A 72,089-nucleotide genomic window follows, 5' to 3' on the forward strand; every position below is an offset into this window, starting at 1 on the left:
AAATAATTCGAATTTAAAATAAGAAAACAAACTTGCTTTGCAGGGCTTGGCTCGGGCCCTAAGCAGCTGCCTATAGCTAGAAATGGCCCTGTTGTGCCTTGTGCAGTTTCACAGAGTGACATTCAAATAGCGAAAAATCCCAAATATTTATGGTTTTTTAATAATGCAAAATGCAGTTTCATGGCAAATATTTATAAAAATGTTTGAATGGTAAATTTGATTAAATAACCCATCACTGGTAAGTGTGTGGTAAAAAGTACATTTTGCACTCAGAGAACATGTTAGCTTTAGACATTTGTAATGAGTGAATGAGATGACCCACCACTGGTAAAGATGGTTAGGTCAGTGTAATTGGCCCAGCAGCAGCTAAATGAGATGGTGGTGTTTCTGTGAAAACCCTCCATTGGGTTCTCATTCATATCTTTGAGCACAGCTGAGATTGTTAGACTCGACACACCCACAGACACTCAGTAACCCTGGAAACAGACATGATACACAAAAAAGAATGTTGAATACCCCTTAATAAATACAAGGTGCAGTTTCTTAGTATTCATCTGCTACTTACATGTAAACCTCTGCAGCATCACATAAAGTATATATTTGGGATCAAATATTTATTTTTAATGAAATTAGGAAGCTGATTTTTATCAGCCATAAATATGGTAGTTGTATATCAAAGTACCATGGTATTACCATCTGAAATCACATTGGTATTGCCCAGATGTGCTCTCTCTCTCTCTCTCTCTCTCTCTCTCTCAAACACACACACACACACACACACACACACACACACACACGCACACACATGCACACACACGGTGCAGCTATCATTATGAGGACTCTCCATAGACATAATGATATACTGCATACTGCATAATTTTATACTGTCTGAACTATAGATTCTACACCCTAGCCCAAAACCTCTCAAAAAACTTTATGCATTTTCAACAAAACATCGTTTAGTATGTTTTTTCAACAATTTGAATTATGGGAACATAATTAAGTTCAGTGAGTTATAAAAGGAAATATTTTACTGCTTTTCTAATTGATCAATAATGCTTTCTCAGTATACAGTGTACAGTGGTGCTTCATGATTTTTCTACACCAGCAGAGGGCATTCATGCTTTATTTTAGTTAGCCTGTCAGTCATAGTTTTCCTGATGATCTTGAAAGATTTTTGATCAAAGTTTTTTGAAGCAAATGGAAATTAATCTAAATTTCCTTTTTTGTGATATAGCAATATCAGGTGGATTACAGATTTTGTCCGATTTTTGTTAATTATCATATGCTTATTTGACAGCTTTATTGAAACAAGAGCCAGTCCTTAATTTAAAAATTTAAAGATTGTATTTATTTATTTATTTAAATAATTTATCTATTATGTTTTTTGGGATTTACCTTTCCTTTAGTGTGTAATATAGCTGTTTGTGCATGTAAAAGGTCTGCAAAGTTACAAAGCACAAAGTACATGCAATAGGGAGCTATTCTCTCCCAAAGACAACACTGCTCAATAACTTCTTCCACATTTCTTCCATAAAGTATCTATGTCACTATGTAACACATTTGCATTATGCCCACCTAAGGGTTAAATTGTCCCGTTCTCAAAAATCATAGTTATAGCAGAGGCCAGGATGAGTTGGGCTAGAGTTGTCACCATGTCGAGAAGACGCTGTTTTCTTCAATGCGAAAGCAAAACCTCTTTTTGGACTTCCAAAGGCAGATGAATTGAAGAATAAGTGGTTTAAATTAAATTTGACCACTGTTCCTCAGCAGTACAACTGCAACCAATGCCTGATTTTCAAGTCGGTTACTCCTGAAAGATGGTGCAGTTCTCATTTTGTTGGGACAATCTGGCGCTGCAGAATCACAACCTGTATGTTTGATTATATGTGGATTTATCTGCTATCGAGAGTTCAAATACAGAGTTTTGTGTTGTAGCTATGGTGTACACCCAGTGCACAGCTGTAAGCCTCTGCTAACCTGATAGTTGATGTTATTGTGTTGAAATAGTTTTGCTAATCAGCTGTGGGACCTCTTTTACCTTCAAATGTGTAGAATTATGCAGATTGTTTTCATTCTTACATTCATGAATAGTGATCAAGTGTGGAGATTAATTTATTTTTACAAAAGGTAATTTTACGGTAGTGCTCGGCTAACTTGTTATGTAATGCTTTTGTTTTGGTAAGGGTTTACTATTCAGCTGTGGGCCGGCTTTTACCTAAAACTGTGTAAACTGTGATGGTTGATCTCAAGGGTCTTATATAATTATATAATTACAAGCTGTAATGTTGAGGCTGCTATCCATGGTAGTCCACGGCTAACTTGCTCACTCTCTAATACACCCAGTACTGTCCAGCCGGGAGTAACCCTCTGTTCTCCGTTCATATCTCGGGTGAAAAAAGCTACACCCATTCCAGCAAAAGATGACTTACTTGGATGCACTACGTGTCTTTTACTTAAAGCTTTGTTAGGTTCACAATAATCAACAGTGTAATAATAATCAACGGCAGCCGGAGGTGCAGATGAGGAAGGACCCAGCAGCATGGACAGGACAGGTGCACGATTAGGGATATATTAGTGATTTATTATACACTGAAATTGTTTATATTTGCATTTAAATATAGGCATTTATTACATGGCTTGGTAGAATTCCAATGTAGGAAGAGAGAAGAGGAGGAGCAGGAGAAGAGAGGAGGAGAGAGGAGGAGGAGGCGGAGGAGCAGCAGAAACCAGGAAACAGACAGGTAGAGGGGCAGTGTGCAAGGCTGGGTAGGCAATCATATTAGGCATATCAATCAATCAATCAATCAAAGCTTTATTAAGGACACACACACACACAAAATAGAAAAATACAGCACAATATTACATATTTACATATAGGATAAAATGTCAATAGTTCCACATACTAGATAATAACCTGACTGAAGCACAGATTGAATTAGAAAATGAATTATTCTTAGTCATATTTATTACTGATGTTCTTCTCATGTTCTTCTCAGCTGTACAATCAGTAAGCAGAGGCAGGGTCCAGCACAGGGGAAACTGAGCCAGGGAGAGTTGAAAGTGAGGACACACACACACACACACACACACACACACACACACACACACACACACACACACACACACACACACACAAATCTCTATTTTATGGGACTGCATTGTGGTTTTTGAGTATCTGAGTGGGTATTTGTTAGTATTTGTAACCATTTTATCACTCCGACTGACTGTACACATGACATGCTGGTAGTTAGCAGTATACTAACTATACTGTGACTTATGAGTTCGAGATTAGGTTTTGCTGACCTGGTTGTGTTCAGTGCAATGGTGACTTGCTTATACAACCTGAAGAGGCAGGTGTCATTCTAAAATTTCTTGAAGGTCTTCAGTGTAATCTGATCTCTTTATACCATAAAAACACTATTAGAATTAAAATAACTGCAAAAAATCCTTCTGCTCGTGCACCAAGGGCACTCGCGTAAAAGGCCTCTCCATCTTAAAGTCCCGGGCTGAATTTCAGTCCCAGTACGTCCCTGCTTACCACTGTGAAACTTCCTGCTCAAGTCATGCTTGTGAAGGTGGTTTAGGTCGATCAGCTTGTTCTTCCAAACTTTCATTATCGGACACAAACTGGTATGGCAAAAACCGATGCCATTGTTACCATAGTTACAATTGTGTTTAATAGTGTTCTTTTGTTAAGGAAGCCTAAAACTCAGTTATGGTAAGGGGCGTTACATTTCCGACACACGCTCTATGCAGTTGACCAATCACAACAGACTAGGCCAGCTTACCAATCAGAGCAGACTGGGTTTTTCAGAAAGGGGGGCTTTAAAGAAATAGGACCTAAATCAGAGTGTTTCAGCCAGAGAGGGAAAAGAGTGGCTGCAGAAATGTACAGTATGAGAAAAATAATGTGTTTTTTGAACATTAAAGCTTGTAAATCTATTCTAGTAGACCCCCAAAATAAAATCATGAACCTGAAAATTTGCATAGTATGGGCTCTTTTTTCTTTAAGAAAAATAATAAATTACAGTGTTTGCAATTCCATGCAATTCAATCTGAACCGTTTAATGCATAACTCGACTTTTTAGTGACCCGGGACCTCATTCCACCCCCTGTACCCCATATAGTTCTGCCCAAACCTCTTTAGTATTCCTCAACCTTTATCTTCTGAACAGTGTAAAAAAAAAAGGCAGTTGCAAATTGTTTTATTTATAAATGATTAATTACCAAAATTGTCCAAGATATGTAATATTGTTGCTGTTTTTTGCGATTCCATAAATAATATTTTTGTTTATTTCACATCTATATAAGTTTACTATTGCATGATTTCTTTGTTTATTACAAGACAAATACAATATTCATACAAATGGCTACTATATCATATTGAATTTCTATGTGGCAATTATCCTTATTCCATATACATACATATTGTACATCCTATTTCTTACTCAAAGTGGTGCTGATGTTACAGTAATTGACTTGATTTACATTTGACATTGCTATTTGACAAAAAAGCAAAGTGGAAGTAAACTATAGCAAGAGTAACACATGAACAGTAGGATATAGCTATTGTCATTTGAGTGTACTACTGAAATTATGTAAGTTGTGCCTCTATTTAGACTCAAAAAGTGAAAATACATGTGTAGCTTATGTGTTCTGTATAGCTCTGTATGCGTTTGACAGCCAGTTGCATCTCTTGAAATTTCAATGTCGAAGTAATAAATCCTGTTCTATATTTGTTGAATTATGTCTTTGATATATTAAAAATATATCATAATCTATAATATTCTAATTGTCTTGAAAAAGTTTTTAAAATTCTTGGCATTTTGTAGATCCATTTTGAGATATGTAATAATGTTTGGTGAAACACCCATGCATTTAAGGGTTAAAGAAATTTCAGCGACATGCACGTTTTTGGGGTGTTAATTCTATGAGGTACATTACCATACTGTCTTAAGGAAAACAAATACACAATTAAATAAATATCATTAACTTAAAATGCTATTGGTGGTGATTTGATCATAATTTACTGGATTATTGCTGTTGACTAGGGCATCGTAATTATTGCAATGATTCATCATTAGCTCTTAACCGATTATTCAGCTTGTGCCCTGACTTAAAAGGTTGTATTAAACATGCTTACTAACAATAAAGAAGAGAAAATACTTCTAAATAATATTAACTTAATTAAAGCGAAAAAATACTTTTTATTAAGTTTAATTCAGTAAAGAAATCACTGCAAAAAAAAAAAAAAAAAAAAAAAAACTATTGTTATCAAGTGTTTTTGTCTTGTTTCCCATTTAAAATTGTCTAAAATAATCCTTAAAACAAGATACATTTACTTGATAAGCAACATATAAGATATTTAGTCTTGCTTTAAGAGAATGTATCGTAAACATAAATGTATTTTGTATATTAAAATAGGTGTATTTTTTCACTCGGGTATACTTCCTTGAGTGCAGACGAAATATATTTATATTCAACATCTACTCTCTAAAAATAAGCAAAAAATCTTATATGATGCTTATACTGTATGCATCTTTTTTAAAAGGATTTGTAGATATTTGTAAATATTTGTATTTCTAATATTATATTCAACATTCTCTGATAAAAAATGTTTTTATTGGCAAATTAAATTTTTTAAATTGCCAATTTACTTCATGATAAGAAATGCACAGTGACGTATATTATGATTCAATAAGTCGCAAGCCATCACGTTATAATCTACCTGCATTAAGAAATCTATAACACATTAAATATAACTGCATTTAAGATGTAAATTAAGATGTTTGCTTTAAAAACTCTCAACACCCAAGTTTTGCATCAGCGGAGCAGCAGCTCTAGCGCCACTTATTCCCCAAAGAGTGTGCTTCTGTATTTACATATTTGATATTTTTGTATAATTCCCTCATACTTTGTGATCTACATCACCAGAAGCTGTGAGCTGTGAGTGCATCTGGACTGTGCGTTGTGTAATTCCTCCTCTCCTCAATCAGGCGCGAGCTGCAGTGTTGCTCTCACGCGTCATCATAAGAGTATAATATGATCTCATGTTAGGCTAAATGAGATCAAATGACAATTCAACAATAAACATTTTTGTAGAGAATTTTTTACTGTCGATTATGTCGACAAATAATTTCAGCCCTACCGTTGACTCAGAGGGTTAGCAAATGACTTGTTATTAAATGTGCTGATTGCGCTGTAGTTACAGTTACCCTACTGCAATTATCTCTCCTTGGGGGACTGGGTGTATTCTCTCAAAGATACTGGGCAGAGGGCATTTTACTTCTGGGAAAGAAATGAAAACAGATACAGGTCTCTGTTAATTCCATGGCAACCACTGGCCAATTGCTGCCCAATTCCTCTGAGAAATTGCTACCTTATAGACTGTGTAATTGATGATTATTAAGTTAAATGTTATCCTTTTCAAATTGAAGCCTTTGAAGTTCAGGAACAGGCAGACTTGGATGCATGATATTTATTAGTTTTATTTCTAAATTGTTTGTGTATGATCTGCTATTTGTTTCAAGTTGGTAAGTTTAAAGATAACATTGGAAGACATTGACACAACAAGCCCTTGAAGAGGTGCATAGACTAAATATTTTAGACAGTTCACTTCAAGGTGGCATATTTGAATTGACTGGCTGACTTGCTCAGATCTTTTGGTGGTTAAATCCTGCTGTGGTTACCAAAAGATTATAGGTGCAAAGGCCATATGCAGGATTCTAGAAAACCTGGATTTTTGTACTGCAGTTTTCCAGTCATGGAAATGTCAGGGAAAAGGCTAAAAGTACCTACATGTCCTTGAAAATAATTAGGATAGTTGTCCTTGAAAATATTTCCCTCCCACTAAATGTTGTACGTTTTGGTCTCATAAAATGTCCTGGAAAATAATGCATTGAAAAGAGATAGATACAGTATAAAATATATACAGTTGAAGTCAGAAATTTAAAAACATCTTAGCCAAATACATTTAAACTCAAACTTTTTTCACAATTCCTGACATTTAATCATAGAAAACATTCCCTATCTTAGGTCAGTTAGGATCACTATTTTAAGAATGTGAAATGTCAGAATAATAATAGAGTGTATTATTTATTTCAGCTTTTATTTCTTTCATCACATTCCCAGTGGGTCAGAAGTTTACATACACTTTGTAAGTATTTGGTAGCATTGCCTTTAAATTGTTTAACTTTGATCAGATGTTTTGGGTCGCCTTCCACAAGCTTCTCACATTAAGTTGCTGAAATTTTGCCCGATTCCTCCAGACAGAACTGGTGTAACTGAGTCAGGTTTTTAGGCCTCCTTGCTCGCACACGCTTTTTCAGTTCTCCCCACAAATTCAAAGATCAGATTGAGGTCAGGGCTTTGTGATGGCCACTCCAATATCTTGACTTTGTTTTCCCTAAGCTATTTTGCAACAAATGTGGAGGAATGCTTGGGGTCATTGTCCATTTGGAAGACCCATTAGTGACCTAGCTTTAAATTCCTGGTTGAGGTCTTGAGATGTTGCTAAAATATATCCACACATTTTTGTGTCACGTCATCATGATGTTTCAATTTTTGTTTCATCAGACCAGAGGACACAAAGTAAGATCTTTATACCCATGTGCACTAGCAAACTGTAGTCTGGATTTTTTATGGCAGTTTTGGAGCAGTGGCTTCTTTCTTGCTGAGCAGCCTTTCGGGTTATGTCAATATAGGACTCGTTTTACTGTGGATATAGATACTTGTCTACCTGTTTCCTCCAGCATCTTCACAAGGTCCTTTGCTGTTGTTCTGGGATTGATTTACACTTTTTGCACCAAACTACATTCATCTCTAGGAGGCAGAATTTGTCTCCTTTTTTTGACTATTTATTGTACAGATGAACGTGGTACCTTCAGGTATTTGGAAATTGTTCCCAAGTATGAACCAGCCTTGAGGATGTCCACAATTAGTCCACAAAGAGTTCTTGGCTGATTTCTTTTGATTTTTCCATGATGTCAAGCAAAGAGGCACTGAGTTTGAAGGTTGGCCTTGAAATACATCCACAGGTACATCTCCAATTCACTCCAATTAGCCAATTAGCCTATAAGAACTAATTGGCCAATTGCCTAAAGGCTTGACATAATTTTTTTGAATTTTCCAAGCTGCTTAAAGGCACAGTTAACTTAGTGTATGTAAACTTCTGACCAACTGGAACTGTGATATAGTCAATTAAACAATCTGTCTGTCAACAATTGTTGGAAAAATGACTTGTGTCATGCACAAAATAGATGTCCTAAACGACTTGCCAAAACTATAGTTTGCTAATATGAAATCTGTGGAGTGGTTAAAAAATGTATTTGAATGACTCCTGAACTGTATATTTAAGGGTTAAGGGGTGATCTTTACTTTATCTGAACTTTAACTATTTGAGCAAGACATTAATCTAAATGTAAGAATCTGCTTGTACTGCATCTTGGTTTGTCGTTATTTAGCCTAAGTGATTTACTGTATAGAACAAAGCATCTTGCTCTGACAAAATATGTGCCAAGTTTAACCAGGTGTTGTTCCAACATTTTCTATGGAGAGCTGTGTTACTTGTGGGTGTAGAGATGGTCCAGGGATAATTATTATGGTAATTTATGCCCTGTTGGCCCTATAGCCTACAGCCTTAAAGAGTCTATTCCAGAGACTAAAGTTTTTCTGGGACGCAGCCTTGGGGAATCCTCTGGAGATGTTCGGTTTTGAAGCGGACCCAAACTCATTTGAGGGGGAGCAGTTATGTGACTCTCTGAGCCTGACCTCTGAGACCTGGGCCGCACTTTTGGATGGAATGGGAACGCTGACTCTTCTGTGCACCATGAAACATGTACTACAAATGTCCTGCATCTTGAACTTCAATAGTAGTTCAATTTAGCAAATTGTGATATTCTATTCTTAAAAATGACAACCTGTTAAAGTGCACTCATGTATACAATCATGACCATTTACATGAGATGAAGACATATCAGTAACCTTATAAAAGCTGCATATTCTACATGGAGATGGTCCCCTCATGGGGCTGCCATGTTTGGATCACATGACCACCAGCTGAATACTACTTTCTTAGTCTTAGTAACCACCCTGTTATTAGACACTTTCACTCATGTATTAAATTAATCATAAATAGTGAATTTCTACAGTGGCATTGATCACTGAAAACTATTGCGTTTGAATGATGCCCCTAGAGGTCAGTGTAAGTCCAAGATGACAGATTCAAAACACTACTGAGTGCACATTTAAATGTGTTTGTAAGCAACTAATAAACTTGAATAGCCTCAGATTATTGAGACCAGATACTGTACCTTGAATTCATATACTTACATAGCCAATATGACACATTATACATCAGTTTGAATGACATTATGCTATTTCTGCACCTTAGTCTTAAGGAGTTATTCGGCTTTAATAAATGTCTGTTAGCTTTGATGCCGTCTATGTTAGTGTACTCCTAAACATTGACAAAATTCACCTTAAGCAGATGCAAATTTTCGGTTTTCAAATTTACAGTCTCAAGAAAACACACCAAAACATTGATGAGTCTTCTAGCACTACATATATTTTTGTCCAGTCAAATGCCCTCTAGAATAAGGATATTGATATACAGTCCAAACTATACTGTCAAAACTTATGGTAGTACAGGTATGGGGGACTTTCATGGGGACTTTAATTGTTAGTTTCTAATGAGTGATCAGCAGGTGCCTGCAGTCTTATCTGATTAAAATGTTATTCTGCACATGCTATTGTCCAAGTAGTTGTTTTATGCTAGTTAAAGTGTGTGGTGCTTATGCAGAGTTATATTACCATTTAAATGTATTTGTATTTATTTTATCCCCAGCCCATGATCTGTGAGCGGCTAGGAGAGCCATTCATCATCGTTCACAGTCTGGCTCGTGTGCACTCTAACATTAACACTGTTGAAGTGCTGCTGCTTAGAGTCCAGAAAGATCCATCTGATACCGAAGGCAGCAGCTTCTCAATCTTGCTGGAGTGGATCACTGTGGACAACTCTGCAGGGCAGGGTGAAACTGAGGGGTTCTTTGTTGTTCAGCTCAAATTATTTTAACTCTTACACTTAAAGTGATAGTTCACCCAAAAATGAAATTCTCTCATCAGTTATTCACTGTCATGCCATCCAAGATGTGTATGACTTTCTTCTGCAGAACACAAACAAAGATTTTTAGAAGGATATTGCAGCTGTGTAGGTCCATACTATGCAAGTGAATGGTGGCCAGAAATCTGAAGGTTCAAATATCAAATAAAGGCAGCATAAAAGTAATTCATACAACTCAAGTGGTTTAATCTATGTTTTCTGTAGTGATCCAAATGGTTTTGGGTGAGAACAGAGCAAAATGTAATTCCCTTTTCACTATAAATCTTGATAGAAGTCTCCTTGGTGATCATGATTTCAAGCTTGATTATAATTGTGTTATAACACATTAATATATAATAATATGGGGAATATATAACAAGTATACTGTATAGGGAATGTACCATACAGTGGGGTCCAAAGTAGAAATGCTTTCTAAAGGAATGCAGGTCATCACAGGAGAAGAGAAGTATAGTATGAGGAAGAAGAGGATGATGAAGGAGAAGTCCGTCCTGCATTATACTGTGGTAGAGCCTCAGGGTAAAGGACTCATTGTAGCTTCAGAGAAACCCTTCACTTTCGCTGAGGCGGATGGAGTTCCGCTTGAAGAACCACCTGCTGACGAAATGGATGTGGCGAGCTCATGTGAGAAACTCACCCACAACCTTTGTGACATTATGATAGCTTTACTCACATGAAACCATTTTCCACAGTCAGTGCCAAGTTCCAAGCATCAAGTACAGCTCCTATACTTGAATGAGTAAAGACCAAAATCTCCAAAATTGATTAGTTCCATTTCTTGAACATATTTCAATTCAGCAATAAATGTGGAATTAGAGGTCGACCGATAGTGGATTTTGCAGTACCAATAAATAAAGTGGTGGCCGATAATTTTTTAAATCAAGTTTATGGAATGTTAAAATATTTTCTTAATCTTTCCCTACTTTGATGGACACAGACATAAAAGTAACACGAGTCCAAAATGAATTAATTCCCAGATGCAGTTTATTGTGCAACCAAAATCTCAGTACTTACCAGAATTTTTTTTTTTAATTTTATTTGGTGCATAAGGTGGGACTTTTATAAATAAAAAATAAAAATTAATAAATTTATTGGGATAAATAAGCCCAAAATACACTATGGACTCTTATTTTAAAATGATGGAGACTTGGGTCTGTTACAATGTCGTCATGTAAATATTTACCAAATTAAGCTTCTTATAGCCCATATATTTACCAGACGGTGGGTTTTGTAAGTATGAATTTCATCAGATGAGGTTTAATGAGGTATAAGGTTAATAATTATTCCAAGATATGAAGTTCGAGACTCAATTTATGAGCTGGTGGGTGACTTTTCTTTATTCTCAAATTTTTGCAAGCCCTTGCAATTTAGTTCTCTAGTTCAGTAGTCAGGGCACTGTTCAGGGAGTCAGCCTTTTCCAGAATTGCAAAATGGTTCAGGTGCACTGAAATGTCATCATGTCTACTGTTGTCTTTCAAGTTCTTTCATCTTCTCTCCCATATATTGTCTCTGCATACAACTGAAACTGGTTCCATTTAAATCTGAAAAATTAATATCTGAACAAACATTGCCTGTATAAACACTGTTGTCTGGCGAACAAAACCATCTCTCTTGACTTTTTGTTGTGTTCTTGATTTGCTGTAGTCCCAAGATATAAATATACATTGTGAGAAAGTAACATTTCTCCACCATACTTTTACAGCATTCTCAAAGCCCACAAGAAAATACATTTGAAGTCACCAATCAACCTTTAAACTCTGAAGTGCCTTAGACTTGAGGAAACGTACTTCACAGTATGAATGAGAGACTTGCAGTATTCATAGAAACATCATATAGAATCATTCAAATAGAATTCCTCAAATAGCTTCCGAGTGTCTCTGTATTGTAGCGGTCATCAATTAGGTTACTCTTTGGGAGGGAATTTTACATAATGTATGCCAGTTTATCTCATTTAAATGTAGACCAGTTGTGTGACACACTGGTAAGAAATACATTTTGTCTATGTTTCTATGTAACAAAAGCTAATATAAGCATAATTGATATCAAGTTTCTCTTGCTTTCATGTATGAGATCTTGTCACAATAAGTGGTGCCACATTTGTTTAGAGATAATGTACAGTCAACTGATCATTTTTAGAAAATAAACCCTGACAGGGTGATCAGAGTGTTGTTGTTTAAAACCTGATAATTTTACATGGAAAAAAAGTTTACATGGCCATGTCCAAACTAATTCATTTTTATATGAATAAACATTCATTTCACTACATTTACTCCTCTCAACCACATTAGAGCAGCATTTTCCTCCACCAAAAACAAAGTGCTTCGAAAATGCTCTTCATTACTGCATACTTTGGAAAACAATGATGTTAGAAAGGAAACTGAACATGGAGTTTGCAAATGAAAATGGATTAGAGTGAATGTGGTCCATGTATTGGATTTTGTTTCAACAGACAGTGGTCGAATATACAGTTTTAATGGTCATTATACAAAAACATTTGACCACAAAATGCTGCGGTTGACAAATCAGAATCACATATTAATGAAAGCTGTATATTAAACAGATTTATTAATTTGTTTCATGATTGAATTGGTCTGGCATATTGAATTAAATAGAACCTCTTTTTCATTAGAGTTTGACATTTTCTTTATGTCAGAGAGTGCTAATTACATACATCTCTTCATTAGTGGTGCTCTGACTTGGAAGACAGAATCATTTCCTTTTCAGTCCACAAAGATTAATTGTTTGCCTCTTTAAAAATGTATTTTAAAAGCTAGATATGTGTTCACTTGCTTATGCATGTCTGCAGTGGTAAACAACTGAAGTGTACTTTAAAAACCAACAAAATATATTGGCCAAAAAAAATCTCCTTTTGTTCTACATCTTAAAGGGATAGTTTACCTAAACATGGAAATTGTATAATCATGTACTCATTCCGCATGTCTTTTAAGACTTGTTTGACTTTATTTGTGAAACATACTAAGAGATTTTAGACAGTTTGTTAGTCTCAGTTACTTGCTTTATATGGAAATAAAGGTGCAAATATTTATTTCCATAAAGATGACGCTGTCAGTCCCAAACATTCTAACATGCTCTTTTGTGTTTCATGTTATGACAGGGCCGGTACTAGGATGCGTTCTTTGGTAGGGCACTTGTTTAGGCAATGTTGAGCGTGTCGCTGTCAGACCAGGGGGCAGTGTGCACCTTGATAGTAGGGCTGGGTGATATGGCCAAAAGCGAAATCTCTATTTGATCAAACTTATGGACGATTCAAGATTACATTTTTTTCAACTTTTAAAGAGCCCATATTATGCTTATTTACATGTTCCTGGCCTAGTCTGTTGTGATTGGTCAACCACGTAGAGTGAGTGTCGAAAATGTAACGCCCTTTACCATAACCAAGTTTCAGCTCCCGAGTCTTGCTGAGCAGCTGTAAACACTACTGTAACTATGGTAACAGTGGCATCGGTTATTGCTGTACTAGCTCTAGCCCAAATCTGATAATTAATTAAATAATGAAAGTTTGGAAGAACAAGCTGATCGACCTGAACCACCTTCACAAGCATGACTTGAGCAGGAAGTTTCACTGTGGTAAGTTTTAATTTAGTTGCTTTTTTACAAGTACACTGTTGATTATTGTAAACCTAACAAAGCTTTAAGTAAAAGACACGTAGTGCATCCAAGTAAGTCATCTTTTGCTGGAATGGGTGTAGCTTTTTTCACCCGAGATATGAACGGAGAACAGAGGGTTACTCCCGGCTGGACAGTACTGGGTGTATTAGAGAGTGAGCAAGTTAGCCGTGGACTACCATGGATAGCAGCCTCAACATTACAGCTTGTAATTATATAATTATATAAGACCCTTGAGATCAACCATCACAGTTTACACAGTTTTAGGTAAAAGCCGGCCCACAGCTGAATAGTAAACCCTTACCAAAACAAAAGCATTACATAACAAGTTAGCCGAGCACTACCGTAAAATTACCTTTTGTAAAAATAAATTAATCTCCACACTTGATCACTATTCATGAATGTAAGAATGAAAACAATCTGCATAATTCTACACATTTGTAGGTAAAAGAGGTCCCGCAGCTGATTAGCAAAACTATTTCAACACAATAACATCAACTATCAGGTTAGCAGAGGCTTACAGCTGTGCACTGGGTGTACACCATAGCTACAACAAATCTCTGTATTTGAACTCTCGATAGCAGATAAATCCACATATAATCAAACATACTTACAGGTTGTGATTCTGCAGCGCCAGATTGTCCCAACAAAATGAGAACTGCACCATCTTTCAGGAGTAACCGACTTGAAAATCAGGCATTGGTTGCAGTTGTACTGCTGAGGAATAGTGGTCAAATTTAATTTAAACCACTTATTCTTCAATTCATCTGCCTTTGGAAGTCCAAACAAAGAGGTTTTGCTTTCGCATTGAAGAAACCAGCGTCTTCTCGACATGGTGACAACTCTAGCCCAACTCATCCTGGCCTCCTATAACTATGATTTTTGAGAACGGGACAATGTAACCCTTAGGTGGGCATTATGCAAATGTGTTACATAGTGACATAGATACTTTACAGAAGAAATGGCTGGACTACAGTCGTGTAGTTCTTGAGCAGTGTTGTCTTTGGGAGAGAATAGCTCCCTTTTGCATGGACTTTGTGCTTTGTAACTTTGCAGACCTTTTACATGCACAAACAGCTATATTACACACTAAAGGAAAGGTAAAATCCCAAAAGTATAATAGGGCCTCTTTAAATGTACTCCAACAGGATTCAAATGGTATGTTCTTTATTAGAATGCAAGGTAACCTGGTTAGAGAAATCCAAGTTATTTTCATTATAGAAAACAAAGGTGTGCAAGAAAAATTTACAAATGCACCACAGGAGGAAGTTGTCAACATTTGTTGTCAACAATCGCTTATTAGATTTTTATTTTATTTTACATTTACACTCTGTTGACAACTTCCTCCTGTGGTGCATTTGTAAAATTTTCTTGCACACCTTTGTTTTCTATAATGAAAATAACTTGGATTTCTCTAACCAGGTTGCCTTGCATTTCTTGCTGTTTTCTTCAACACCAGATGTTCAGAATTAATATAAGAAAATGGCAAAATAATTCTTAGCCAGTGTAGACATTCATTTGTATCTAGACCTATCTAAAAGTCTATCTAGAAAGTTATCTAGAAATCAATATGTATAAATTATCAAGTTTATCTAGAAAGTACTCATTGTATATAAAACTATTTGTGTGTATATTCATAAACCTCTTGCAGTTCACGCTAAGCAGCACAGCAATATGAAATAATTTATCATTACAATTCAACTAGCAAAGTTTGTCAAAATGATTGCTTGCCAAATGTTGGCTATAGATGTAGAAACATGTCACAGAACAATGCAATAACTAGTGATCTATCTGAATCATCTTGGTAAAAGGAGCAACAGCTGTTTGGTTCTCCCATATAGGCTCTCCATGATATTAAATGAAGTGCCCATAACGGTCACGTAATTAACCCTTTTTATGGGTAAAAAGAAAAGAAAGGAGACCGTTCATGTGCACACCGAGGCCAGTTATGGTCTTAAGCCGGTTGATACCTGCATGATGGATGAAGCTGAGCTACAATCAGTCTGGGAATATTACCGCTGTCTTTTATACTGTATCAGTCTTTGTGTTGTTAAACTGTCACATTAATTTAGAATGCGCCACACACATGCAGCTGATCAGATCAGGAGCGGCATTAAGACAAGCGCTTATTCAGCCTTTGGTGGATTTACAACATATCTAAGTTTAACGTTTGCAATATTTTTGGCAAAAATAATGATTTCCCTATTTACATTTTTTTTAATCGTATCAAAACGCAAATTCAAATGAATCGTAAAAATCTGAAAAACCGGCATATCCTAATAGTTTCACTTTCAGTCGGGGCCATCAGAAGATGTTTTCGAGGCAAATCTAGAGGGATGTTGGACCCCCTTCAGACCCGGCCATGCGTCATGAGGCTGAGAAAATAATTACAGAATTTTCATTTTTGGGGTGAACAGTCCCTTTAACATCTTTCGCTCATTTCCTGTTTTTCTCTAACACCATTGTCCTAGTTATCTATGTCTGTTCTACAGTTGAGACCTGCAAGAGGGGGAACTTTTTAAAAGGCCATTTGTTTCCTGTGCTCCCTTTGGCTTTTTTTTCATCAACATAAAGCTGTGAGCTTACCATGTGAGTGAATGGCTCATCCTCCCTCTCTCATTTTAAAAGACTGAGAGTTCTGAAAGACTCCATTGGGTGGCAAATAGAATGGAGGTGCATTAGCTTGTTTCAGATCGAGAGCTCGACCTTACTTATCCACAAAAGACTATTAATGTGGCCACACACATGCACAGCAGATATTGATATTCTGTTAGTGGTGTAGTGATCTACGGGTTCATGCACAAACCAAAGCAGATACAGTGAACACAGTTATTAGAGGTAGGGCAGGAAATCAATAGTGTGAGAATTAGAAGTCTTCCTAGACAATATTGAATCGATACGTGTATGGCAAAAAGCAATAATTACGTAATTAACACAGAGTGTGGCAGTGCCGCAAACACATAACATGGGGAAAGACAGCACTCAAGGGACCAATTTCAACACTTCTGTTGCATTTATACCCTTAAAGGTGGAGTAAGTCATTTTAATTCAATATACAATTTATATAATTGTTTCAAATTCCATGAATATCTCTTCACGGTCTGCTTGCTGTTCGTTCTTTGTGTGCACTAAGTCTGGTGTTTGTACACAGCCCTGGCTCTGTCAATGGGAAAATAAAGTGTATTGGACTGATTCTTACAACACGTGCTTGAATTTTGGGGGCAGAGCTTCTGAAAGAGCACTGAAGGGAGGGGTGTATTTGTTTGGCTGTGGAGTTTAAATATCTACTGTCTCAGGAATCGCTTACTCCACCTTTAAGTTCAATTACTTAATGTTAGTTGAGGTTGCTTGCAGCAAAAATATTAATTTAGTTTTACATTTTCCAATATTTCAAATGGGCTGTTTTTGCTATTTTTCCTTTTAAGGTACAGTTCATACAAATAAAGTGAGTGGTGACTGAGACTAAACATTCTGCAATTTAGCATTTCAGAATGACCCATTTTTGCTATTTAGCTGCCACTGGGGAAGTTGTTTTGTGCTGTCGATTTTAGAGTATGTCTAAAAAGTACATCAAACTCTTCAAAAGAGTGAAGGAAAACTATGTTTTACATGAAGGGTCTCTGCACACCCTTTGTACACACAATGTCACCATGATTTAGCAGTGTCAAAAGGCCTTCTCTTTAATATCCTGTTGTGCTCAGCAAAATTCAGGTTGGATGCAAGTTGACTAAACCTGCAACAAAAGAAAATAATGAGCATGCTGCTCTCACTTCAAATTGCACTCTAAAGTAGCATTATGGATTGAGAAAATTGTTCCAATTTCAGTAATAAGGTTTTGCCAGCACTAAGACTGTGGGTGGGTGAGACTCAGACCTCTCTGGATCTCTCTGTTCATGTATTTCTCTTTTCATAATTACCTTTGGTTTCTTGCTGAGAAATTAGCTTGCATAAAATCAAACTGTTTTCTTGGGTTTTCATCCTATCCACCTTGCCTAATTTCTGATTTGTAATTTAGATGATGCTTTATGAAAGTTACTTACAGTGTGATTTTTATAAGACAATCCCCCTGGATCAAGTCCCTTGCTCAGGGGCACACTGCCACTCTGCTATTTAGCCAGAGATGGAGCACTTGTATTAATTAAAATGAATTGGAGAAATTGGAACACCTAATATGGCGGATGTAGAAAAGAAAGTCCCACCTTACAGGTAAAAGAGACAATCACATTTTAGATATAGACAGTCAACTCAAAAATGTGCATTTGCATTAGCTGGACCTGCCTGAAAAATCCTGTTTATTTATTTTATTTAATTTTTTTGCGTGATTAGAGCTAAAGAAGCACAAATTATGATACCTTTGTTGTAGATACAAGCTGTACTTTTATTCCGCTTGCATTCATAAAAAAAAAAGAAAATAGCTGCCCGAAGCATTCCCAAGATGGTGGCTTAGTGGTCTGACTTGTCTTGAAAGTAACTTTGGTAACGGTTAATGTTACTGTGCCTTTAAGGCCAACAGGTTTCCTTGTGATTGTTATCACATGTTTGAGCTGTTGATTTGGTTGAACTTGAAATACAAGTGAGGGTTTTTTAGACATTGCTGTTCCAAAATGCAGTAAAAATGGATTAGAATTAACAAGTGTTGTGTGTAGATTTATCACATCACTCATCATGCAGGTTTAATTTGTTATCTTTTGCAGTAGAGACACTGTGACTTTAGTAGAAACTACTACTTTGGTATGTTTAACAACTCCTTGTTGTTAGATAATGTTACTGAAAAAGTTTGATTTGCTTATGTTTGCGTGGCATGAACATACGAGCCAGCGTAATGCAATATATAACTTCACTGAGTCTCTTTAGGCTAGATGTCTCATTAATTAAACTGTTCTAGTTTCACTGCTTAGAGAGGAGTTGTTAATAATGGTAGTTGACATAAAATCCGTTTGTAAAGATAACTGTGATCTAAAACAATGTATAACAGCATTTTGTCCATTTTAATGATTTTGTCCATTTATAATCATTATCCTTACAGTTGTTATGACCTCTAATTAATTGAGAGACTGTATAGAATAATTGTATATTTTAACATTTGTCACGACAGGACCATTTAAAATGAACTAGTGAAGGAAAATTTTAATAAAAATGTTAAAAAGCCTATAAACTGCAAGCATAAATATAAGCTTCAATATGCACTTTTTCTTTATACATTCATATACATTTTCAACTAAAAGTTTGATGTTGATTGAAAAAAACAACTTCCTATATATTCGGAAGATCTTGGACTGCACTCTCACACTCTTTTGTATAAATGAAAGGAAACACTCAAGAAAATTCTACCTGGGATCTCTCTAACTTAATTGTGCATTCATCCCTAAGCATCTGTTTTAAATCAGGTATCACATCTTCCATTGTTCTGCTCACAGACCCCATCTACTTCTGGCAGCAAAATAAAGAGGACGTGACTGTGTGTATGCGTTTATCTTAAGGTACCACCAAAGATAACATCCGATTTAAACTCACAGTTGACTACATTCGTGTCGGAGTGGGGGATTATGCACTCTTACTGGAGGGGCAGCTGTTTGCACCCACTGCTCCTGAGGCCAGTACCTGGACTATTAAAGATGATAAAAGGTAAAAAGAGATGTGCACAGTGGTTGTGTTCACATTAGAATGAATATCTTAATGAATATGAATATTCTAATATCTTATTATTTATCACCACACATCCATTGCTGCAAATCTGGGGTCACCCTCTGAAATACGAGGCAGGACCCGCTAACAATCTGTGATGTCATTCATGAATGTCTGTGTTATGTTGGGCATTATGCCCTCTCTTCCTTAGTTTTGTCTTTATTTAGCCTTTTTCCTCTTTTCATAAGGATCTTTATCATTTAAAATGTTTCTTTATAATGCATGCATCTTATTTTCTGCCGGCTGTCCACAAGAATCAGCATTTAACTTAAGAGTGTGTTACATACAAATGTACTTTCAATTTAAATTCATTAAAGCTGCATTGAAAAATTGGTGTAACAGCAGCTTTTATATACAGGTTATGTGTAGCCACTTAAAGGTACACTGCTGAAGATTTCTCATTTCATTTTTCATTTAATTAAGAAAAAAAAAAAAAAACATGATTGAGACAGTACAAAACGTCTCGGTTACTGTTGTAACCTCTATTCCCTGATGGAGGAAACAAGACGTTGTGTCGATGTAGTGACATTAGTGTCGCTCTTGGGAGCCACAAACACCTCTAATCTTTGAGAAAAGGAATTTGCATGCCACTCCCCCAGACCCTCTGCAGATGTCTGCTAGAGTGTTGCCATTGGCCAGTGCCCTTGTAGAGTGTGTTTGTATTCCCAAAGGGGACGACCTGGGCCTGGTATGCCAAAGCGATGTCATCCACGATCCAGTGGGCAAGCCTCTGTTTGGAGACAGCGTTCCCTTTGCACTGTCTGCCGAAGCAGAAAAAGCTCAGAGCGCCTAAAGCTCTGCGTGCGATCCAACTAGATGCTCAAAGCACGCACCGGACACAGCAACAACAGGGCTGGGTCTGCCTCCTCCCGGGGCTCTCCAAAGGCCCAGGAGGACCACGGAGAGATCCAATGAGGGGAAGAGGAGGATTCAGCCTCAGGGTGCCTCTGAGGAACATGATGATCAGGTCATGCTTTCCTAGGGACTTAGGAAGTGTGATCGTGGGTCAGACATGTGAGGCAGGGCCCGTTGCCGTCGGAGGCAGAGAGATAAAGACCGCATCCAGGAAACACACAAAGATGTAAAGGCGTCTTTAAAAAGATGTTCATGTCAATGTGTTGCTCTGATAGAGGAAAATATACTCTTTGCAGAAATATATACTCTCATAGTAGCGCTGTCAAAGCACCCAGGGGTGTAGTCTGCACTAAGCGTACAAAAGGAGAGAAAGCAGCTGGAATGCAGCGTATATCCAATAGCATATGCTTCTTTCTGAGGTGAATGGACCGGCAGTGGAAATCAGCTTGCTGACAGCCAACCGCTCGGCTCCAAAGAAAAAATCTGAATGAGTGGCCACATTCCAGCTCCTTTTATACCCATATATCCGGGGGAGTGGCATGCTCAATGGCCTTTTCCTCAAATTTTAGAGGTGTTTGGGGCTCCCAAGAGAGACACCTAATGTCACTACATCGACACAACATCGAGTGAGTGACCGAAGGGGAACTCTGTTTTTTAAAACACTGTTTTGTACCTTTAACTTGTTAAAGTTGATTTGGACAGTGTTCTTATCTTGCCAACATGAAAAACTGTTAATACTATTTAGCAAGTGTTGAAAAAATTTACACATTATGTTTTTGTCAAAGGCTAAATATATTGTCACGCATTTGGAGAACAACTGCCCACAGTGTTTATAAGAGCGTCAGTTGTTGCTTTGTCTCCATGCACAATCTTAGCAAGTGTTAAATGAATATTCTGGGTTCAATACAATTAAGCTCAGTCAACAGAATTTGTGGCATAATGTTGATTTACCAAAAACATATATTTCAACCTTTTTTTGTCTTTCCTTTTCTTTAAAACAATCAAAAATCTGGGTTACAGTGAAGCACTTACAATAAAGGTAAATGGGGACAATCTGTAAACTTTAAAATACTCACTGTTTTAAAAGTATAGCCACAAGATGTAAACAATATGCATGTAAAGTAAACATGATTTGAATGTGATAAAATCACTTACTAACCTTTTCTGTGTCAAGTTATTTACAGTTTTACCATTTCATTGCCATGACAACATAACTCCATAAACCCTTTTATCCAGAGGAACTTTACAACTAAAAAACTTTACAGCTCAAGTATTACACAAGGTTAAATAGAAAAACTAAACTAACTTCTTTTATAAAATTATAAGCTTCACCTGTCTGCAATGAAACCCTCAAAAAATTGGCCCCATTCACTTCCATTGTGTGTCATTGTAACCTTACTTTTTTCTTTTTTTTTTTTTTTAAAGAAGAAATTTGATTTTGTGGTAATCAACATTATACCAAAAATTCTGTCAATTGAGCTTAACTTGCATTGAATGAAGAATGAAAGGTTTCATGAACAAGTCATTTCACACCTTCATGATTAAAACATTTGTTGTTCATCTGATTTGAATTTCCGCTTACTCCCTTCCTCTTTCTGATAAACATCCCTCTCTCAGCATCACAGATGAATGAGACGTGACAGACCCTTCCTCCACATTGTTCTCTGTCCTTACATTTATGCTCCCATATCCTTGATTTTAATAAGAGGGCCCTGACGACACCTCTCGAGTGTGTGTGCCAGGCTCCATCTGGGTTTGTTTTGGAGTGTCTACATGTGTTTATATTTTCTCTGTCTTTTCTATTTTCAGTCAGTGTCACTGTCATTTGCATTTGTATGGCAAACCAAAAGGGTCCTCATTATGAGGCATGTACAATATAATGGATTATATAAAAGTAATTGTTTTAGTAGATGTTCTCAAAATGCAAGGAAATGTTCCATCTTTAATGGTATTTGTACACACACTTCAGATACAGGAAATTGAATTAATTTTGATTAAGCCTCTTATTCATAACAGAATTGTCAACAACATGAAGCAGAATGTGTTTTTTTTTTTATTATTCAGTCATCTATGTAATAGTACATAATTTAAAAGTAATCTTAAATAATAATGTAATACTTTATTCATTTCACTCTGTTTTTTATACACTATTGAACATAATGTCTGATCAAGTGTTCATCCAGAATAAATTAGTGTGTTTGTGTGTGTGTGTGAACAGTTTGGAAGTGTCTCCAAAAGCGAAGTGAAGGCCCGCTGTGGACTGAGTTGGTTCTTGTGGACAGGAGAGTGGATTATTTAATGAGTGAAGAGCAGAAATAACAACTCCAGCAGAGACTCTCATATCTTACAGCTGAGGACCTGGTCAGTTTCTTTTTTAGGCCTCCCTCTGCCCATTTCTACTACACATTTTTCTCTGTATGTGTAGTTGACATGAAATACTTGACATGTCTTGTGGTATGACATGTCATCAAAAACAATTAAAAGCAGCTTTTTACTAATTATTCTTTCATTATTATGCATGCAGCTTTTATGAGCTCATTAATTGAGAGAGAAATGTTTGTACTAAACATTCATTTGTCACACCACATCTTATTAAGTGCTCTTTTTAAATGTTAAAAATGATTTGTTTACTCGAGAACCTCTGCGACAAATATGTTTCGGAATGAAGAGAACAAGGAAGTTTCCCAAAATGAAAATCCTCAGATGAAGTACAGATTCTTGGAAAATGAACTTCAGTTCTGTCCACCATTGAGCACACTTTTTTCACCGATTATTCTTAATAAGCCGAAAAACATTATACAGCTTTCCTTTATTGGTGTCATAAATGGCTTAAGAATAAACAGATCGGCATGGGTAGATTTTTGTCCATTACCCCCATTTTGCGTTGCATGTAAACCTTATCCAATTTGCGCACATGGTGTGCCAATGCCTCTTTCCGGTTTGATGTAAAAAGAAGAGAATAACCAGATGATTTATTGAATCATTAAAACACTGTATTCTTGCTTAGTTTAATTTTTTTTTAATGAGCTGATTTTTGTAGTTATCAGCGTATTAGTGTGCATGTAAACACATATATTGTTAAAAACTGACCAATTACACTAAGATATGCATGTAAAGGGATTAATGGGAAAGGTGGAGGTGAGAACCGGTTTTAAAATATAAATAATATTTTAATAAGATTCTTAAACAAAAAGACAAAAACACAAAGGTGTCGGACAGCAGTCCGTAAATCTCTCTCTCTGTCACACTGAGGATTCTAGTCGGCCTTTATCCCTCTCTGAGGCTTGATTAGCCTGATTAGGGTCCGGGTGTGTGGAATCATGACCCGGCCCCGCCCTGTCACAATGCACTTTCGCTTATACAGTAATATACATTTTTACCTATAGTCTTGATGTTGATAAGAGCCCATGGAAAACCAATATATTATGTTTTTATTTATTTTTTTCTCCTTCACAATTCTGTTTTTATATCTATCATGTGATTTGGACTCTGCAGAATCCAAACCCAGACAAGAACAAGCCCCATTGCAACGCTCAGGAACTAAACTGTGACGTGTTTCCGGAGGACAGTTCTACATTACTGCGCTTTGATGGTGTCATTCTGAATCCAACCCATGTGGTAAGGCCATATAAACACAGAAGGCAGGGCTTAGTGGTCTAGATTTCTAAAATAGAGCACACCAGTCTTGATCCAGATATAAAAATCCTATAAAGTTTTTCTAATGATAACTTAAAAATGTTTAAAGACAGACCAACCGTGAGCAGAGAGGTTGTTAATCGATGATATATGCCTCTGTTGAAGCCATCATTTGGCGCTATTTCAACTTTACTGTTTAAAAAACATGCTTAATAGTGGAATTCCTGGTGAACAACAACATTACCCTTGGTCCTGCCAAGAAAGCCCAGCAAATGAGCCCAGCAGATACCATCCTCTTCCATGAAGCACTGTGAATGACGCAATCCAGTCCGTCTCCCTTCACCCTCAAACTACTTCTAGTATATGCTATATACTGTAAATATACACCGATCAGCCACAACATTAAAACCACCTATTGTGTAGGTCCCCTTTGTGCTGCCAAAACAGTGACAACCCTCATCTCAGAATAGCTTTCTGATATGATATTCTTCTCACCACAAATGTATAGCGGTTGTCTGAGTTCAAACCAGTCTGGCCATTCTCTGTTGACCTCTTTTATCAACATGGTGTTTCCGTCAGCAGAACTGTCACTCACTGGATGATATTTGTTTTTGACACCATTCGGAGTAATTTCTAGAGACTGTTGTCCGTGAAAATCCCAAGAGATCATCAGTTACAGAAATACTCAAACCAGACCATCTGGCACCAACAATCATGCCATGGTCCAGATCACATTTTTTACCCATTCTGATGGTTGATGTGAACATTAACTGAAGCTCCAGACCCATATCTGAATGATTTAATGAACTGCACTGTTGCCACATGATTGGCTGATTAGATAATCGCATGGATGATTTTTAGTGCCAGATGGGCTTTTTTTTTGTATTTCTGTAACAGCTGATCTCCTTGATTGTGGTTCAGTGCAGGATATGGCTTTCTGTGTCATCTTGCAAAAGACCAATTTATGTCATTTAGAAAACAGTTATTTATTAGTAACATGTGCCATCAAATGGGAAGGCTCTATTTGTCTTTGGCATTTCAGTAGTCTGTAGTTAGTAAGCTGTGGTCAAGAGACACCTACATCAGTGTTTTAAAACACAGTTCTGACCTGATCTTAAAGAAATAACATTGATTTTCATCAGTGCTTTTATTACTAGTCCAACCACTGTCTTGTCTTTATCTTCTACGTTTTCTTAAGAGGTGTTAGATCTTTGTTCTTGAGTTGAGATCTAATGCATTTTTAAACCATTTCTGCAGAACTGCAGAAATATTGCTTTTACCCTCCTAGCCTTGTGTGCTGCAAATAACATTTCTGCACTTGATGAGTACAGCCGACTGAGACTCTTTGACACATAATCAAGGGATCAGTCATTTAAAGTCAAGTGGCTCAAAGTAAAGTCAATAATATTATGGTGGCTAGTGTAATGCTTGTAGATTTGAATTGTTCAGAAATATCAATATTTTACTGAAAGCAATCATTTTCACTCATTTAATCCTTCTAAATGCCACAAATAATGGCTTTTAGTGTAGGTGCTGCTGCAGCTGTGCTCAGCAAGTTAAAACACTTTATTGTCATTCACTATATAAGTGCGGTGCAGTATATCCATCAGGGATGGTAAGATTCACTGATTTGCATCGGTGCATCGGCATAAAAGTTAACGATGCTATGCATCTATTTAAAAAAGTGTGCATAGGTTACAATTTGGCATTTTTATCACGATACATAATTTCTAGCATATTTGCATGGGTAAAAAATTATTTATTTATATATAATAATTAGTAGATGTGATATATGTTTTATTATTTAAAAAGTGACCAATAATTTGTGACCAATATTTTATATGTAGATTGATATCTCCTCTTTAAACTGTTTCTCAAGTGCATTCTCTCATCACCACTGCTGCTATACGTGAATATGACGTATCACAACATTACGGAGTGCACACTCAGGCATGTCCTGAGAGTCACATAGAATATAGATTAACATGGCAGAGCTGCATCTTCCACCAATTAATTACAAATCTAATGTTTGGAAACACTTTAGGTTTTATAAGATAGATGGAAATTTTTATAAAACCCATGCAATTTGTAAAATATGTCGTGCCACTATAAAATATACAAGCAGCATGACTAATTTAACAACACACTTGAAGCGCCGACACGATGTGAGTGCAGAGATGTCTACTTCCCGCTCCTCGCCCTCGGATTCAGCTGTAGGTACTAGCCGCTTCGGTACCGCTAGCAGGACGCCGGGTGAGCAAACGATTACAACTTTTTTTCACTCCACGCAGGCTAACAGCTCAGCTCGTTCCAAGGCAATAACCGAAGCTATAATATATTCCTACGTAAAGATATTCAGCCTTACAGCGTTACAGAGAACAAGGGCTTTTAATAATTCCTCCATGCCTGGCAAGTTACGGAACATTTCTTCATTGTTTATCCCTGAGCATCCTTAAATTGTTTCACTGTTAAATGTGTAACTGGAGACAGAGCAGGAAAAGAACGTCAGGTTTTATTTAATCTTTTTTTTATTAAATTTTTTTTGCACTACAAAGGCCTGTTTGTGAAAGGGCCATGCGTTAGATGTCAGAAGGCACTTAAGTTAATTTATGATTTGCTGTCTGTCTGAACCAAAGAAATAAAAGCGAACTATCTGTCTCATATTGAATTGCATCATATTTTCTTTTCCATTGCATCGTATTGTGCATTGAATCGCATTGTGTTGAATTGAATCGAAATCGGGTCGAAATCGATCACTCCCCTCTCCCTACTATTGCTTGTCCTTTCCATGGTTTGCTGGGGATCGAACCCATGACCTTGCGTTGCTAATGTCACACTCAAGCTGATCTCCTAAAATAATAATAATACAAATATATATATATTTTTTTAAGTTGTTTAAAACTCTTAAAAAAATCTTCCTACTTGTTCTAGCTTTTACTTTTGTCTGTTCATACAGTGCATTTTTTTTTAAAGCTTTCAGAGCATTTCTGCTTTACCATAGAATACAATTCCACAAAGACTCCCCCGGTCATTTCCTTCATCTTTCTTCTAAATCACTTTCATTGATGCAGTGAAACACACTGACCTTTCCTGAGTGCACTCGCTCACAGATTGCAAAGCCTCCTTTTTCCAGGTTCTGAGGAGAGCCGATCCCATGTCGACCTCTTCAGAGATTTCAGATTGCATGTTTGTGTCCCTCAGCTGGGTGCTGGAACAGACCTGAAAGAGCTTCACGTTCCCTTTTGCTCACCTGAAGAGTGGTTCCTCTCCTCCAAGACACACTTGGCTTTTAACTTGAGCTGTGGCGGTGATGAGTGAAGGAGACAGCTGACATTTACTGTATATCTCAATGATTTGTATCTCAAGAGCTTCTCACCACCAACTGAGATGAGAAAAGCGCTTTTTCATTAAATACAGACAGTATATTGCTGGTTGAGATTCTGAGGGATGCTTATTTTAATATTTGTTGCCATGAGATCTGAAGTAACACATTACTTAACATTTGCTTTTGTAGTTTTCTCAACACAAAGATGGATTAACTCTGTGTCATGGTCTTCACTTGAGTTTATGGGGCCTGGAACTGAATATGTATAGGTTGAAAAGAGGTTGAACTTCAAATAATCATTATAACCATCATATTCACAAACTGGGTTGTACGTTTTCCATCATGCTTTATTTTTAATCTGTCAGTAAAATATTATGGTTCAAAATGTTGATTACCACAAAAAATATTTATCAACTCTCTTGAGTTGAGTAAGGCACTTACAATGTATATGAATCGGGCCAGTCCAATAATGTTAAAATACACACAGTTTCAAAAGTAAAGCCACAAGATGCAAATATTTTATGTGTTAACATGATTTAAGTGTGATAAAATCAGGATTTTACTTGCATTACGGCATTTATCCGATTACAGGGTTTACTGGCGTTATGTCGTCATGACAACAATGTTGTAATATTGTATATAACGTGACTCACACAATTTTTAGGTATCCTTAAAGCCCATAGCACAAACATGGGGCATCTTACGTGCTAAAGTAATATTAAGTGTGATGTTTGCTTTTGCAATCAGCACTAATTGCTTGGATTTTATTTTTGTGAGTTGGTCTTTATCAGCCCTTCCCCGTCATTTTAAGGTAAGTGATTTGGTAAGTGGTTGGTTACACTACACATTAAGATCAGGATAATTATGCTTTCTAAATCACTCTTTATGAATAAATGTGAATACATCACAGACCATGACCGGTTTCGCAATCTTTGCATTCATAAATTAAACATGATGTTCTGATGACTGTATAATGTTCTTTTGAAATGGTTCTGGCTAGAACAGCATGGTTCCCATTTTTGCAAAGCTATAAACATTTTGACCTCTCACCAAGAAACTGAACAGTAGAGCATTTTATTCTGAACATAACAAAACAGAGGTTTTAAGGGCCTTTATTTTAAGATGTGTTTCATTATAGCCCTCCTGTTCTCTTTGTGTGCTGGTGCTGACGCCATAATTGTACACACCAATGGGGTCACATACATTCGCTCTTTCATAACCAACACATTTCACAACCTCCTCGTAATTACAGTGGCTGGAGAAGTTTGCTTTGTGTGCTGTGAGTTTTGCAGTATGTTGGGTCATACAAAGAAAATCAGAGAAGACAGTATAAACTTTTTAACAATCTATTAATCATTTGAACTTTCATGGATAAGGCAAATGTAGAATGCTTTGCGATTCACTCATGAAAAAATGGGTGGTTCTAAAATTAGAATTGCCTTGGATGTCTTCTTTACGATCGTTTGCTTCCTGCCTATTGTTGACTTTGCCTGGACTTTGCCTAAACTATTGCTGTTTGCTGCCTGCCCCGATCCCCTGCCTGTTTACCTCGTTTCTGCTCTGAGTGGTGGTGGCGTAGTGGGCTAAAGCACATAACTGGTAAGCAGAAGGTTGTTGGTTCAAGCCCCACTGTCACCACCATTGTGTCCTTGAGCAAGGCACTTAACTCCAGATTGCTCCGGGGGGATTGTCCCTGTAATAAGGGCACTGTAAGTTGGATAAAAGCATCTGCCAAATGCATAAATGTAAATGCTCTGCCTCTGATATTGATGATTGTCCTGATTATTTGACCCTTGCCTGTCTGTACTCTGAAGAGGAGAGTGCACCAGTGTTAAATAATCTGAATTTGGATCCCCTGAGCCTGTGTTACATTATCCTTTTGGTCTTTTATTCAAAATATATATAAAACAAATGCACTGGTGCACTCTCCTCTTCAGTTTGCCACACAGGGTTTTTATGGGGTTCAGGTCAGGGAACTGGAATGGCCTTGACATAACCTTTATTTTGTGAACATTGAACCATTTTTGTGTTGATTTTGATGTGTGCTTTGGATAATTGTCCTGCTGGAATATCCAACCACAGCCCATTTTAACCTGTTGATACGCAATTCCCCCTCACACGGTGGTGACGTCACTCTGCTTACATTTAATGTATAATTTACTGTCTATAAATGTAATTAATGTTAACAAATTATACATCTTTTCAAAAGTCTAAGGTATATTTTCAAAGGTCTAAGATATCTGATCTCTGTTTCACGATAGCAATGCTCTAGAAACAGCAATTTAGTTATTTGTGCCAGGAGTACAAATGAAAACATGCAATATCAAAACGGGAATTCATACATTTCTTATGAAAACGCGATTGCCAGATGAATCCAGTTCGCCACTTGGGCCAATTGTCCATGTCAAGCGTTCATTGAAAAACATCCAATAGCACTTTTTGTCCATACAAGTAATAAATCTGAGAAATATTGATATATTCTCCATTGTTTACATGAGATCTCGCCTGAAAGAATTACTCTTTGTCATCGTTCTTCAACAAACTATGCAATCTGAGCAGCTTTCATGTTGTAAAATGGTATATTATCTTATATATATACACAGCCGCCCCCATATTTGAGTCTCTTAAACAAAATGAGCCTGTTTTTTTATTTTTTCTATTTTTTTGCGGCGTAGTTTTATTCATAATAGCCAAGCAGTGCAGTCAAATGTTTTGCCTTCTTGAAAGGCGGAGCCTTCATTTTACTCTGTACACCGGCATTGATTTTATAGTGAAAAAAGCTTGCAGGAACCTAATTTTTACATATGAAATATAAATTCTTTAGAATTGTGGCTTTGAGAACATTGGGTTGTTTTGGCACTTTTATTATTGTTTTTTTTTTTTTAGATTATAAAAACATGTTAAGCACAAAATAATTCCATTAATATAAACTTCTCTAACTTTAAAAAATAACAACATATTAATTCTGAAGTGTCTTCTTTCAAAAGATACTACAACTGTGTCCATAAAGGTCCAGTAAATACAACCATTTAAGTTCATTGGGTATTTTCTTATACCCACTTCCCATTTTGTGAGGCTCAACAACCTTTTGCTGCACATCATAACTATATTATTTGGTCTTACCCATTGTGATGGATAATTTTGACTGTGGGTTACCTCATATTTATACCCATGTTTACAGTCATGGCTGAACATTTTAATGTTTCTTGTCACCCAGGTGTACTAAAATTTTTAAAATATGAATGGGAATATACTTCAGATATATTTTTCTCATATGAATTTCTAGGGGTGCCAACAATTGTGGTAAACGTGTTTTGGAGAAAAATATTTAATTATGAGACCCCCCCTTCAATTAGTTTACTTCAATTAAAGGTTAGATCTTTGTGAATATTTTGAATGAAATATCAAAAAGATTAACAAGACTGTAACACGTTTAAGCTCGGAGATGGAAGGGAGGAGATGGAGAGCAGTGATGCAGCCAAGTAAGGCTCTGTATTTCTCTTTCTTCAACACTCTGTGTGCACTCTTCTCTGTGCTTTTCTCAGTTTAATCAGATCAGTGTCACGCAAACATTGTCAACATAAACAAAGTTATAAACAAAGAGTCTTCAGCTTCACAATAACATACAACCCTCAAGAAGACACAGCAGTCACTGGTCACTCGTGTCGTTCTCTCTCTTGTGTGGCGGTGGCGTGGCCATTTATATGCCGCGTAGAGACAGGTGTTAGACATAATTTAGCTCAGGTGCAAGCGCCCTTACCACATCCTCTCTCTCCGGATGGGCCCTCGACCACGCCCCCGCTGCCACAAAGACATATTTTTCACAGCATTCTTTGCTCATATTTACCAAGGGTGCCAATAATTATATTCATCCATTTTTTTTATTTTAATTTTATCATTCCAATGCTTTATGGGATTGTAGTTCATTCTCCCATGAAAGATAAGTAAACAGTTTTATATATATATATATATATATATATATATATATATATATATATATATATATATATATATATATTTTTTTTTTTTTTTTTTTTTTGCTTCAAATAAAAATGTATAATGTTGTGATTTACCTCATAGCATATTGGTTTGGTTCATGGCTTATAACTCTGTTATGAAGGAGAAAAGGAATGGTAAAAATACCGGAACCAAAACAGATGAAAAAGTTGGTGGGCACTAATGCACCCTATTGGAATCTTTAGTGTCAATATACTTTTTATTATTTCAGTTAGAATGCTGCCTATTATGTAGACAGCAACGCAGCTCACCAAGGTTTAGAAGAGCCTTTTTTAAGTAAAGTAATTTTAATTTGTATGGCGCTTTTCATAACACACATCGTTTCAAAGCAGCTTTACAGAAAATCATGCTTTAACAGAAAATTTAACCGTAATGTCTATAAAGTCTTCAAGTCATCATTGTGTAATTGTAAATTGTGTATCAAAATAAGTAATTAAATAGTTAAATAATACTTATATTTATAAGCCCAGTGAGCAAGCCGAAGGCGACTGTGGGAAAGAACACAAATCTCCATAAGATGTTGGTTAATGGAGAAAAATAATCTTGGGAGAAACCAGACTCACTGTGGGGACCAGTTCACCTCTGGCTAACATCATGAATATAAAGCCAATATTAGTTATTTATGTGCAGTGCAAGTTATGCTTAAATTTTGTAAACTAAGTAAGTGTTAAGGGACAGTATTTAAACAAATATTTTGTTTGAACTGTAAGATTAATGACTAATGTCTTTTGAAGTCCATCCTGGATTAACTGCAGAAGTTCACATAGATGTATTGTCCGTTGTTAGTTGGCTGTTGAAGGCTTTTGTTGGCAATTCATTGATAGCCTATGTATTCCATTTTAAGAGTGTAGTCCATCAATAAACAAAGGTGATGCATCTCAGTTCAACCGGCAGGTCATATCGGTGGGGTCCATCCTAAATACAAGGTTCAGGCAGTGGCATATAAAGTATCAGATGTCTTACAGTTGGAGATGTCATCAGTTCATCGTCTGAAATCCATTATAAAAGCCTGAATTGATGTCTGGCTAGCACAGGTTGTAGTTTGTTTTCATTTTTCAACAGTGTATCTGTAATAACAGGTTTAAAGCAATAAAAGGAAGTTGCATTTAATGTCTGAATGACAGTGTTGGCAATTTAGAACTCATTTGACTGTGTGAAGCTGTCACTTGTTGAATAATGGCCACCACGAATTGCTCTAATTTTAATATGCAGCGATGCTCATCAAGTGAGCAGAGCAAGAGGCGGTTTGGAAAATGACAATTTCAAGTAAATTGTTGGCAGCCAACATTGACCAACTGGATTTTAGGACAAGTGTAAAATTAGAGGTAAACAAACGTCACTGGGAATTGAAGTCATCTTGTCATTTTCAGAAGGATAATGATTCGTAACATTAGAGACATTTTATTTCACGTCTATGATGATCAAACATAATGATAGTTTACCTACAGCTGCCAAAATGATGGTCACTTGCTGTTGTTTACTCTTGATACCTCGATCCCGCTGTTGTTTCAGATGGATGCCTCATAATAGGGGCTTTTGTGAAAATGTGTACGTAGATACTCATGTACTTTTTTTATCATTTCTATTGGAGTGATGATATATTTGATAGAAGGTAGAATGAAAAATAGGACTCAAAAGAAATCAATGTCCATTCATAATTATTTTCCCTCACAACCCCAAACTCTACTGTGGAGATACAAGACAAATCCTAAAGACTTAAGGGCCAACTACAAGTGGAATATACTGTAAATAATCATACAAAAACAAATATACAGACAAGTTCAAGACAATTCAATACTGACCAGCTGTAAAATGGCTCCAATAGTATTCAAATGAACCAATTTGTGAGAATGTAGATTTATACGCAATTTAGTTTTTAACTTATATCTACTTGCCTTTTCTTAACCATTAGGTAAGCCTGGGAAGCCACCAGTTCCTGTCCCCTCTGAAATGCCTGCATTCTGCTTACGACATGATGTTGATGCCCTACTGTGGCAGCCACGTCCCAACCAAGAAAACAATACAGGTATATGGGAGCACATCGCTACCTTTAATGCACTCGGTAAGGGCAAACATACATTACCCATCACTGTGATGTAGTAGAACACTTAAACTGTTAATGTACTGTAACTTATGCAATGAAAAGAATACAACTGAAAATGTGTAATCTATATGTCATTTTTTCAAGGTTAAAATACTTGTAGTTTTCTCTGCAAATTAAGGGGTATTTTAACAATAGAAAATGACACACATCACTTTTAATTTGATTCTTTCTCTCTGTTCGGGTTATGTGCAAACTTCCAAATGTGCTAAAAGGTTTGTTACTTGTGCCCCTAACTTCTCATACGCTGCTCTTGGGGAGTGCCTAAGGTGAGTTTTATTTTACTGTCAGCCCTCGCCGGTTGACAAGTCAGGCAGGTCGCTAAGCAACAAGTAGCCAACCTGGACAGCAATGAGCCCATACTATGATTCAAGGCCACTAATGAGAGACTGTTTATGTATGCTGTTTACTAATGTAATGAGACAACCTCTTTGTTCGGAAAGTGAACAATTAATATTTTCCAGTATTGTTGGAGGATGAATTAATTCTAAATTCTGCTCTAAGGTTGTTCAGGGTCTATTTGAAACAAGTGCACTGCTGATTCCCTGCAAATGTACATTTAATTTCTATTGGCCTTGATTTCAGTGTAGTGGTGCAAGTGTAATCCTTCTAGTATTTAAAGGGGTAATTCACCCAAAAATGAAAATTCTGTCATTATTTACTCTCCCTCTTGTTGTTCCTAGCTAATGAAAACATTGCAACTTCTCTTGTGAATTCTCAAGAATGTGGAAATCTAGGGCAGATATCAAGATTTTTTGTGAATAACAACTTTAACATTTTAATCTGTTCCTTACATAAAGCTATCATTTGTCTTCAGAAGACTTGGAATATAGCAAACAAGTTGTATGGACTACTTTTATAATCGGTTTCGAAGCTTGAAAGCACCAGTCCTTGTTTAATTAATTTGCATGAATAAAATTACCAATACATTCTTAAAACAAACTCCTTTTATGCTCCAAGTAAATCATGCTCGTTTGGAATGACTTGAGGATGCATGTCACAATCTAAAGCATGAATGTTAGTTAAATTCCAGAAATGCAAGAAAGTAATGTAATATGGATCAAAATAAAAAAGCAGCTGTATGCACTGTTTTCCACTGTTTTTAAAAAGATTTATTTGTGCATTTTACAACAGCTTCGTACATGGTTCATCAAATCAAAATTGAGAGCCGGAACTTCATTTAACATTATAAAATTGTGTTTTTCTACCCAGTTATCAGAAGGCTGATTTTGTAATGTTCCTCTTCAGTGCTTATGCTTTATCCTTGTTTTTGGCCTTAAAGTCTGTAGGTTCGGCCTGTGCTATTACAGCGACAGCTGGTTGCACACCGAGTCATCGTTGGAAGATCAACAGATAGCAAATGCTGTAAGATTGCATTCAAATAGGACAGACAGCTGTGGCGTTTCAGCATAATTGTGTCTGTATTATATAATCAGAAGGCATTTAAGATATGATTTCATGATTAACAATATTTTAATAAAGATTATTAGAAAACAAATAGAATAATTTTCTATTCAAGTGGACTTTGGAACCCCACTGTATATAAACTAAAACAACAATGTGCCAAACATTGTCACATGCAGAAAATGTCACACATCTGTCATCTTAAAGGGAGCTTTAAACTGGGCCAGCACAACATTTTGCAATAGAATTTGTTTCTTGTGTTTTTCTTTACCATTAATCTACTTTACATCATTCTAGGCTAATGCATGCTTGTTCTTCATCCAGTTCTGCAGACTTTTCAGATGTAATTTATCAGTATCCACAGAGATGTGCCTGGGAGGAAGATAATTAGACTCTCCTGTCTTGCCTGTTTTGTTTGGGGGGCTTATTTTATTCTAGCCTCAGATTTAATCATGATTTTGTGATTGAATTAGCCTGTGATGTTATTAGACATTTAGTATGTTGTAATTGATTTTGGACACCTGAAGTGGTCATGCGGCCATGACCAGACTGTAATTACATTGTTACACCTAGATGTGCATTGATATTCAACTATGGTATATACCATAGTTACCTCATATACATGTGTTTATCTCAAAGCAATTTTTAGGTTTTCGTGCCAAAAGTGGTTTCTCCTTTGTTTGCATCTACTGAAAAAATGCATGTTACAATGTGAACTGAAAATAAATTAGTTATTTTTTGTTTGGTTAACTGAAATCAAGCAATTTCTGGTAATTTCTACTAATTTCTAATTGCTTTATTCATGGGCAATTGCTGTTATTTATTTATTTATTGGATTTGATCCTCTTTTCTCCCCAATTTGGAATGCCCAATTCCTAATATGCTAAAAGTTCTCGTGGTGGTGTAGTGACTCGCCTCAATCCAGGTGGGTGTGGATGAATCTCAGTTGCCTCCACATCAGTTGCCTGTAACGTGTTCAACAAGCCACATGATGAGATTGACTGTCTCAATCTCATCACGTGGCTTGTTGAGCATGTTACCGCGGAGACCTAGTGCGCGTGGAGGCTTCATGCTAATCTCCGCGGCATTCACGCACAACTCACCACGTGCCCTACGGAGAGCGAGAACCACATTATGGTGACCAGGAGGAGGTTAACCCAACGTGACTCTACCCACCCTAGCAACCGGGCCAATTGGTTGCTTAGGAAGCCTGACTTGAGTCACTCAGCATGCCCTGGATTCGAACTTGCATCTCCAGGTTTGGTAGTCATTGCATAGTGTTTTCAATAATCATGCTTTTAGTATACTAGCATTCATTGTAGTTTATAACAAAAGAGATTCATTTGAGTTAGTTTAACATATTTAATTTAGTTGGGTTTGCTCAATTCTATAAGGTTCACCCTACTTCAAATATTTAAACTAAGATTACATGGTAATTTTAATTAAGAAAAACTTTTTTTTAAACACTTGGAACCATTGTCCGAGTCAAGTTCAGCCGAAGAGTAATATTTTGAGTGAAAAACATGTTGTAGAATTTGGCATGGCATAGAAATTAGAAGTGGAGACTGAGATTTTGAGAGATGGTCATTGTTGTTGCTGAAGGTACGTCAAAGATCTAGTGCGATGCTGCCTCTAAATTAATACACGATTCTGATTCTTCAGTGTATTTGAGGGTATGCAGGCAGAGTGCCCTGCGCATTAGTCTGCATAGCAATTAATTTGCTTTTAATAAGTTCGAAGCACACTGGTGTTTCAAAGGAATCCTTGTGCGGTAGAGTTAGATACTAAGACCGTTCTGATCAAGTGGCTTTTTGTGCCGTGCCTATCAATCTCTTGATACAGATGTATGAAAGTAGATCATGTCTAACAATTTCAAGGATGTTTTAACAGAAAAGGAGCCTTTATGCTCTTTTACCATCTTTCCATCCTAGCATGATTTTAATATTATTTCATGTACAAATTAAACAGCCATGGCCATTTTGAAGTAGCTTGGGTTGTCTTAAGGGATAAAAAGTACAAAAGAGCAGCTACTATGTCCAGTTCATCCAAAAATTAACATTGTCAATAACTCAGCCTCAGGTCTTTCAGAACACAATATAAATTGTTTATAGCAGAAATACAGTACTGTATATGGTGCTCTTCCATAAAAATAAAGTGAATGGTGATGCAAAAGTCATATGGATGATGCTTATATATATATATATATATATATATATATATATATATATATATATATATATATATATATATATATATATTTTTTTTTTTTACTTTTTGAGGCTTGATATATCTCTATCCAGTTTAATGGATAAACTATTCTTCTGGGACCTGTCTGGATGTTGGTTTCTTACAGAACAGGAATGTACACTTCGTGGTGTTTGCTACTGTGTCAATTTATTTGTCCTAATACAAGTGTGCTTCTATAGTGCTGATAAATGTACTGTATACTCTGAGAATGCTGCATCCTTGCTCTCTTGTTTTTCCACTTTGAATTCAGTACCTGTTGCCTATGCTTTGGATGTCAACATATTTCTGTTACTTTATTATTACTAAGCAAGCAATCCTATAGGATTAAACTGAAGTCTGGAGAGCGCAGTCTGTCATATGAGATGGATGTGTCAGTGAAAAGCTCCTCCAGAAGGTGTGTTACTATTCTAAGCATAAACAAAGAGACAATTGTCATGTTCATTGATGTCTTTTGTCTTCGTGCTTTTATTTTGAAGTTCAGTTTAGTCCTTGTTTCCTGGTTCCTGTTTCCTGTTTGGTTTCTGTCATGTTCATTGGTGTCTTTTGTTGTTGTGCTCTTATGTTGAAGTTTAGTTTAGCCCCTGTTTCCTGGTTCCTGTTTGTTTTTTTTGTAGTCCTTTGTAGTTTGTTATTATGATTGGTGTTCCCTTGATTGTTTCTTCCAGGTGTCCCTCATTCCCTTGTTTGTTCCTCTTGTATTTAAACCCTGGTTTCTTGTTCAGTCCTTGTCGATCGTTATTTGATGTATGTGCATGAATGTTTGCTGCCCTAGTTCTCCGTTTATGTTTGCCCTGGTTCTCCGTTTAAGTTTATTTCCCCCTTGTGGGTTTTTCCTTTGTTTATTCCTTTGTTCATTTAATAAAAGTCTAAACTGCATTTGGATCCTCTCTCCTCGTCTGCCTCGCTGCTCAAACGTAACAGAACGATCGACCGCATATGGATCCAGCAGTACTACAGGCGAACTTCAGACTCCTCTGCCTGAAACAAGAGGACCGTCCTGTGGAGGACCACATCCGCGACTTCCTCGAGCTGGCGAGTGTCGCGGACTTCCCAGACTCCTCCCTGGTGGCTTTCTTCAGGGGCAATCTGAACAGTTCACTTAAGGAGCGGTTGCCACCGGCGACGCACGGCTGGACTCTCCTGGAATTCGTGGAGGAGACTTTGCTGGTCTGCGGCTCGTCACTCACTGTGGGCGTTGTTGAGGAGGACCCTGCCTCTCCTCCCGCAGTGGTGACCCTCCAGTCGTCCATGGCTTGTCCTTTCGTGCCTGCCCCATCTGCCAGCAAGCCAACCTCCACGCCTGCCTTAATCCACGAACCAGCGTCGCCAGCTTGGTCCGCTCCAGAGCCGGTGTGCCCAGCTTCCTCTGCTCCTGCGCCAGCGTGCTCAACCTCGTCAGCCCGAAGGAGGAGGAGGAGGAGGGCAGAAGCTTCTGCTCGCTACTCCACACCTTCCACAGCCAGCGAGCCAGAGCCCACGGTGAGCGAGCCTGAGCCCTCGTCAGCCACGGTCAGCGAGCCTGAGCCCTCTTCAGCCACGGTCAACCAGCCAGAGCCCTTAGCCCCAGAGGTCAGTGAGCCAGTGCCTGTCGCTTCAGAGGTCAGTGAGCCAGCGCCTGTAGCCTCCGATGTCAGTGAGCCAGCACCTGTAGCCTCCGATGTCAGTGAGCCAGCGCCTGCAGCCTCCAATGTCAGTGAGCCTGCAGCCTCCGATGTCAGTGAGCCAGCGCCTGTAGCCTCCGATGTCCCTGAGCCAGCGCCGGTAGCCTCCGATGTCCCTGAGCCAGCGCCTGTGGCCTCGACCGTCCAAGAGCCAGTGCCAGTGGCCATGACCGTCCAAGAGCCAGTACCCCCAGAGCTCCGCCTCCCGAGCTTCCCAGAGCTCCGCCTCCCGAGCTTCCCAGGGCTCAGCCTCCTGAGCCTTCCAGGGCTCCGCCTCCCAAGTCTCTCGAGTCTTCCAGGGCTCCTCCTCCCGAGCCTCCCAGGGCTCCACCCCTCAAGTCTCTCGAGCCTCCCAAGGCTCCACCCCTCAAGTCACTTGAGCCTTCCAGGGCTCCGCCTCTCGAGCCTTCCAGGGCTCTGCATCTCGAGCCTCCCGAGCCTTCCAGGGCTCTGCCTCTCACGCCTCTCGAGCCACCCAGGGCTCCGCCTCCCGAGCCTCCTACGGCTCCGCCTCCCGAGCCTCCTACGGCTCCGCCTCCCGAGCCTCCTACGGCTCTGCTCCCAGAGACTCCAGAGCCTTCCAGGGCTCCGCCTCTGAAACCTCCTGCGGCGCCACCTCCCTCGGCTCCGCCTCCAGAGTCTTCCAGGTCTCCACCTCTAAAGCCTCCTACGGAGCCACCATCCTCGGCTCCACCTCCTGAGGTACCCTTAGCTGCACCTCCTGAACTTCCCTTGGCTCCGCCTTCAGAGCCTCCTTCAGTTCCACCTCCTGAACCTCCCTCGGCTCCGCCTCCAGTGGCTCCCCCAGCTCCGCCATCGCCTCCCTTGGCTCTGCCCAACGCTGATTCGCCTCCTTCGGCGCCGCCACCCAAGGCCACGACTGCTCCGCCTCAGAAGTCCACCTTGGCTCCACCAGCTTCCCCAGTGGCCACTCCTCCTCCCAGGCCCCCTGAACCGGTCTTTGCCTTGTGGATGCCTCCCTGGCCTCCTAAGCTTGTCCCTACCCAGTGGATGTCCCCCAGGCCACCTGACCCCGGCCCCTTGACACACCCCCATAGACTGCTTGCCTGCCCTCTCTTTTTTTTTTTTTTGGATCGTCTGGAATCCGATCCTTTTGAGGGGGGGGGGGGGGGTTCTGTCATGTTCATTGGTGTCTTTTGTCTTCGTGCTTTTATTTTGAAGTTCAGTTTAGTCCTTGTTTCCTGGTTCCTGTTTCCTGTTTGGTTTCTGTCATGTTCATTGGTGTCTTTTGTTGTTGTGCTCTTATGTTGAAGTTTAGTTTAGCCCCTGTTTCCTGGTTCCTGTTTGGTTTTTTTTTTTTGTAGTCCTTTGTAGTTTGTTATTATGATTGGTGTTCCCTTGATTGTTTCTTCCAGGTGTCCCTCATTCCCTTGTTTGTTCCTCTTGTATTTAAACCCTGGTTTCTTGTTCAGTCCTTGTCGATCGTTGTTTGATGTATGTGCATGAATGTTTGCTGCCCTAGTTCTCTGTTTATGTTTGCCCTGGTTCTCCGTTTAAGTTTTTCCCCCTTGTGGGTTTTTCCTTTGTTTATTCGTTTGTTCATTTAATAAAAGTCTAAACTGCATTTGGATCCTCTCTCCTCGTCTGCCTCGCTGCTCAAACGTAACAACAATGAACAATATGAATGCAGAAAATCATATTCCTTCAAGCGTCTATATCAATTAACCATTAACCTCTGTATGTGTCCAAACAAAGCCTGAGGTCTAGTCAATAAGCTCTTGCTGTGATCAGCTCTGCATTGTAGGAGATGTGCTTTTACAGGGAATTTCTGGGTTGCATCAGCTTACCCTTGGGCACAAACATGCTGGATTTGTGATGTGTTTCTTTGTTTACTTGTTTCAGAGAAAGCGGTTTGGCTTAACACCAATGACAAATCTTCTAGTGAGTCCTCTTCTTGGTATTGGAAACGCTAAGAGAAAAAACTCAATAGACTTTTGGATGCATCATGCTGACATTAATGATTTGCTATGAATACCAGAGAAGCAGTAACATTTTAATAATATAAAAATCCATCTTTCACTCCTCTTACTGTGTCAAAAGGTTAACATTGTTAAACATTGTCATTAGATCTTCATATAAACAATTGGTGAAGGCTGATTGGCCGCAACAAACTACATTTTCTAGCATAAAGGCCCCTTCAGGCCGAATGCGTTCTTGTTTTAAAAAACAAGATGTCTAGATGTGTTTTTAAAAGCTGATGTTTAAGGGGCCATTCACCCTGAATGAATTTCTGCATCCGTTTGCACAGCTTTATTTGTATTTATTTATTTCTGTATATTAGACCATTGGGCAGCATCTCGTGCGGGAGCGCGAAATGGTGTCATAACCAGGCAAGGTTTTTAAGGTTAATATTAAATGGAGCATTTAATAAGTAAGACGTACCTTCTTAACCTAAAACTGTAACTCTTACTGATGATGTTATAAATGATGTAAACAAAACAGACATACCCTAAGCAATACCCAAACCTAGCTGATCCGAAAAAGCAAATACGACATGAAAAGCACATTTTCTGAAACAACCCTTTTGACATTTTTTGGCTTGCATGACACTTTCTTCTCATGGATCAGCTTGTGTGTGTGGCTGAACTTGAATCACGTTCTTCGAGTCCAAAGTCCAACACGTTTTAGGTGAGCTACATAGGAAGTCAATCACATTGGAAAAGTGTATAAATATCACTGATGTCACTTTGCTTAAATGAGTTCACCTTTACTATATGGTCTAGTTGAAAAAGAGTTAATAATGTTGACAAATTATACAGATGTATAGAACAGCACACTATATGTAAATGTGAACTAATTTAAGCAAAGTTAAGTCAAGCTGGGGTCAATGAGCAATCAACAGTGTATCAATGTGCTGTTTTTCAAATTATGTTATAGTGAATGTGTTTCGATATCATAACATAGCAGTGTGTTAGTAATAGTTAGAAAATAGTGTGTCTATAAAGTCATAATCATCCATTTTACTCGTGATTTGTGTAAAAGTAAAAAAAAAAAAAAGTACATTTGTTGTACCTCCTCTAATGTTAATTTCACCAGAAAACTTGTTTTTATATATAGTAATGTTAATTCTATAAGATTGGGTTGCATATTTTATAAACTGTAGCCCCCCCTTAAACTTGACCTTCTGTGAAATAAAAATGTAATGTTAGTGGGCAAAATGCAACCTTGTGCTCATCACTGATTATGTGATCGCGACTACTTCCTGGTTTCAATGTGGGATGCAAACCCACGTCTCCAAAAATACTAGTACAACATGCTTCCGGTCATGCCACAATGGAACGCAAACACACTTGAGCCGATGCGAAAATTGATGGGAGAGACCGCTTATAAGTGAGTCGACATAATGTGGCAGATCCTAGAGTACAGGAACATTCGGACGCTACATGCCGACTTCCCGTGTAATCATGTTGATCTAGCACAGACTTTGAAAACTGTTGTCTCGTACTTTTAGATGTGGTTGAAAATTGTCTTTTGTCTGCATGTCATTATAAACTGCTATTTTAGATGCAAGATACTTGAGGAGAACTCTGAACTGATGAGAGAGACAGAAATAGAGAAGTAGGGATGGAGAGTGAGAAGCAGGGATAAATGAGTTTTGGAAAGAAACCTTAATGGATGTATTAATATCAAAAACAACTTATTTTCTGGCCTGCTAATTTCAGACTGAATATGTGCTGTAATAAAGGAATCTCTTGTTCTTCGGAGAAAAAGACCTTATCAGAGGTTTAGAGGAGGCACCTAAGCCAAGTTAATATAATTACAGCTCCTCTTTCTACAAAAGATTATGTCCAGCTTTTGTGAATAATTATGTCTGAGAAGAAGTGTCATGGAAAAGGCACAATGACTCAACAAAAATAACTCTATTTTTAGTATAGATTTAGTATTTTAAAAGCATCATGATCTTTCAAAATGTCTTTAGTCGCTTTCACACATACAGCATTTTCCAGACAATTACCTGCAATATTCAGTTTAGAGGTCATGTGGGAACACGCCATGTTCGAAAATACTGGTAAATTCTGCACTGGCTATTTCCCTGATGTGTGAATTTATATGCAGGCCCGGTTCTACGGGGGTGCTTGAGGTAAGCACCCTTACGTTGGAGCACACTCAGTTGCAAAGCCGTAACCACAATATACGTTGAGGGGACAAGTCCCCCCACAACGACAATAATCTAATATGGCCAGATTGTCCATATCCATAAATTGTAAAGGAATTGAATGAATGGGTTATCTGGTAAGTTTCTGAAGTTCCTTATTAGAAAACTAACTTTATATTGTCTTGTAAAATTATCGATAACACAAAGTAGAGTATTTTCACCCTCAGATTACTACTAGAACATGGTAAAACATGTGACTTGTGCCTTCAATTGAGGTTTTAGGTTGTGGCAAGGGCAGTGTCATATATTTTTAATGCAAATAGTAATAGTTAATAATTTAAAATAAATTTAAGATTTTCTAAATACTTTCTTTATGTCTTTAATTCATTTAGAGGAGTTAAAGGATTAAAGGAGTAGTTCACCTAAAATGGAAAATTTACATTTACTCACTCTTTTACTCACCCTTACGTTGTTCAAAACCTACATGCTGTTACTTTCCTTGGAAAATAAAAATAGATATTTTAAGCAGCTGTATTCCACAGAATAACAGTTTATAGTAAGCAGGAGCGGTCAATCTTCAAAAAGGACAAATACTATAAAGCTCTGTTAAAGGTTCATTATACATCATAACAGTACACTGAAAAATTATATAATTAATTCAACGTAAATATTATAGAGCAATTATTTACACAAATAATTATAAAGCTTAACTAAAGCAAGAAATACTGTTTGAGATAATGATTTTTTTTTTTACATTGAACCACAATAAACATTATATTGAACCTGGAGTTCTTAAATTGGAACAGCTTGTAAACATTGGACTGAAACAATGTATATATTTTTAAATGTTTTAAACAATATAATTATAATTGGAACAACTTAAAGAATTAAGTTTGACTTAATTTAAATGTATTAGATTGATCTAATTGTTTTTCTTTACTTTGTTACAATTAGTTTATTATAAATTAATGGTACTTTAATTTATTTCATTCATAATTACCACACAATGCATCTTTCCAATATTTATTAAAATGTAACAATTACAACATGGTATCTCAGGTTCCTCGCTCATGTATACATACATTTTGTATTTAACAGCAATTAATTTATATAAATGTCTGACAACATACTGTATGCCTAGGATATACAACAAATGTATTCAAATAAATGTGCAATGGTCTGCAACATTATGCCATCGATGTCATACAATAAAATATTGTAAATAAATTTTTAAATAATACAAGTGCTCAAGTGTCATTTTGAACATTAACTGCAATGACATTGGTAAACAATGAATTCCAACACAAATGCTCCAGATATTTTCAAAAGTAAAAATTTGCCATAAAAATAAAAGAGTAAAAAAGGGTTCTCTTACGAGAGGTTCTCTCGTATTGCGTAAGCTAGCTTACGCTACGGGAAAGATTCATCTTTTCTGAGATATTGAAGCCAAAAAATTATCCTTAATTTTGTATCCATTGTCAACGCAGTGCAGCAGCTGCATACCTTGAGCGGGCTAGCTAGCGAGCTCATAGGTTGCTCTGCGGCAACTGCTGCAGCCTATAGACGAACTTGAGTGAACTTGCATCCAATGACAGGTGCCCGCGCCGTCACTGTATCAAAGCCCGCCAGAATGGGCGTGGCTAGAGTGCATATAAGCTGGGAACCCTGATTTTCATCTATTCAGCGAAGCTCTTCGCATCTCTGAACTGCAGAAGCCGCGTCGCCGTTCGAGGGGCATCTAGCAAGCGTGGACAGCGCTCGAAGAAGCCGGCCGTCTTCGCCACCTTCAGCCATATCCTTCAACGTATCCTTTTTAGAGCAAGCTAGTTCCTCAGGGAACTTCATAAAAAGAGCAACGAGCGTCTTTTTAAAGATGCCTCGCACCACCTGCGCCTCATGCCGCGCCCCTCTCAGCGCCGGAGACCGCCACCTCATCTGCGCTCTCTGCCTGGGACTGGAACATGCAGAGCTCGCCCTCGCTGACGGCGGATGCGACCTCTGCGAGGAGCTTCCGATGTCGACTCTGCGGGCTCCACTCGAAGCACTCAAAACCGAAGCCGCCGTGCCGCCTTTTGTTTCGCCGCGCAGAAAGAAGCGCCGCTCCCAAAGGCTGCCGGAACCGGTGTTAGAAGCGACTACCTCGCCGGAGCCTCTCCCTCGAGCCTCGCTTTCACCCTCCCCGCCCCGGGACGCTCAGTTGCCGCCGGCGGCCGCACTGTTGCCATCGCGGATGACGAGGCAGAGGATAAGGGCTGCTGTTCCATCATGGCTTCGGACAGCGAGGAGTGGTCAGGCTCCCAAGCCTCCTCCTCGGCCCAGGAATCCAGCAGGACCCGCGCCGGAGTCGAGGAAGAACTAACGCGCCTCCTCACACAGGCCGTCGACCGCCTCGGGCTCGAGTGGTCACCGCCCTCTGAGCAGGCTCCCAACAGACTCGACGGCTGCTTTCTTCAGAGCCGTCGCCGCGCGGCCCCCGCGGCCCGGGCCGATCCCTTCCTGCCGGAACTCCACGCCGAGCTCTCTAAATCGTGGAACGTTACGCGTTACGCTAGCGTTACGCTTCAAAGCGTGGAAAGCTATCCCGGGGATATCCAAATGGATGTTAAGCACAATAAAACAGGGCTATTTGCAACAGTTCGATCGCCGCCCTCCCCGCTTCAGAGCGTGGCTCGAAACTACTGTGAACACGGAAGCAGCCTGCATGCTTCGTTCAGAAATAGCAAACCTTCTGTGCAAAAGGGCCATAGAGAGAGTGCCACCTTCTCTGAGCGAGTCGGGGTTTTACAGCCGTTATTTTCTTGTCCCCAAGAAAGACGGCAGCCTCAGACCAATATTAGATCTCAGGGTTTTGAACAAGGTGCTCGCAAAAAGACCGTTCAAAATGCTTACAATCAGTAAACTCCTCGCGCATGTGCACCAGGGGGACTGGTTTATTTCTCTCGATCTGAAAGATGCCTACTTTCAGATTCAGATAAATCCCCGTTACAGGCCATTCTTGAGATTCGCCTTCGACGGCCAGGTTCATCAATACACCGTCCTTCCGTTCGGCCTGTCTTTAGCACCCCGTACTTTCACGAAGTGCATGGATGCGGCGCTCGCACCCCTCGTGAGTCAGGGCTTGCGAATTCTGAACTATTTGGACGATTGGCTGATTTTAGCACAGTCACATACGGAGCTTCTGTCTCACAGGACAGCTCTCCTCAGTCATCTGAACAGTTTGGGTCTTGCAGTCAATTGGACCAAGAGCTCACTACAGCCCAGTCAGGCAATATCCTTCCTTGGAATAGAACTAGACTCCATGGCGATGGCGGCTCGCTTATCTACACAGCCAGCGCCGTGTTCAGCGACTAGCCGCGTCCTTTCAGATGAACAGCCTCACGCCTCTGAAAAAATTTCAGAGAATGCTAGGTTACATGGCCTCAGCCGCAGCAGTACTTCAGCTGGGTTTACTGTGCATCGCCCGCTTCAGCATTGGCTAAACACCAGCGCATCTCGCCGGGCTTGGGCCACGGGCGCCAGCCGATCAGAGTGACTCAGACCTGTATCTCAGCTCTGCAGCCCTGGGCAGTGGCGAATGGTATCAGCGGGGAGTGGCGATGGGAGCTGTATCTCGCCGAAAAGTCATCTCGACAGGCGCATCCAACACGGGTTGGAGCGCGGTCTCGCGAGGGCTCTCCGGTTTTTGGCCTATGGTCAGTCCAGGAAAAGCTCCTTCACATAAATTGTCTGGAAATGATAGCGGTCGAGTACGCGCTCATGCGCTTCCTCCCGGTCATTCAGGGTCACCACGTCCTGGTCCGTTCGGACAACAGATCTGTGGTATCCTATCTAAACCGTCAGGGCGGTGTCAGATCCAGGAACCTCTTCCATCTGACAAAACGCATACTGAGTTGGTCCCAGTGCCACCTGCGCTCGCTGAGGGCGACGCACGTGCCAGGCCACCTGCACGACGGCGCAGACAGACTGTCCAGAGACAATATTTCCCCAGGGGAATGGTCCCTGCATGCTCAAACAGTCCAGAAGTTATGGAGCATATTCGGCAGAGCAGAGATAGACCTCTTTGCGTCAGAAGAGAACTCTCACTGCCCAGTATTTTTCTCGAAAAGCGAGGATGCGCTGGCCCAGGACTGGCCCAACCGCCCGCTTTACGCCTTCCCTCCCGTCTCGCTATTGCCACAGGTAATGCAGAGGATCAGGGAAGCGTGTCACTCGGTGCTCCTCATAGCCCGGCTGGGAGAATCAGACATGGTTCCCGGGCTTACGCAGCTGTCACTGACAGCCCGTGGCCCATTCCAGTGAGAGCAGATCTCCTCTCTCAAGCTCGCGGCGCGATCTGGCATCCCCACCCAGAGGCTGGGCGCTGCAGCGTGGGTGATCAGCGACTACCCGTCGCTTTGCCAGAAGGAGTAATAAACACTATCATACACACTAGAGCCCCTTCCATGAGAAGACTCTATGCGTCCAAATGGTCTGTGTTTTCAAAATGGTGCACCGACAGAGACCTGGACCCACGGACATGTGGGGTGTCGTCGCTTCTCGTGTTTTTACAAGAGCTGCTGGATAAGGGCAGATCCCCATCCACACTCAAAGTGTACGTGGCGGCCGTTGCGGCGTTCGCTGAACCCCTGCACGGCCAGTCACTGGGAAAAAACGAGCTGGTCATCCGCTTCTCAGGGGAGCTAGAAGGATGAACCCTCCGCGCCCCCCATCGGTTCCTATCTGGGATCTTTCCGTAGTTCTCGAAGCTATGAAAGCCCCCCCTTTCGAACCGCTTCAATCCGTGGATTTGAAATAGCTTTCACTCAAAACCGTTTTTCTAACTGCTCTGTCATCAGTTAAACGTGTGGGAGACCTTCACGCGCTGTCTGTCAGCGCTGCGTGTCTTGAGTTTGGACCAAGTGACTCCAAGGTCATTTTAAAGCCTAGACACGTCTATGTCCCCAAGGTGATCGGTACTCCTTTCAAAGCACAACTTGTTTCCCTATCGGCGCTGCCAGCATCCGATAGCGAACGCGACGCCAATCTCCTTTGCCCAGTCAGAGCACTGAGATTGTATACTGCGCGCTCCGCCTCTTTCAGACGCTCTGAGCAGCTTTTCGTTTCGTTCGGAGGGTGCACCAAAGGTTTCGCCGCCTCGAAACAGACACTGTCTAGATGGATAGTGGGCGCTATTGCTGCAGCGTGCGGCGTCAAAAGACCTGCCATGCCCGTTAGGCATTAGGGCTCACTCCACTAGAGGCATGGCCTCCTCGTGGGCATGGTCCAGCGGGATTTCCATTCACGACATATGTGTGGCAGCGGGCTGGGCTTCCCCTCCACCTTTGTCAGATTTTACAATCTGGAAGTGCCCGCCCTGCAGGCAAAACTACTAGCGGTTTAATACGCTACAGCTCCCTGGTGAGCTGCACTGGCGGGACACATCCCACACAGACCGGCACCGCCGCTCTGTCTTTCCCTTCCCACTATGTGCTTATGTATTACACACACACTGGCCGCACTCTTGCTGGCCAAATATTATTCCCCACTCACAAGGGCTCCCGGGTCCCCCACCCCGGGGCTCATGCAGTGGATGCTTGGCACGCGCGGCGTTGACAATGGGTTCCCGTAGCGTAAGCTAGCTTACGCATATCTGAGAGAACCTCTCGTAAGAGAACGAATCAGTTACCTAACGTAACCTCGGTTCTCTCTAGAAGAGGAGCAGTATTAGCGTAGCTGGCCGTGCTTGCGCCCGCGGCGATTTTCAGCTTCATTCAATGAAAACCAGGGTTCCAGCCTACGAACTTACGCTTATATGCACTCTAGCCACGCCCATTCTGGCGGGCTTTGATACAGTGACGGCGTGGCGCTGTCATTGGACGCAAGTTCACTCAAGTTAGATCTATAGGCTGCAGCAGTTGCCGCAGAGCAACCTATGAGCTCGCTAGCTAGCCCGCTCAAGGTATGCAGCTGCTGCACTGCGTTGACAATGGATACAAAATTAAGGATAATTTTTTGGCTTCAATATCTCAGAAAAGATGAATCTTTCCCGTAGCGTAAGCTAGCTTACGCAATACTCGTTCCCTCTTCTAGAGAGAACCGAGGTTACGTTAGGTAACCGATTCGTTTTAAGTATAGGTTATTTGCCTTCAGCAAGTGAACCACTTCTGAAAGAAGCTGCAGTTCAGACATAGGTAAGCATTACTTGGAAATGCTTATCTCACCCAATACTGTTGTCAAAATCATTACAATATTGCAAAAGGGTCGCACTAAAAGCACATCTTTCTGCTTTAAGTATCCATCAAACAAGACATGGAAAAGTGCAAAAATAATCTCTTAATAGGACCATTTTTCCCTTAAAGTGCAATCATAAACAATCTTTCAATTGTTATAATATATAACACAGTTTGCCCATATTTAAGAACATTCTGTTAACCATAACAATGAACCACACTTTATCAACTTTCAAACATTTGTTACTAAGGTGAAATCTCTTCATGCGGAGCAGCTAAGCTTGTTGAACAGCTTTCTAACTTTGGTGGACATTTTGCAACTGTTCAATTCCATTAGTATTTTTTGGACTACTTCAAACGTGAATTTTGGGTATTCAAGGTTCAGGAAATAAATTAGCCCAAAAAGCATTGTAAAGGCATCTGCAATTGAAGACTGATTTGCCAAAACCTGAACACCTTCAATCAAGGCTTTTATGTCAACCGGGGGCAGATATGGATTGTGCCTTTCCTTCATTTTTGTATATTAATAATTATTTTGTTTTTTCTTTGGATCTTGACAATAGTGCTCAATATGAACTGTTTTTGTATGGAAAAGAGCAGCGTTCAGGTTCTCAAAGAAAAGATTGTGTTAAGATTCTACAGAGGAAAAAAACAAAACAATGAGGGACAACTTGAACGCAGCAAATCATTTTGTGTAATTTCTTTTTGCTAGCCAGCTGACACAGTCATGTCATTTTACAGATTTATCAGTGATAAAAAGAAATTCAAATTGTATTCATATTTGCTTTGTTACAGCACAAAAAAGAAAGATAAGATGACTAAAACAAGCAAATTGCAAGCAGTGTAGACACAGTGGTAGTCTTGTATTGTGTGAACTTCTGTGTGAAATTGGTGGCGTTCACACCAGAAGCGCCGAAAGCGTCAAAATTCACTCTGGCTGCCCTGCCTTCAACGCTCGAGGACGCTCATGGACGCTCGTGGACGCTCTGACGTAGTTGAAATAGGCGGCAACGTTTGTTCAGAATGCTTTGTTTTGTGAACTATATTTAAAGGGGCCGCAATTTAAAAATCTAGACATGTCGACCATTTACTTTTTGCCGACCTATCACAAGTAGCGTATATCCTCAGGAACTCTTTAAAATGTGAAAATAAGAAATCGATTGATGGCAGAAAGTAATTAAAATTATAGTTGTTTGTTATCAAAATAAAATACATTTGTAATAATAACTGTGGTCTTGGTTGTTTTATATCCCTGTAAGCAAACAGGGACAGATCATATATTACTGGGAAACCTGCCATGGCAATAATTAGTTTCTCCTCCATTTTATCTTCGGAACTAATGTTTGGTGGGAACCAAAGTTTACACGGTTGTGTTCTCTAGACTTCGCTAGAGCGGAGCACTTCTATATTCCAATAGGTTGCCGCCGAACCACGTCACAGCTTATTACCATAATGTTGACTGCAATTGAACTTTCGTCTGACGCCCACACCGCCCAAGACTCGCCGCGCTGCTTTTCGCCACCGAGAGACGCTGGCTGTCATTGAAAATGAATGACTTCCGGTCGATTTGACGCTCTTGCCGCCTGTGGTGTGAACGCACGGTGAGTCAATGTAGGCCTACGATTTGTGCAGTAAATCTTATGTCTGCTTTGCTATTGCGAAATCTCAGTAATTGTTTTCCTCATATAAAAAGTTTACTTCTAAAGAAATGAATAGTAATTTTGAAACATATGATTAAAATCACCACCATTTATGTGACAAAGAGTTCAATCATATCAGTAACCTAATAAAAGCTCTTTTATTCTACATAGAGCAGGGGTGCCTCATGGCATTGGGCAGCCATGTTAGCATCACATGACCAGCTGAATACTACTTGCTTAATCTCAGGAACCGCCCTGTTACTGGACACTTTCATTCATGAATTAAATGAATCCTGGTTAACTTTGCATGGCGAATTTTGACAATGACATTGGTTAATGAAAATTACTGTTTGAATTATGCAGCATCCAGGCCACTAGGTGTCAGTGTAAGCCATACTTCAACATACTTCAAAAAAATGACTGAGTGCACTTTTAAGAGCTCAAACTTTAGCACGTGGCCGAAAACGTGTTTCAGTGTCCATCAGTGCCTGACTCCATTCTTCAAACCCCATTGAAAACAACTTACCCCTACCATTATACTGTAGAGAGTATATCACACTATACATACTTCTAGATCACAGAGGTGGAATTCAGTATCTGGTTCACTGGGCATGTTAAGGTTATGCCATCACAGTAATAATCATATCCAACTGTTTGTTACAAATTATGTAATTATGTCTTTCTCAACATTGATTGCTGTTATAAAGACTATAATAAGCAATTTGTTCAATGTCTGGTTGTAAGGAATATATTTAGAGCCACTGTTTAATGCATATCATTTTCAGAATATTCTAAGGCCCGTATTATGTATTGTGTAGATTTATTTTTCCACAGATTTTATTTACTTGGAAATAAAGTGCTGGAGCTAAGAGTGAGCTGGAGCTATGTATACCTACCGCATTCATTTTCCATTGTGTCATATCACAAATGATGTGTGGCCTTTGAGTAGACAGGAAGTGAGATGACATAAGGGTCATCACTATGGGAACCTGGATGTTTCACAATGCTGAGAGTGGCAGACTAGCTCAGTACAATCAATCTTGTATTTCATGTATGTTGTTCGGAAGACTAATGCTGAGATTTGATAGTTTTACATTTCTTTAACCTTTGTCAATGTTGTTATATTGAGTAACTGATACTGATGAGAAACATTCTTGCCTTCTTTTATTCTGACTAAAGTCTTTGAACTGCAGTAAATTTTTTACTTTGTCTTTCAATTTTTTCTTTTTTTCCATAAAAATGTTTTATTTATTAGGTTTTTAAGAGAGTTTGGTATCCTTTTAAATGTTAAATTTTTTTTGTTAAACAAATTGTCTAAAATATTTGCATGTATTCCTTTGAAGACTTTCTTGATGTTGTTTTGCTGGATGTATATCAGTGATTATCGTTCTGCAATATTCTGTAACTGTTTCTTCTCGTATGTCTTGCTTCAATTTAGTTTGTAATAGATATTTACACTTTAAATGCCACTGGATATCTATTTCCGAGAAGTCTAGACATCAAATTATCTACTTGCATGGTATTTGGGCGGCCATGTTGTTGTCATGGTTACATAATCAACATAATAAACTCTAATTATGGTAATTTTGTCAGATTTTATTCAGTGGTGCTGTATAATCCGAAAGTGAATTTTCCTCAACTTTGGATACTTTGGATATATGCAGTCTTTGATATCATTTGAAACTTAAGTATGATAGGGCTATTACTTTCATTACTAGCAGATTCAGATTTTAATACTGCTTTGAATTACCCCGCAGGGGACACAATGTGTGGAATATTATGTTCACAGTCAAAGAAGAAAAGGTAAAAGCAGAGGTAATTAGAGGCAGAAACAGAAGCTATATCACTTGCAAGGTACAAAAATGGTTGTGACCTATTACAGAAGCAGAAAGCAAAGTGACAGAATCTAAATGTCAATCAGTTATCTTCAAACTAAAACAGTGAGTTTAAATGATTATGTAGCAGAATTGTAAATGAAATGTAGCTTGTTCAGACTCAGAATTTGATGTTTAAAGGGTGAATTTCATTTTTCATAAGGAAGCAATTTGTATGTTTGTTCCACCAAAATATATAAATTCTTCTCTGAGGACATCAAAACAAGCTTCCTGACCAACGCAGCAACATTAGCTCCAATAGCAGGAGTTTTGGGTCGAGACTATCTGATTTTTTTGACTTATGGAAAACAGGTAGAGTGTTTGGGAAGCCTCTTTAAACCTAATTAAAAGTGTAATTCTGTTTGGCACAAAAAATTGCACATGTAGCACATAAAAGGATAGTTCACCCAAAAATGAAAGTTCTCTCATTTACTCACTCTCATGCCAGATTTGTATAACTTTCTTTCTTCAGCAGAACACAAACAAAGCTTTTTAGAAGAATATTTCAGCTCTGTAGGTCCTCACAATACAAGTGAATGGGTGCCAAAATTTTTAAGCTCCAAAATCCACATTAGTGGGCAACATAAAAACAACTCTGGTGATTAAATCCATGTCTTCTGAAGTTATACGATAGGTGTGGGTGAGAAACAGATCAATATGTAAGTCCTTTTTCCTTCACTTTCACTTTCATTAAAATTCTTCAAGTAAATCGCCCCCTACTAGGCAGGGAGTAGAATTTATGATTAAAAAAATGGCTTTTATTACAATATTTATTTGTTTCTCACCCACATCTATCATATTTATGGATTTAACCACTGGAGTCGTATGGATTACTTTTATGCTCCTTTTATGTGGATTTTAGAGCTTAAATATTTTGGCACCCATTCACTTGCATTGTATGGACCTAAAGGGCTGAAATATTCTTCTAAAAATCTTCATTTGAGTTCTGTGGAAGAAAGAAAATCACACATCTGGGATACCAGGAGTGTGAGTAAATCATGAAAGAATTGAAATTTTTGGGCGAACCATCCCTTTAATGCTAATGGTTTATGTCCTCTTTGCAATAAGAACATCGAATTGCTTGAATAGACTTTTTCCTCACATCGGCTTGAGTTGACCAAATCAAAGAAATATATTACCATCTACCAGACATCTGCTGTTGTGCGGTTTCCTTATTTTAATCAACCTAGTGTCTTTGAGTACTTAGTACCTTTGAACTATCTCCAGGGTTTTCACCACAGTGTAATTTGACAATGTATCAATAGTATGTCTTCTTAATTGTATGAATGGAAGACCAGTGCAGCAATGTCACAGGAATGTCATTGGTCGCCCTCTCTGGTTAGAAGTACTCACACTGATTAATTGCTTACTTTTAAGTCAGCTTGTGTTTTGCTTAGCTTGTCAATATCAAAATTACACTTTGTAATTTCCCAAATATGTTCTTTGTGGTTTTTTACCATAGCCACAATGTTGAATTGATTAGCTGACTATTCTGCATTAGATGTTGGTACTTAGCAGCGGAGATTTCTGAAAATTAACATAATGTGTGAGTTGAAATGTGCTGTGCAGAGAAGAATTGCATTTTAAATAGTTCACTAAGTGAAGTATAATGCAGTAGGACATTATTCAGTATTGTTTTAAAATCACCTCCATCATAAGACAATGTATTATAATTTCTAAAGTATTGAATTCTACATTGAGTCTTTCATAAACTGGCACATTTATTTTATTTTGAGTCTTTAAAATAAAAGTTTTAGATTTACTGTATTTTTGCATCTTGAAAAATCCCGAATATTATAACACAAATGCAATATAGCAAGAAACATAAATTCACATACAATAGTTTTGATTTAGCATATATGTGAACTTAGGTTGTCTATATTATTAAAATTACAAGCATTTACCACTCATAGACAATTACAGCACAATTACAATCAGGCTCAATTATTTACATTTGTCTTTTTCTTTTTTAATTATATATGGCATGTAAAAACATTTCAAAACACTCAATTAAAACAATATCAGTGTGTAGAGTTTAGATTTTAACCCTTTTGTGTGACTGTAACATCATTTATGGAATTTTGAAAATAGTAAGGTAGAGTCCATACATTTGTCTCAGAAAACTTTATCATTGCAATTTAAAACTTTTGCAGCTTACTGTATTTTACAACTGGAAAACTAAATATCCTCAAAATAGTAATTGACACTGGATAGCAAACCTGACAAGCCATCAATTCAAAACAAATAACTTTTTTCACAATATCAACCACACAAAGGTATTATACTTAAAATCCCAAAGAACAACGTATTCAATTAAATAATTACATTGTACACAATTACAGCAAATTTAACAGCGAAGATAAAGAATACAAGCAAATACATTAGCGACATTAAGCAACCATATTCAAATCCATTTGGTAAGGTTTAGACACACTGTCTGCTCATAAATGATACATGACTAAAAGAGGGGAAATTCCATAGGCCTTAATCAGATTTGCAGCTTTAAAATTGACTTAACTAATAATATACAGCATTAATACATAACTATAATTTTCTCTATTATTCATTCATGTATTCATTTTAATTTGCACACTCTACTCTATTATTTACATTAAAAATGCCCTCTAAATTTACACTCTCATACAGCTTGAGTATAAACATCATTAGTCATGACGTTGCTTTACATTACCCAGATAGCCTATGACTAACACATGCATGCCACAACAATGACCAACGAAAATGGCTATACTTTCATTTCCATTATGTTTGCTATATACAGTATATTGACTGAAAGCAACATACACTGGCGGCCACAAATTGGAATAATGTACAGATTTTTGCTGTTTTGGAAGTAATTTGGTACTTTAATTCACCAAAGTGGCATTCAACTGTTCACAAAGTATAGTCAGGACATTACTGATGTAAAAAAACAGCACCATCACTATTTGAAAAAAGTCATTTTTGATCTAGTCCCCATTTCCATCAGCCATCACTCAAAAAATGTATCCTTGAGTAATCTTGCTAAATTGCTAATTTGGTACTAGAAAATCACTTGCCATTATATCAAACACAGCTGAAAGTATTTGATTTGTTAAATGAAGCTTAACATTGTCTTTGTGTTTGTTTTTGAGTTGCCAAAGTATGCAATAGACTGGCATGTCTTTAGGTCAATATTAGGTCAAAAATTGCAAAAAAGAATCAGCTCTCTAGAAACTCATCAGTCAATCTTTATTTTGAAGAATGAAGGCTATGCAATTCTTGAAATTATCAAAAAACAAAAACAAAAAACAAACCGAAGATTTCATACAAAGGTGTACACTACAGTCTTCAAAGAAAAAGGGCAACTGGCTCTAACAAGGACAGAAAGAGATGTTGAAGGCCAGATGTACAACTAAACAAGAGGATAAGTACATCAGAGTATCTAGTTTGAGAAATAGACACCTCACATGTCCTCAGCTGACAGCTTCATTGAATTCTACCCGCTCAACACCAGTTTCATGTACAACAGTAAAGAGAAGAATGAGGGGTGCAGGTCTTATGGGATGAATTGCAAAGAAAAAGCCACTTTTTAAACAGAAAAAGAAAAAGAAAAGGTTAGACTGGGCAAAGAAACACAGATATTGGACAACAGATAATTGGAAAAGAGTGTTATGGATCTAAATGTCATTGAGCTTTTGTGGGATCAACTAGACTGTAAGTTGCGTGAGAAGTGCCCGACAAGACAGCCACATCTATGACAAGTGCAACAGGAAGTGTGGGGTGAAATGTCCCCCCAGAGTATCTGGACAAAATGACAGCTAGAATGCCAAGAATATGCAAAGCTGTCATTGCTGCACATGGAGGATTTTTTGATGTGAACTTTTTGAATAGTTTAAGTACATTGTTTTTTTTTTTATATTGTAATAGTAATTTTTCACATTATTAATGTCCTGACTATACAAAGTGATCAGCTGAATGCCACTTTGGTGAATAAAAGTACCAACTTCGTTCCATAAAAGTCAAATCTCTACATTATTCCAAACTTTTGGCCGCAAGTGTATATTGTATAAATAGAATTTCATGTACAGTGGGCCCCAACAGAACATTAAACTATGAAACTTTAACTAACATTAAACATTCTTGCATTCTTGCAGTGTAAAGCAGTTTCAGTAGTTTTTCCCCTATGGGTCTGTATGGGAAGAAGGCCATTAATTAATTAAAATGATAACCCCCAAAGATAATTTGAGATCAATATTTACTTTACAGTACATATACAACACACTGTGCTATAAATTAAGAATCAAGACTCTTGCAAAGAATTCAACCTTGCAACTTCTGTAATGCTGATTGTATTTTAACCTAACTGTTTCTAAGGAACTGACTGAAAGTTGATGAGAAAGTAAGATGAATTTGACTGTGTGGGGCATGTCTTTTTGTGCACAATGATAAAGAGAAACTTATATTTTTTTAGCTGTTGAAAGAATATCAGGCCTGACTAAAGGTCTCTTTTCTGAAGTCACAGTTCTGTGGATACAGAAGCTTCTTATCAGGAAACAGCTCTTCCGATGGTGTCAAGTCATCCATCTCGGTTGAAAAATGCCCCATGCTCTCCACCGTTGAAGTTTCCTTAGCAACGCTGTAGGTTAATGCCACGCTATAGGCTGCCTTCTGTGCCTGAGCATTGCGTCCGCAGCGGCAGAGCCTCCTGAAGGCAGTGCGAAACTTTTGTGACATGGCGTTGTAGATAAGGGGATTAATGGCGCTGTTGAGGTAGACACAGGTGCGGCAGAACAGCAGAAACCAGGTGTCCAGGTAGGCTTCTTGCAGGAAGGAGTTGACCACCACCAGTGTGCGGTATGGCATCCAAAGTATAGTAAACAGAATAACCACCACTGCCAGCATTTTTGTAACCTTTCATAAGGAAGACAGATCAACTGTGTTAATAAAATCTGATGTCACTTCAATGTCATACAACTATTTTTTTATCTTTTTCTGAACATTGAACATTTCCAAGGATCTATGGTACTGAATTATTGCCATATCTATCTATCTATCTATCTATCTATCTATCTATCTATCTATCTATCTATCTATCTATCTATCTATCTATCTATCTATCTATCTATCTATCTATCTATCTATCTATCTTATCTCTCTCTCTCTCTCTCTCTTTATCTGTCCATCCATCCGTCTCTGTATGTCTGTCTGTCTCTGTCTGTCTGTCTATCTACATATCTGCCTGCCTGTCTGTCTGTCTGTCTATGTATGTATCTATCTGTCTCTCTGTTTGTCTCTCTGACTGTCTATCAATATATCTGTCTGTCTGTCTCTCTGTCTATGTATATCTCTGTCTGTCTGTCTGTCTGTCTGTCTGCCTGCCTGATTGTCTGTCTGTCTGTCCGTCCATCTGTCCATCTATATATATATATATATGTCTGTCTGTCTGTCTGTCTGTCTGTCTGTCTGTCTGTCTATCTATCTATCTATCTATCTATCTGTCTGTCTGTCTGTCTATGTATATTTCTGTCTGTCTGCCTGCCTGATTGTCTGTCTGTCTATGTATCTTTCTGTTGGTCCCTCTCTCTCTCTCTCTCTCTCTGTCTGTCTCTCTAGCTATGCATATGCCTGTCTGCCTTCCTGTCTGTCTGTCTATCATTTAATCTGATACAATATCAGACATAAAGATGATTTAATGTTACTTTTGTGGCATTTTGTTCTTTATCACAAATAACTGTGATTTATGCTGTTTGTATTGCACCTGAAATGAAGTGGAGCTGTTTTGCTACGATATTTTACATTTAAATCATATGTTATAGTTTCCAAATCTTAAAGGTTTGCCATGGAGTTTGTCTTTAATCCGCATATTAAAAGGAGAGCCACTCACCTGTCTTCTGGATGCTGCAGTTGTACTGGAGCAGCGGCTGGAATTCTTCATCTTGTACTTCTTCCCTTTGGAAAAGTTATCATGCCCATTCTTGTCCTCTTTGGGGTCCGACGGTAACGGATTGAGAAATAAAATTCGCGCAATAAGACCATACAATACGGTGGCCAGAGAGAGAGGCAAAACGAAGAAGATGCCAAAGTCGAAAAAATATATGGGAAGGTAAAGGTTTCTGGACACTTTGTACGCGCACGTCACTATTGTCACATCCTTGTAGACTACCTGTTGGATATCGGAAAGGTAAAACCACATTACGCAGTAAAGTGAGGTGAAAACCCAAACTCCAAGAATGATCTTCTTCGCCCGTGAGAGCGTACATAAAAACTGCGCTTTGATCGGGTGACATATGGCGATGTATCGCTCTATAGTGAACGCTGTTATGGAACACGAGGATGCGTTTATTCCAAGATATTGGAAGTATGTGATGCACAGACACCCCGGGTGCCCAAAAATCCAAGAATCGAACAAACTGTCCGTTATGCTCGGTAGACCGGCTGCGATCAACACCATGAGGTCAGCGATGGCCAAACTCACCAGATAACCGTTGGTAGGGGTCCGCATGTGCTTTGTGGTGAGGACCACCATGATGACCATCACGTTTCCAACTATCCCCAGAGCGCATATTAGGAAAACGATGAGGACGCTGGTCACTTTATATTCAACACTGCGGTCAGTCCAAGATTCCAAAGTCCCATTGGACACCGTGGAGTTCTCCATTCTTAAAATGTCTCCAAATATCTATAAAAATCTAAGGACCTTAATTCTGTAAAGTTTGCATAATTATATGCATAGTTTATCCAGCCCACAATTTGTTTCTTAAACACAACTTTCTCCTTTCCCAGTGAGTTAAATTGCATTGGAGGTAACTAAATTACATTCATTTGCAATGCAACATTAAAGCCCAAAACGCATAATCTATAGGATCCGATGCTGTTTCTTCTCTTAGTGGAAATATATTGAAGGCAGAATTGCTCTCTTCTGTAGTTGTGGATCAGGAGATGGATCTCCTGCTCTTTGACGGATAGCGCCCTGGTGCTGAATTTAGTCTCTCCCTGTAGCTGCGTGATCAGATGGGCAAAAGGGGCGTTTTACGCACGGACCCAGTTCACACAGATTAAACCTGGCATGAAACTTGTCCTTTACCTTTCCTTTTCAGAGCCCTATGAATTTCGTTTTGTTGCATGGGTTAAATTGTATGTGTGGTTTTAAGGTCTTATTTAAATGCTATGTCGTGACATTCTACACAACTTCTGATTTAAGAAGCTGTGCTGTCTGGAAGAATTGTGAAAAATCGATTAAACTGATCCATCTAATGGAAATATGATTGACTGTAATATATTCCTGTCTCATTTGGCTATTCTGCTACTTGATTTAAGATACTGTATTTCTGTCATATACTGGAATGATGAATTTTGTAACCGCACATATGCATGTCACTAGTTTATACATAATAAAGGGGTGTTTTCATATTTTTCTTTTATCAGTCAATTTAAACAGTCCTTTCTCAAAGTACTAAAATACACTTTTTATTATCCTTGCAACGTATATTTGCCATAATAATTTAAACAGTCCTTTCTCAAAGTACTAAAATACACTTTTTATTATCCTTGCAACCTATATTTGCCATAATTATGCATAGTTAATGAATGTATCCATAACTTGATGGTGGGAAGATACATTTGAAAGTTCCCAATAGTTTTGATGATTGCTCAAAGGAAAACTGCATCTCCTATTTAAACTGATCAAAGGCCACATACAATTGGTTGGCTGGTTTGTTAACTGCCAATAAAACAGGACTTTTTGATCAAAACTCAGATTTGGGGGGGATGCATTAGATTCCTCATGTTCTTTTGGGGTCTGAGAGGCATCATGATCATGTTAAAGGGTTAGTTCACCCAAAAATGATCATTCTCTCATCATTTACCTACCCTCATGGCAACCCAGATGTGTATGACTTTATTTCAACAAAGATTTTTAGAAGAATATCTCAGCTCTGTAGGTCCATACCATACCATGCAAGTGAATAGGTGCCAACATTTTGAAGCTCCAAAATCCACATAAGGACAACATAAAAGTAGGGTAGAGTGGGGTAAAACGCCCCCTTTGTACAAAAATATTTTCAGTCAAAATACTAATTAATTATGAAGGCTGAGCAATTTTATTATTTGGTGAATAACTCCTGCCATAGTCACTCAAAACTGGGATGGCAATTCTAGTCACATTTATGTTTTATTTCACAGTAATGTCACATTTTCTTTATTGGGGGTGTTTTCCCCCAGTCTACCATACTCCAGACGATGGCAGGTGTGGGTGAGATATAGATCCATATTTAAGCCCTTTTTCCTTCACTTTCTCCTGTTTAAGGTGATTCACAGTCTTCGTGCATATCACCCCCTACTGGGCAGGGAGGAAATTTGGTGATAAATAAAATTACAAATATTGATATGTTTCTCACCAACACCTATTATATAGTGTCTGAACACAAAATTTGGACACCCATTCACTTGCATTTTATTGACCTTCTGAGCTGCGATATTTCTCTTAAAATCTGTATTTGTGTTCTGCAGAAGAAAGAAAGTCATACACTTTTGGGATGCAAGTTCTATGAGAAAATCATGAGAAAATGTTCATTTTTGGGTGAACTGTCCTTTTAATAGTTTGAAAAACATACTTAAAACATAAGTATTATGTTAATAGATGTTTTTATATAAACTTATGAGAAGTGATTGTAAACAAAATAAAAAAAAGCTTTCACTTGCATTCTGTATTACTTCATTTGTTTATTTAGATTTATTTGAGAGTATTTTTTTATTATTAAAAACACAACAGCAACAACAGCATTATTATATTGGATAATAGTAACATTTCTGAAAAGTAGATGCATTTTGTGATACAACAGATGGGTGAAATATTTAGTAATACCTAAAACCATAGTTTTGACTAGGTTAGATTAACACGTTAGAAGAATATCAAGGGAAAATAACTTTGATAAATTCTTAAATGTTTGAAATATTTTGGATCTCTGGTACACAAAACTTAAAAACAGCGAAGTTAGTCATATATGAGGGTTAATGCAACACACATATGAGGGTTAATGCAAAATCAGCTTATTTAAAATCAATGCCAATGTGCCGTGCATTTTTGTATTTACTGTATAAAAACCTTAACAATCATTTGTTAGACAAAAGAAATAGCTTGACCTATGGGCTAATGACCAAGAGATCTTTTGATCTGGCTCAGACAAGAACTGTTTCCAGGTGACACATGAATGACAGTGTTAATGGAATCTTCTCTCAGGTCCCTATCTTCATTTTGGCCCTTGTAATTTAATCACGTCACTTCTCTGGATCATGACCAATGGCATATGAAAGCAAAATGTCATGACACATGCTTTACTGAATTGTAAATGTGTCAAGGAAAAACAAATTCAGATTGCATAATAATTTTCCACATTTCTTTTGTAAGTACAAATAGTTAAAAACAACATTAGCTTATGTAACATATCGTGATGTGCCTGTGACAACACACACACACACACACACACACACACACACACACACACACACACACACACACACACACACACACACAAACACATTTATTTATTTTTTACTCTGTAACATTTGGCAGCTATTTTAACAGCCATATGAGGTTTCTTTATTTCTTTGCAAGAGTAATTAACTCATGTGGGACAGCGCAGTTGTTCCATTCTGAACATGAGAAAAGCTCTCCTCCTCACCAACTGTGGCCATGGCATACAGACAGCTCAGAGAATAAATCTTATCATGCCAAGGCAATTCATCTTTATTTAGGGGTCTGTTTCCAAGGGAAACCGAGAGAGTAGTTCACAACCCAATTAGCTGGTAGAGTGGCACCACTGGGACAATGTCACGATTGTGTCATAATTGACTGATCCGGTTTTTGAGATCATTAATTTGATACAAGAACACATAGGGATTTTTAAATGTGTCTTTGCTATTGTAAACTGAAAATTGCTATGCAACTTAAAACTATATCCCCTTGTAAAATGCGTGAAATAAAGACTACTTAAAATTCAAATGTTGCTTAGTGTGAGGCAAAGCAGGATAGTGCGTTTGGTAGATACGTTTGGCTCTATTGTTGTGCATTGCTGCCATCTTGTGTTACACAGTTTATATATGCGCTGCAATTCTAGAGGGTGAAATCACAATGACATTTTTTATGTTTTGAAACTAATTAATACTTTTATAGTTGCATTAAATTAATCAAACTTACAGTAAATACATGTATGTGTTGTTACCAATAACTATTCTATTTCAAATAAAATACATGCTTTTTTTCTTAAAATTTTCTGTTCATCAAAGAATACTCCACTTGTGGCCAGGACAGCTTGCACACCATAAACATTCTAGAAGTCAGTTTTTTAAGATAATTAATCCCATGTTCCCTTATGATTCAGTTAAATTGACACTGCGTCATGCTGATGCATGGAAAGGAAATTCCTTTTCCGATGACCTAGTTGAAACCCATCGACAATCAGATTAACCTTAAACTTTTGATACTCCAGGTAATTTTTTTACCAGAAAGAGCAAAGGTGTAACTATTTTGATCTTATTTACCATTAATTTGATATGCAAATAAGCACATTTATGAAACTTTATTACAGTACAAACCTACACTTCTATAAGTTGAAACATGAAGAGTATATGAATGTGACATTTATTGGAGGCAGATTGCTGCCATCTGGTGAATAAAATATGAATAAAAACTTGAAAATCATGTAGTGACAAAGCGTTTTGCCATGGTGCTGCTACAGAATGAACTGTGAGCAAGGCTGGATGAGGCCACATTTGTAACTTATAGCTGTGGGAAAATGTCTTTGTTTCCAAACCAGACAGATGCATTGTTTTGTCTTGAAGTTGAGGCACCTGCATCTAAACGTAAACTTTCCCACAGTGGAAACTGTATACTTTCTTACATTAGGGTCAATCAGAATTTGTTCGTTGATATTTGTTCTGTCTGTGTGTGTTGTGTGTGTGTGTGTGTGTGTGTGTGTGTGTGTGTGTGTGTGTGTGTGTGTGTGTGTGTGTGTGTGTTCTGCATTCTCCCTTCTGGCTGTATTAGTCTCACCCATTTATTTATGTGTGTGTGTGTGTGTGTGTGTGCGTGCATGTGTGCCTGTGTGTGTATATGCGTGTGAATGTTCTGTATTGTGGGTGTGTTATTGAATCACCCCCTCATTTCTAAATGTGTGTGTTTAGCATTGTGGCTGATTTATTGGTTTTATTTCACAAATTTAAAAAATGCTCCGTGTTATAGTCTCACCAGTTAATTGTTGTGCATGTGTAAGTATGTGTTTACATGTATGTGTGTGTGTGTGTGTGTGTGTGTGTGTGGATATTTTATAGTTTCACCCTTTCATTTGTGTGTGTTTTCAATTGTCAGCCAATTTTGACTGCAAAGAGAAAAGGTGTCAACTTTTTTGACCACCACTTAGACTTAACGAATTATGGAATTTATTTATTTATTTATTTATTTTTGTATGTTCAGATTGCAAGTGGAGGAAAAGTCTTGTACCGCTCAGATAAAGGAAACGATTTTTATTAAATAATCAAAAGTGATTCCGGTCAAGACCATAAAAGGGTTAAACCAAATTACAAGTGTACTCAATACTGCATAAACTGAAAAAATTAATTTACAACACTTCATGAAGCAACCCAACTATTTTCAGCTTTACAAAGATAATAAAATAAATGTCTCTAGTTACAAATTAGCAGACTGGAATGATTTATTGTAGATTAGATAGCACAGTACTGTTTTCTTATTAGATTGGAATAATGTCTGTTGAAGTTGAGGCTTTACCATCATAGGTCAATTTTAATTAAAAAAAAAAAGATTCAAACAATAATTTGCTAATGTATTAACTGTATTTATTTATTAATAAAATGCAAGCTTGGTGTACAGAATTATCTATTTCTTTGCCTGAAATGGCATTTTTGAATGTATATTTCAACCAAACCGCTTGAGGTTGCAAAATATTTAATACACTTTATAGATTTAAGATTACCAAGTAGATTGTGACTGCATGCTTGCCAATTTAGACTACACAATCTAATTTCAGCATCTACCAAATACTCAATTAATGAACCCAAAATCTTTTACTCCTGAAATGTTAAAGGAATAGTTCACCCCAAAAAATGTATTCTCTCATCATTTACTCACCTTCATGCCAACCTAGATGTGTATTATTTTATTTCTTCTGTTGAAAATGAATAGCAATTCATTGCAAGTGAATTCAATGCAAGTGAATGGTGCCCAAAACTTTGAAGTGTCAAAAAGCACATATAGGTAATCCATACTCCAGTGTTTAAATCCATGTTTTCAGAAGTGATACTATAGGTATGGGTGAGAAGCAGATCACTATTTATGATCTTTTTTCTCCTCCTTGCTCAGTAGGTGGCAATATATACGAAGAAATCAAATTTCCAAAAACACAAGAAGAAGAGTAGAGATTTATATTAAAAAAGGACTGATTATCTGTTTCTTATCCACACCTATCTTTTAGCTTCTGAAGACATGGATTAAACACTGGAGTAGTATGGATTACTTTTATGCTGCCTTTATGTGCTTTATTGAGCTTCAAAGTTCTTACCACCATTTACTTGCATGGAATAGGCCAACATAGATGAGATAATTTTTCTAAAAATCTTTTTTGTGTTCTTTTGTGTTCAGCAGAAGGAAAGCCATACACATCTAGGATGGCATGTCAATGATGACATCATTTTCATTTTTGGGTGATCATTTCCTTTAATTTTCTTTGTTATTTTGTTAAGTGAAATGTTTTACTCCACCTCTTTGTTTGGTCCTCACGAGTGCCAGTTTCTTTAAGTGGTTAGACAATCTTTGCTACTAATGCATATGCTAGAAAAGTTCTTGCAACATGTCTTACAGAGTAACCTAATGTGCATCATTACGGAGAGTATTTTCCTTTGCTTGTCATCGTTTCCATTGTATAGTTCCATTACATTTACAAATGAACAATTCAGTTGCACTTCTATCACTTAATAAAATGGAACACCGGTTGACAATAACTTACAACATGCTGGTTTTTCAATGTTGTGTACCATATTTTAGATCTAGACAAAACATTTTATGACAAAAATCTAAAAGCAAATTATTCTTGAAAAATATGTAAAATCTCAAGACAGAATAATTAGAATAGATAGTACTTATTCTTAATGCATCTTGTATGCATCTTCGCATTATGTTGTTGCATATTTATTTGTTATCCACAGTTATATTTAGGCTGTAATATTATTTTTCCTTTAATTCAGTGGCTGTAAGCTGGGTTGAAAATCAGGCTCCATAGTATAAAGTGGGTCTTGGAGTTGGCTTTTTAAAGGGCCATTTCCAAGAAAAATCAATCCGTCCGTCCGTCCGTATTTTTTTATGCTGCAATTTTTCACACCCAAATTTAAAAGCTCACCTGCAGAAAACTCCCTCCAAATAATAATAAAAAAAATCTAATAATTCATAAATAATTCTGTACAGGTTTACAATCTTATATAATCATGACCAAAAATGTAAATGTAAGTAATATGTAATTCTGGTTCTGTTTGCATTTGATTTGAAAGACATTTGATTCATAATATTGTTACATGACTGAGGACATACAAACTATGCTGGACATGCATATGCGATTCAAGCTATGTTATGTTATGTTATACATTTATAGCTTTAGGGGACATTTAAGTTGCATTAAACATGTTTTAGCAGTTCCAAAAATGGGACACCTAAATGGTTTATGAGGACATTTCTAGTGTCTCCATAATTCAAATCGCTTAAAAAAAACATAATAAATGATGTTTTATTGAAAATTTAAAAATGCAGAACGTTTTTTGTGACGGTTAGGGGATAGAATCTATAGTTTGTACAGTATAAAAATCATTATGTCAGTGGAGAGTCCTCATAATGATAGCTGCACCAAAATATGTGTGTGTGTGTGTGTGTGTGTGTGTGTGTGTGTGTGTGAGCATGTATTTATCACTTTGTGGGGACCAAATGTCCCCATAAGGATAGTAAAACCGGAAATTTTTGACCTTGTGGGGACATTTTGTCGGTCCCCATGAGGAAAACAGCTTATAAATCATACTAATTTATGTTTTTTGAAAATGTAAAAATGCAGAAAGTTTTCTGTGAGGGTTAGGTTTAGGGGTAGGGTTAGGTTTAGGGGATAGAATATAAAGTTTGTACAGTATAAAAACCATTATGTCTATGGAAAGTCCCCATAAAACATGGAAACACAACATGTGTGTGTGTGTGTGTGTGTGTGTGTGTGTGTGTGTGTGTGTGTGTGTGTGTGTGTGTGTGTGTGTGTGTGTGTGTGTGTGTGTGTGTAAAATAAAGGAGATTAAAGAACCGGTTTATGTAAAAACTTACCAGAGACCAAAGGTTTGTAATGTATCTTTGTGTCTGTGTCTGATGCTGAACAGAAGAGCTTGAGTCTGAAGTGTCCCAGTCTAACCTTGTTTGAGAGTCTCCACTATTGGCTTCTCAATAGCTATTCTTAGCGTTGCTCCATTCCTATTACAGAAATGATTAATCAGCAGAAACACCAGTAGACAAACAAAACATATATCACAGTGGTAAATAAAGTGTCAGATATGACTCTTACAAGTTTCAGAAAAACGTTATGGTTAGGCTCTTAAATAAGATATAACTGACAGTTGCTGTTATATATAGAATTCTCTGTCTAGTTGTTGCCAGTTAAAACGTTTCAAACAGTCTAAAATATTGAAAGACAATCCCATGTTTCATTCTGAACAGGTGGAAAACCAGAATATCATGACAGTCTGTGATGATCAATTGTGAAATTTCTGAAGGGCTAACTAGAAATACTCTGTGTTGTTTGTTCATTGCCAACTAAACATATGTTTCAAATAGACGACATCCCAGCTGTTATTTTAATGCAATGTGAAGTCCATGTGACAAAGAAAAAAGAGAGATAATCTTAAATCCTCTTTAGAAATATCAAATCAATGGAAAGCACAAACTGAAGAATAAAACCCCAAAAGGTCAGTAAACTCTTATTTTATTTTATTTTATTTTACTTTACCTTGTCCTAATTGTTTTAAATTGTCTCTTTATTTAAAATACCCCTTCATCTTTATTTACCTTTTTATAATAATTATTTCTGTAATTTAAGTACTTTATACACTTTAGTAAAAGAGTTGAAGTCAGATGTTTACATACGGTTGAAGTCATTAAAAAAAATGTTTAACCGCTCCACATATAATATTAGCAAACTATAGTTTGACAAGTTGTGTAGGACATCTACTTTGTGCATGACATGAGTAATTTTTCCAACAATTGTTTAAAGACAGATCGCTTCACTTTTAATTGACTATATCACAATTCCAGTAGGTCTGTTCCAGAAGTTTACATACACTTAGTTAACTGTGCCTTTAACCGGCTTGGAAAATTCCAGGAAATTATTTCAACGCTTTAGAAAATTAGCTTCTCATAGGAGGTGTACTGAATTGGAGGTGTACCAGTGGATGTATTTTAAGGTCTACCTTCAAACTCAGTGCTTCTTTGCTTGACATCATGGGAAACTCAAAAGAAATCAGCCAAGACCTCAGAAAAAAAATTGTGGACCTCCACAAGTCTGGTTAATCCTTGGGAGCTATTTCCAAATGCCTGAAGGTACCACGTTCATCTGTACAAACAATAGTACGCAAGTATAAACACCATGGGACTACGCAGGCATCATACCGCTCCTAGAGATTAATGTAGTTTGGTGAAAAAGTGCAAATGAATCCCAGAACAACAGGAAAAGGACCTTGTGAAGGTGCAGGAGGAAACAGGTAGACAAGTATCTATATCCACAGTAAAATGAGACCTATATCATCATAACCTAAAAGCTGCTCAGCAAGGAAGAAGCCACTGCTCCAAAACCACCATACAAAAGCCAGACTACAGTTTGCAAGTGCACATGGGGACAAGATCTTGAAATGTCCTCTGGTCTGATGAAACAAAAATGGAACTGTTTGGCAATAATTTTTATGTTTGGAGGAAAAGGGGTGAGGCTTGTAAGCTAAAGAACACCATCCCAACCATGAAGCATGGGGGAGGCATCATCTTGTTGTGGGGGTTTATTGCTAAATGAGGGACTGTTGCACTTCACAAAATAGATGACATCATGAGGAAGGAAAGTATGTGGAATTTCAAGCAACATCTCAAGACATCAGCCAGGAAGTTAAAGCTTGGTCGCAAATGGGTCTTCCAAATGGACAATGACCCCAAGCATACCTCCAAAGGTCAACAAACTCAAGGTATTGGAGTGGCCATCACAAACCCCTGACCTCAATCCGATAGAAAATTTGTGGGCAGAATTGAAGAAGTGTGTGTGAGCAAGGAGGCCCACAAACCTGACTTAGTTACACCAGTTCTGTCTGGAGGAATGGACCAAAATTCCAGCAACTTATTGTGAGAATCTTGTGGAAGTCTACCCAAAATGTTTGACCCAAGTTAAACAATTTAAAGGCAATGCTATCAAATACTATCAAAGTGTGTGTAAATTTTTACCCACTGGGACTGTGATGAAAGAAATAAAAGCTGAACTAAATCATTCTCTCTACTATTATTCTGACATTTCACATTCTTAAAATACAGAAGTGATCCTTTCTGACCTAAGACAGGGAATGTTTTCTACGATTAATTTCTACTGAGTTTAAATGTATTTGACTAAGGTGTATGTAAGGTCTAAGGATAAGAGAGAGAGAGAGAGAGAGAGAGAGAGAGAGAGAGAGAGAGAGAGAGAGAGAGAGAGAGAGAGAGAGATACTTTGAGATTTGAACAAGCAGGGGGCAAATTCTCCTAAATGTCAATTTCACAGTTTATGCTCCAGTAATGTTCTGGCCTCTAGAGCATAGCAGCGTCTTTCATGTGTTTTAACCAGTTGATGTCACTAGTAATGAGCTTGCGGCATGTGACATCAGTGAATGCAAAGCTGCCACTTGCACAATGAGAGAAGAAAATCAGTGAAGCACACTCTAATTATGACCTATGGCAACCTAAACATACCGTACGCGTCACTGGTTGAGCAAGGAATGTAGAACCTTTTCACTTGAAGTGGAAGTAACATCTAACAAATAATTATACAATACTACTGTAAAGATCGTGAATGGGTTGCTGACATGAAATTTCAAGCAGTTGTCCTGTGGTGTGACATGTAAGAACTTCTTGTAAAACTATATTTTCAAACACCATTTAAAGTTGGAAATAAGTTGGAAATGTATTAATGTTTTATTTAATGAAATCTTCTGGGTTCAATAAGTTAAGCTCATTTAACAGCATTTGGGGCATCATGATGATTACCACACACACACACACACACACACACACACACACACACACACACACACACACACACACACACACACACACACCTAAAATGGAAGTGAATGGGGTAAATTGTTGGTCAGAAATTTGAAGCTTATAATTTGTATTAAAATTGTAATACTTGTGTATTTTTTGAGCTGCAAAGTTGTTTAAATCCTAGTTTTTGCAGAAGTATGTATAGGGTTTGCAGCGACATTGCAGCGCTAAGCCATGGCAAAAATTGTAAAATTGGATATAACTTTACACAGAAAAGGTTAGTTAAATTTTCACACTAAGATTATGTTAACACATATAATGTATAAAATATTTTAACAATTACACATTGGCCCTCATTCAATTCATTTTTTTTTTAAGTAAAGGAGAGACAAATCGAAATTAACTTAATCAACATTGTACCACAATACAAGAGCTTTACTTGTATTGAACCCATAATATTCCCTTAATTATGACCTAATATTAATTAAGACGCTACAGGGAAATATAACATTCATTTGTCAGAACACAGGACCATTTTAAACAAACTTTCAACAGTTGTGGCCAGACACTGTGACCAGTTAGATGACCTTAGATATGCACTTTCACTTATACAGTACATGCCTGTGTATTTTAATTTTAACCAAAAGTCTTGATGGTGAATGAAAAATGTTCTATGTCAACTACCATGTGTAGGGTACAACGGGGCTAAATGCTCTGTGGGGTAACCAACTCCATTGGTTTATTTTTTGCCCAAAACACTAAATAGCAACAAAATCACAGTACTTTCCTAAACACCTGTTTGTCACTATACACTGCAATATTGTCCTGATCTATGAGATCTTTGTGTGTGGTGTCTAAAGGTTGATTTTGAGGCAATTTGATCAAATTTTTTATAGTTTTGTAAATGTTGCAAATTTACGTAGTTTAACGTCATTAAATAATAAATCTATAACCGTCCAATTGCAGGGGCTAAAGGCCCCTATTAAACACTTTGTAAAGTGGATCGAATAGATTTTTAATGAGTTGAAAAATTTTCATAGTGTGCTCACACTGAGACATCCAGTCAAAATAGAGATTAATTTGTTTGTAGAATACTTTAGATGCAATAAAATGCCAAATGTGTTTGAAATTAACAGGAGATGGTTGACTTTTTGTTCTGACTTTTTTTTCTTAATTTGTTACTCAAAAAGCATCTTAGTGTCTCAAAATGATTTGCATTAGTTGACAAATTTGGCACTAGAAATATTTCTGCTACATCTACTACATGATATCACTTTAAACCCCATAGAGTCCTTTTACCCCACGAGAGGGAGCCTTTTACCTCTAGAGTAGGGTAAAAGGCTCCCTCACCACCATATTTTATAAACAGAATTTTAATCGAAACAGCCTTCCGTTAGTATTTCTTTTCACACGTATTATGTTGCTCTATCTTTTTTTTTTTTTTTTACCTAGATGCATTTTGTGACCAGAAAAAAATAAAATAAAAAATTAAGGTGTGCCATTAGCCCCGTTGTACCCTATACAGTATGGGCTCTATGGTAGCCCAGGCCTCCCCTATACACAAACATTCTGATATACTATTAAATAATAATGATATAAATGCATATTCATATTTTTAAATATATTCCTATTCATATTTGTAATCATTATTACCTATTCAGCCCCTCAAAACTGTAAGGCTATATATAACAATAGAATGTACAATATCTTGAAAAGTCCATTGAATAGTAGAAGATGCATCGTCTATTAGATTAAAATGGTTAAAAAGTGTGAATTTTAATGATGTTCATTCCTTGGTTAATTAATTTAGGAGACAGCTTGGGCATGCAATCTGAATATCAGCGCGTCATACACACGAATCTCACGAGGAGCATGAAGTGTTTGATCAGACTTCGTTCCCCCCACGACACCAGTAAACCTCCAGTAAACCTCCCTCTCCTCCCCCCTCCTCTCCTCTCCTCCCCTCTCCTCGCCAGTGTAGTTTGGCTGAGAGGCGCACAGCGCTTTCAGGCGACTGGAGCACGGCGCGGGGGTGGAACGGGAGGAACCTCTCCTTTAATTAGCGGAGCAAGAAGAAGCCAGGTATGCCAGCGAAACGGTGCCGAGAGAATATAGGCGAGTCCTTTATTTCCCTAGTTTACAATGTCATCAAAAACGGCATAATGGAAGGAAATGGAGAAAGGCGACGTTTATTTTTTTTTCTCTCTCTCTCATCTTTTCGTTCTGACTAATCTTCTGAGACTGGAATACAAGGAGCCGCTTCACGTTTCTGTTCGACTGCTGTACGCGCGGC

The 72,089-nt window shown here is 38.0% G+C and overlaps 1 protein-coding gene and 1 pseudogene across 1 annotated transcript; one reads left to right on the plus strand and one right to left on the minus strand.

Moving 5' to 3' along the window:
- The first annotated feature begins 333 nt into the window (after positions 1 to 333).
- LOC127650841 (nudC domain-containing protein 1-like) lies at positions 334 to 33,779 on the plus strand (annotated as a pseudogene).
- A 23,203-nt stretch (positions 33,780 to 56,982) lies between these two features.
- Positions 56,983 to 59,155, minus strand: LOC127650970 (thyrotropin-releasing hormone receptor-like). The gene is made up of 2 exons (XM_052136653.1): positions 58,382 to 59,155; positions 56,983 to 57,408 (listed from the first exon to the last, which is right to left on the minus strand). Exons 1-2 carry the CDS (start codon positions 59,153 to 59,155, stop codon positions 56,983 to 56,985), a joined length of 1,200 nt encoding a protein of 399 aa, XP_051992613.1.
- Between the last annotated feature and the right edge of the window lie 12,934 nt (positions 59,156 to 72,089).

This window comes from Xyrauchen texanus, chromosome 10 (assembly GCF_025860055.1).
Source record: "Xyrauchen texanus isolate HMW12.3.18 chromosome 10, RBS_HiC_50CHRs, whole genome shotgun sequence".
Lineage (NCBI taxonomy): Eukaryota > Metazoa > Chordata > Actinopteri > Cypriniformes > Catostomidae > Xyrauchen > Xyrauchen texanus.

Coding starts and splice junctions, on each gene's coding strand:
- LOC127650970 (XM_052136653.1), bottom strand. CDS start 59,155: ATGGAGAACTCCACGGTGTCCAATGGGACTTTGGAATCTTGGACTGAC. Junction 57,409..58,381: donor CTGCAGCATCCAGAAGACAG/GTGAGTGGCTCT, acceptor TCCTTATGAAAG/GTTACAAAAATGCTGGCAGT.